At 40.7% G+C, this 71,631-nt stretch overlaps 4 protein-coding genes, 1 non-coding gene and 3 pseudogenes across 7 annotated transcripts in view; 2 read left to right on the top strand and 6 right to left on the bottom strand.

Annotated features, from left to right (window-relative positions):
• LOC112089700 (uncharacterized protein At3g43530-like) overlaps positions 1-1,061 on the bottom strand; it is a 1,768-nt gene extending 707 nt beyond the window's left edge. The window contains exons 1-3 of the mRNA XM_024160451.1: positions 375-1,061; positions 119-280; positions 1-35 (exon numbers count right to left, since the gene is read on the bottom strand). The exon at positions 1-35 is cut by the window's left edge and continues 190 nt beyond it. Coding sequence (XP_024016219.1) covers positions 1-35; positions 119-280; positions 375-1,061 — 884 coding nt within the window. The remainder of the gene's footprint in view (positions 36-118; positions 281-374) is intronic.
• A 13,023-nt stretch (positions 1,062-14,084) lies between these two features.
• Positions 14,085-14,941, bottom strand: LOC18025895. 2 transcript variants are annotated; one of them, XM_006409383.2, is made up of 4 exons: positions 14,899-14,941; positions 14,712-14,826; positions 14,473-14,616; positions 14,085-14,386 (listed from the first exon to the last, which is right to left on the bottom strand). In XM_006409383.2, the coding sequence occupies exons 2-4, from the start codon at positions 14,779-14,781 to the stop codon at positions 14,223-14,225; spliced, it is 378 nt and encodes a 125-aa protein (XP_006409446.1). In that variant the 5' UTR covers positions 14,782-14,826; positions 14,899-14,941; the 3' UTR covers positions 14,085-14,222. The 2 variants fall into 2 exon arrangements, with proteins under 2 accessions (XP_006409446.1, XP_006409447.1); XM_006409384.2 differs by having other exon boundaries at positions 14,085-14,395; positions 14,899-14,919.
• A 579-nt stretch (positions 14,942-15,520) lies between these two features.
• Positions 15,521-18,562, bottom strand: LOC18025894 (bifunctional dihydrofolate reductase-thymidylate synthase 1). 2 transcript variants are annotated; one of them, XM_006409382.2, is made up of 10 exons: positions 18,389-18,562; positions 17,703-18,211; positions 17,231-17,612; positions 17,095-17,139; positions 16,922-16,987; positions 16,748-16,809; positions 16,597-16,671; positions 16,342-16,507; positions 16,031-16,261; positions 15,521-15,942 (listed from the first exon to the last, which is right to left on the bottom strand). In XM_006409382.2, the coding sequence occupies exons 2-10, from the start codon at positions 18,116-18,118 to the stop codon at positions 15,832-15,834; spliced, it is 1,554 nt and encodes a 517-aa protein (XP_006409445.1). In that variant the 5' UTR covers positions 18,119-18,211; positions 18,389-18,562; the 3' UTR covers positions 15,521-15,831. The 2 variants fall into 2 exon arrangements, with proteins under 2 accessions (XP_006409445.1, XP_024016618.1); XM_024160850.1 differs by having other exon boundaries at positions 15,738-15,942; positions 17,703-18,282.
• Positions 18,563-27,456: 8,894 nt separating this feature from the next.
• Positions 27,457-29,490, bottom strand: LOC112089895 (annotated as a pseudogene).
• A 9,348-nt stretch (positions 29,491-38,838) lies between these two features.
• Positions 38,839-38,945, bottom strand: LOC112090048. The gene has a single exon (XR_002901407.1). It is a non-coding gene; the product is annotated as a small nucleolar RNA R71 (small nucleolar RNA).
• Positions 38,946-47,016: 8,071 nt separating this feature from the next.
• Positions 47,017-63,852, bottom strand: LOC18025836 (annotated as a pseudogene).
• On the top strand, positions 49,248-55,135 carry LOC112089867 (annotated as a pseudogene).
• Positions 63,853-70,583: 6,731 nt separating the features above from the next.
• The window catches only part of LOC18025835 (phosphatidylinositol/phosphatidylcholine transfer protein SFH7), a 3,714-nt gene continuing 2,666 nt past the window's right edge, over positions 70,584-71,631 (top strand). Inside the window, exons 1-4 of the mRNA XM_006409379.2 lie at positions 70,584-70,651; positions 70,832-70,874; positions 70,967-71,219; positions 71,591-71,631. The exon at positions 71,591-71,631 is cut by the window's right edge and continues 59 nt beyond it. Of these exons, the coding sequence (XP_006409442.1) occupies positions 70,856-70,874; positions 70,967-71,219; positions 71,591-71,631 (313 nt within the window). The 5' untranslated portion in view covers positions 70,584-70,651; positions 70,832-70,855. The remainder of the gene's footprint in view (positions 70,652-70,831; positions 70,875-70,966; positions 71,220-71,590) is intronic.

The following is a 71,631-nucleotide window of genomic DNA, read 5'->3' as shown; positions in this document are numbered from 1 at the left end:
TCATCATGCGATGGAGCCAACACACTATGAATATCCTTTTAAAACCGAAAAAAACCATTCAGGTTGATCCTAGCAATGGAGCATATACTCAATTATTTGCTAAGCTTTGAGTTCTAACCTTTGTTGCACCAAGTTGAGAATTTATTTCCGAAAGTGCAAACCCTTTCAAATCTCCTTTCTTGAACCTGCTCTTGCACATCCTTGGACAGCTATCCTCGACTTCTACAACAGCTTCTCTAAAATGTCTATCAAGGGCTGGAATTGCCTCATAAGCTAGTAGCTACGCATTACACAACATGAATTAGTAAACAAAATTAAAAGGAACATACATACGAATAATCAGACAACACATTATGACAGTTATTCTTATTTACCTCCATAGGAATGATGAAACTAGGAAACACTTTGTTCGCACCTTCAGGCACAATCACATTTAAATTCTTCACTATATTGCGAATGTCCTTCATATTCTGATCAAATGCAAATCTTCCCCAAGGAAATGTTTCACACAAATCTAAATCACTAGCCGCTCTCAAAAAGAAATGCTCTACACCTGCAGCAGTATTACCTGTCTTCGTCTTCCCAACAATTATGTTGGCTAAGAAGTAAAGGACAGCAATATTCATCCTACCTCTCACTTTACTGGATTTCATTGACTCCATCTTCTCATCTACATCCTTCAGAGTTACTTTCTTCTTCCCTTCACCAAAATACTTTGCAACAAACTTACTACTGTCACCACCTAAACTTTCATAGTTCTTAGGGTAGCTTCGACAGTTCAATCCAGAAATAAGACCCAACTCTCTCAAAGAATACCGGATGGGCACCCCATTTACTACAAACCAGCATTCCTTCATTTTGCTTGATGGCACCATACACAGCATAAGCATCCACATCCCCTGCGATTTATGATTTTCTTCCAAGTACATGTGGAAGAAGTGCTTGAACTGAGGGTGCGTTTTGAACCATTTCAACTCTCTATCATCTAGCACCTTTTCTAACGTTTTCACCACCTTCTCAATATAGCATCTTCCTGACAGCTTGATGTTGATATTAAACATACCGGGTTCAAAGCACAACTTCTCTGGTGGTATAGCTTCGCTTTGATAGTCTACATCTTCTTCCGCCTCTTGTTCATCATCGTCTTCTGCCTCCTATCGAGGAACACCTCTTCCCGTCCGAGGGACATCATCGTCTTCTGCCTCCTCATGTTCCTTACCTTCCTCCTCCTCCTCTTCTTCCTCATTTTCCTCCTCCTCACGTTCCTCACCTTCCTCCTCCTCTTGTTCCTTTTCTTTCTCCTCCTCTTGGTCCTTTTCTATCTCCTCCTCGTGGTCTGATTCTTCCTTGTCCTCTTGTTCCTTTTCTTCCTCCTCCTCTTGCTCTTTCGGATTCTCCTCCTCTTGGTCTTTTACTTCATCCTTCTCTTGGTTCTTTTCTTCCTCCTCATCTTGGTCCTTCGGAATCTCTTTTTCCTCGGCGTTCACCTACATTAGTTGTACCAATTTTGTTTAGTTGCTCCAGTTTTACTTAGTTACTCCAGTTTTACTTAGTTTGTCTAGTATTACTTAATGAACACAATAATCATATGGACGAATCATACCTCCACATTTGTATCGTCATCATCGTTGCCGGCTTTCACTTTCTCTTGCCGACTCCTCACCAGTTTGCGTAACGCGCTTAGGGTCGGTGGACCTCCTTCACCCAAACATGTAGGTTTTGCGGAGGTTGGAGGATTTGCAGAGGTTGTCTTCGTCCGAGCCATCCGATCGAGTGATGTAGGAGATGATTCGCCGCTAATCGAGTTCTGAAGGCTGACAATTGGGGATTTTCGAAATGCCTGATTCCGATTTGGACCGATTTAGGGTTCTTCCTCTCTTCTCCCCTCTTCTCTCGTTTTTTTTTTCTTTCTTCGTTTTCAAAAAGAGAAGCCGCAAAAAAAAAACAATTACGAATTACTCAGATCCGACCCAAACTCTTCGAAAAGCCCAGTATCCGATCCATTTACTGGTTGGATCTGTAATTACGAAAACTCTATTTGGTTTTTTAGACATTACATTAAATTTTCGAATTAAAAAAGTTAAAAAATAAATTAATATTACAGGAAAGAGTATTATAGAATAAAATTCAAGAGTGAGGAGTATTCTGGGCATTTGTCCAACTAAAATATGGGCTTGTATGAGTTTTTTTTTTTAAAAGAGACTGAGCCCAATTTCAAAACAACATCATTTTGGAACAGAATTTGGACACTACAATTTCTCTTTCATGTATCCGCACCATTTAATTGTTGCAAAAATCAGTTATTAATAAGATACATCCCAACTATTAAATTACGTTTTCCACAAACGTGGACACGTATAAGAGCCATAAAAGCGACCATAAAGATGATTTTGCAAAGCAACAAACTTTTGTGTGGTGCAGAAATGAAGAGCCTTAACTTTGCAAAATCAGCACGTTTTGGTTTTTTTAGTAAATGGCCTTACTTCATAGAGTAATAGACTCATAATCCATTTTAGGATATATATATGTATATATATATATTGTGTGTGTGTGTTATTTTGTTGGTCTAATGATCCAAAGATTTTAGGGAGGAGTTCTTGTTTCTCTAACATATTTGGAGATATATCATTTTTGAATGTAAAGTTTTGTATGACAAACACAAGCATAGATGATTACATATTTTTTGTACAAAATAATAGAGAAATTTTGGATTTGTGTCAATTAGAATTTGAAATTCTTCAAAGACTTTAAAATTTTTGATTTGCCGGAAATTTTCAGGCATCAGACCTTAATTTTGCTCTTGAGCTAAGACTATTCCAAAGAAGAACTGAAAAGATAAGGATAGTAATATGATCAAGCCAAGAACTTTCAGGCCAAAAATAGTTCAGAAAAAAAAAACTCATATTAAGCTAAGAGTATGTTGTGGCGGAGGCAGCACAGAATGAGAGGGGTCAATTGATCCAAGTGAAATATTTTATAAAAAAAAATTGTTGTTGAGTTTTTTTAATTGATCTATCATCTAAGCCAAAACAAGAATTTGACACCCCTAAAAGTTAAAATTTAAGTCCATGAAACTTATGATTGACCCATCATCCAAGCCCAAAACAAAATAAAGCCCATGAATCTTATGATTGTGACCTACTGACCCACTGAGAGTATGCACATGGCGTATAAACCCCTAAAACCGCCTTAGAACCCCGTGGAACTAGATTCTAAAAGTGTGTTTAAGTCCAATACATTTAATAGTGATAAGTTATCACCCACACAAGGGTGTTTAAGTCCAGTCGTTGAAAGCTACTCATCTAATTCAATTTTACACTTTTCATCCCCTGAAGTACATCAGAAAGAAGTTTTTCTGTCAATGGAATTGGCACAATCAATTTGTATTGTCCGCTTTTGGCCTCATCAATCACTGTAGACGGGCACTAAATAGCCCTTTTCATGTTTATCTTCTTTTGGAGATCATAGCCTATGAATTCAAAGCCAGCAGCCACAAAAGAATCAATGTGTTTCTTCTATCAGTTTATCTTTAAAACCTGCATTAGTGAGCCCATAGCAAAAAAATAAAAACACAGTAAAGTTACATGCATAAGCATTCCTTGATGATCATTGTTAGCAATACTTACATGAAAAGGGTTTGGTGGATTCTGAAATTGCTCTTGCAGAGGCCTCACATGTATCAGCACAAAGACACCAATTGCAGTAGAGTTTTCTACACTACCATTGGGCCATATCTCAAATGCCAACCAGAAGGGAATATTGGGCCCAGCACCTGTTCAAGACGTGAAGCCCACCAAAGCCCAAACCGCAAAGCTGTCTTTATCAACTCAAACATTCACCTGCAACAAAAACAGAGAAAAGCAGAGTGAAGATCGTACAAGAGGAGCGTTTATATGCAAGCTGGCAAACCAGTTCGAACAGTTGGATTCAATATCTATATTGTAATTCCGACACATGTCCAAGAGACATGAACCTTCTAGGTTTTCTTCAACATTGTATAAAGCTTACTTATCTTCTTTGTAATGGTTAAACGATAATGAAATGAAACTTTAGTTTCCAGTCTCTCTCTTTACAAAGTTTCTTTCTTGCCTTCATGGTATCAAAGCTATGGCTGATACAAACTCCAAATCTGACTCATATTCTCTCCCTTCTCTCAGTGTAAACAACTGTGTTACAATCACTTTAACTGCCCAAAACTACATCTTTTGGAAGTATCAGTTCGAGTCCTTCCTCTCTGGCTATGGCCTTCTCAGATTCATCACCGGTTATATTCTTGCTCCAGAACCGCTCCTCACCACCATTGGGACTGCTGGCGCTGCAGTAACAAGGCCAAATCCAGCTTACCAAAAGTGGTCCCACACTGACCAAGTTATGAAGTCCTGGCTCGTTGGTTCTTTCTCAAATGACATCTCAAATGTTTTCCTCGGGTGCAACACTTCAGCAGAAGTTTGGTTGACACCGGAAAATCACTTTAATCTGCTGTCTTCAAACCGTCTCTTTTAGCTTCAAAGAAAGCTTCAAACAATCCGGAAAGAAAAAAAGCCCATGACTGACTACCTCAGAGAGATAAGAGCTATCTGCGACCAGTTAAAATCCATCGGTAACCCTGTCCAAGAAAAGATGAAAATTTATACTGTTACCATGGACTTGGTCGTGAGTATAAACCAATCAAAACAAGTATTGAAAGCACCTTGGATATCAACATTGTATTAACGCTTGAAGCCATCGTTCCAAAGCTTACCGGCTATGCAGAACGTCTTTAGGCTTACACTGCATACACCATTGTATCCCCTCGTGTTGTGTTTAATGTCAGTCAAACTCAGGACACAAACACCAACAACTCTGGCTACTACAATAACAACTACCTATGCAGAAAAAACTTCAACAACCGAGGCTATGGCCGTGGCAAAGGGTTCTCAACCAGAGGTAGGGGTTTTCCGCAACATAACTCTTCCTCAAGTTTCTTAATAGAGGATTCCATTTCCAAATCTGTGGTAAATGGGACACAATGCTCTTAACTACTACAACCATTTCAACAATAGCTATCAGTCGGCCGATGTTCCATCTGCACTTGCTGCTTTGAGAATCACTGATGTTACTGACAACCACTGCCAAGAATGGTTCCCTGATACAAGTGCTTCAGCTAACATCACCAATAACCCTCAGGTCCTGCAACAGTCTCAACCATATCATGGATCTGACTCGGTAATGGTTGCAGATTGAAACTTTCTTCCCATTACTCACACCAGCTCTGCCAGTTTAGCTTCCACCTCAGGTAATCTACCGCTCAGAGATGTACTTGTTTGCCCTGACATTTCTAAATCTCTTTTGACCGTGTCTAAGCTTACTAGGGATTATCCTTGCTCATTTGAATTTGACTGCGATGATGTGCGAATCAATGATAAGGCAACAAAAAAGCTACTGGTAATGGGAAGCTCCCGTGATGGTCTATACAGCTTGGATGGTCCTCGGTTACAAGTCTTCTACTCCACATGACAACAGTCATAGAGTCAGAACATGTGGCACAGACGCCTTGGACACCCTCACCTGCAAATCCTCCAACTGCTAGCTAAGAATAACTCTATATCTATCAATAAAAGCTACTCAGGCTGTATGTGAAGTTTGTCAGCATGGCAAAAGCTCAAGACTTCCATTTTATGATTCTACTTTTACTGCAACTAGAATTCTTGAGAGGATCCATTGTGATTTGTGGGGTCCTCTCCAACTATCTCTTTACAAGGATTTCGATATTATGTGGTCTTTATTGATAATTATTCTCGGTCAAGTTAGTTTTACCCGTTGAGACTCAAATCAGACTTCTATTCCATCTTTCTTATGTTCCATAAGCTTGTTGAAAATCAGTTTGGCTGCAAAATCAGAACTTTTCAATGTGATGGAGGTGGAGAGTTTATAAGCAACAAATTTCTCCAACATCTATAAGATCATGGCATCCAACAACTTCTTTCATGCCCTCATACACCACAGCAGAACGGCTTGGCCGAGAGAAAGCATGCTTTTTAAAAGCAAAATGCCTCATAAGTTTTGCGTTGAGTCATTCTTTACCACAAAATTTCTGAGCAATCTTCTTCCCTTCTATTCTCTCGAAAGCTCCATCTCATTATATGATAAAGCTTATGGGGAGAAACCTGACTATTCATCACTAAGATCCTTTGGCTGAGCGTGTTATCTAACTCTAAGGGACTACGAAAAGACAAAGTTTGAGCCAAGGTCTCTGTCGTGCGTTTTACTTGGGTACAATGAAAAGGAAAAAGGCTACAGATGCTATTGGGTTTTTCCTAAGCCCATGTCCAACTCCCCAATTAGTATATTGTCCGCTTTGGGCCTAACTTACAAAGCCCGCACGGATTTGGTTTTGGGCTCCTTCCCAAAAGGCCTCATACTAATTGGAGTTGGAGATTACTTATATACTAGACCATATTGGTCTAAACTTCCGATGAGGGACTTTGGATTGATTCCCAACAATCTCCCCCTCAAGTCAAAGACCTTATAACTCTTGATCTCCAACCTACAGTGATACTTAGTACCATCTTGTACTTCTTAATCGCAAGGTCACCTTGAGGGTTTCTCTCCCATACCGAACATTCAGTCCAATCCAACTTTTCTAGGTCCACTTTTCTTTGACCTAGGCTCTGCTACCATTTATTGGGCTTTTCCTAAGCCCATGTCCAACTCCCCAATTAGTATGATACTGTCCGCTTTGGGCCCAACTTACAAAGCCCGCACGGATTTGGGTTTGGGCTCCTTCCCAAAAGGCCTCATACTAATTGGAGTTGGACATTACTTATACACTAGACCATATTGGTCTTAACTCTCGATGTGGGACTTTGGATTGATTCCCAACAGATGCCTATACCCACCCAATGGTCGTGTTTACATCAGCCATCATGTCATTTTTTATGAAAGAAGGTTCCCTTTTTCTCAGTAGTACTTACACTTACAGCCATCTGATTCTCCACCTCTTCTTGCTGCTTGGCAACAAAGCCTGCAACAAACTGCAGCTTCAAGACCACAACGCAACATTCCTCTTCAACTTGCAGCTCCAACAACAACAGTCAGATCAAAGAGAGTATCTGCTCCTCCTCCACCACCTCCTCCTGATTCATTGTTTACTGAATCCGACTTCCCACTTATGCTATCCACAAATCATCACTCAAGTGCCTCGGCCAGTTCAGCTGAGGAACGTTTTGAGCGTACATCAAGCTTTGGTCCTGCTACTATAGGCGACAACTTTCCTCAATCTGCAACAGACTTCAAAAGACCAATCTCTCCTACACCTTCTACAACATCTGAATCTCCTGCTCCTCATCAGCACAACCGTCTGCTCCTTCATCCACCTCTCTCCCTACAGCTACCAACATTCACTCTATAGTGACAAGAGCAAAGATGAGAGTCTCTAAACCAAACAAACACTATGTTCTCCTTAAAGCATTCAAGATGGACTGAAGCAATGAATGAATAATATGGCAACTGCAAAGAAACTGGTACATGGACTCTAGTTCCTCGCACTCCTGAGCTGCACATTCTTGGCAGCAAATGGGTTTTCAGAATAAAACTAAACACAGACGGCTCACTCAACAAGCTTAAAGCTCGCCTCGTTGCAAAGGGATTCAACCAAGAAGAATATATTGATTACCTTGAGACATACAATCCAGTAGTGTGCACTGCTACGATTCGTGGAGTCCTCTATATAGCAACGGTTATGAATTGAGAGCTCAAATAGATGGACGTCCAAAATGCCTTCCTCCATGGTGATCTGTCTGAAACAGTTTATATGACTCATCCAGCCGGTTTTTATGGATCCAGACAAGGCATACCATGTCTGTCATCTGCACAAATTGATATATGGTCTTAAACAGTCACCAAGAGACTGGTTTGACAAATTCAGCTCATTTCTTCTGGATTTTGGGTTCACTTGCAGTCACTCTGATCCCTCAATGTTTGTCTATGCTCGAAATATAAACATCCTCATCCTCCTCTTATATGTTGACGAAATGGTCATAACAGGAAACAGTTCCACAGCTCTCATGTATCTGCTCACTGAACTAAACAAACAGTTTCAGATGAAGGATATAGGACAGCTCCATTACTTCCTCGGGATTCAAGTTCATTCCTATCCAGAAGGGTTGTTTCTCTCTTAGCAAAAGTATGCAGAAGATCTCCTCTTCATTGCAGCTATGGCTGAATGCACTCCAATGCCAACTCATCTCCCTCAGCAAATAAACAGAGTTACAGCTCAGGAAGAAATCCTCTCTGATCCTACATAGTTTCGCAGTTTAGCTGGCAAACTTCAGTTTACAGTCAACTATGTTTGTCAGAAGATACATCAACCAACAGTCTTTGACTTTACTCTCCTGAAAAGAATCTTGCGTTACATCAAACGAACTATAACAATGGGTATGTGATTCACAAAGAACTCAGACTCCTTTCTCGAAGGATATATGGACAGCGATTGGACAAAATGCAAAGAGACACAACAGTCTGTTGGTGCTTTCGTCACCTACTTTTGTTAGAACCTCATCTCCTGGTCTTCCAAGAAACAAGCCACAGCGTCAAAGAGCTCCACCGAGGCTGAATACCAATCTCTCTCTGAAACAGCCTCAGAACTCAAATGGCTTTGCTCTCTACTACATGATCTCCATGTTCCACTGCCACACACTCCAGAACTTCTCTGTGACTACCTCTCTACAGTCCGGCTTTCTGCAAACCCTGTGTTCCATGCAAAAACAAAAGAATTTGATCTTAATCATCATTATGTGAGAGAAAGAGTTAGTTTTGGCTCTCTGGTTGTCAAACACATTCCCAATCATTAACAGATTGCAGACATCTTTACCAAACCTCTGCCATTCAATGCCTTTACCAACCTGAGAGCCAAACTTGGTGTAGATATACCTTATACACCAAGTTTGGAGGGGGGGAGGGGGGAGTAGGGGGTATCAGCACAAAGATTCCAATTGCAGTAGAGTTTTCTACTCTACCATTGGGCCATATCTCAAATGCCAACCAGAAGGAAATATCAGGCCTAGCACCAGTGTAAGACGTAAAGCCCACCAAAGCCCAAACCGCAAAGCTGTCTTTATCAACTCCAACATTCACCTGCAAAAAAAAACAGGGAAAAGCAGAGTAACGATCGTACAAGAGGAGTGTTTCTATGCAAGATAGAAAACCAGTTCGAACCGTTGGATTCAATATCTGTGTCGTGATTCCGACACCTGTCCACGAGACATAGAACCTTCTAGATTTTCTTCAACATTGTATAAAGTTTACTTATGTTCTTGTAAATGGTTAAGCGATAATGAAATGAAACTTTAGTTTTCAATCTCCCTCTTTACAAAGTTTCTTTCTTGCCTTTAACATGAGTACGGTACTCATGAGTGTCCCCAATAACATGGATAAAATCACCAGGAACAAGATCGCACACGTGAGCGAGCATGAAAGTAAGAAGAGAGTAGGAAGCAATGTTAAATGGCACACCAAGGCCCATGTCTGCAGAACGCTGATACATTTGACATGAGAGCTCTCCTTCTGCCACATAGAACTGCAAAGAAAAGAGGAAAAAGAAATCAAAGTCATTGCAAGAAAACAAAAGAATGAGAACATAGTTTAAGTGGAAACTACCTCTGCAAACATATGTCATGGAGGAAGTGCCATCAACTTGAGATCAGAAGGATTCCAAGCCGACATAATAATAACTATGAATAAACTTAAAATTTATATTTGCAATTTTGATTTTAAGACAAATCTATTGACACTATTTATCTATATGGGAAGTCTTATGGTCTTGTAGTTGATCAAGAGAAAGTGTTTCTATACCAAGCTAATTCGATTTTTAGAGTTGTAAACTATTGCATATTAATAAACACATATTTATCTAAAAATCTAGCATGGTGCATATGATTCCGTTTGTCATGATCCCATGTGTTAAGGAGAAAATGTTCATTTTGAACATGGTGCAGACATAACCATCTATCAGTCGTGGATCTTTGTCTTATGTGTAGAACTATCTTTTGTAAAATTGTCTATATGTTATTCTTCATTACATAAAATCTGATATCATACTGCAATGGATTCTTCTCAAACAAGTAAGATCAATGTCATCATGGACCGTAATAAACATTATTAGACAAATTTCTAACGTAGTGCATATGGTAAAAATAAGAAAAGGGATATCTTATGAATTCTTAAAAAAATTATTATATTTGAAGCTCGTACTTAGTGATCATACAAATTAAATTAAAGAGTGTGTAGAAAACAATTTAATTGTTCAATTGAGCTTTTTCTTTATAACATCTACTTTTTTTTTTTCACGCAGCAACAAGCAATATATGTTCCAACACGTTTACAATCCCCGGTACTGTAATCTTGCGACATGCACTCCTCCGTACATGTGGGAGTGCACCGACCAATACAGATGTGATCTTCACCGTAGGCGTTTGTTTGTTCTGCAAAATAGCAAAAACTAGTTAGAAGAAATGTAATGTGTAATATATACACACTTGTAATCAACGTGAAAACTAAGAACAAACATAGCCAAGAAAGTATTTACAAAAATTGAGAAGTAATAATAATGAAAACTTTTGATCAACCTGTAATGACCAACAACAAAATTATTGCGATGGTACTAAAAACAACTAAAGATCTGATCTTGTCCATTTTCTTTTCTTTTTTCTGAAGTCTTTGTTTGTTTGTATAACCTTTTGTAAATATTTTATGTTTTGGTGTTGATGAATTTTGTTGAGCTATAATAGGTCTTTATATAGCTAGTTGGTAATATGCAATTCTAGCTAAAATAAAACGGATACGTTGAACCTATTTATTTTTCTTGAGATTTTGACTAAAGATGAATTCTTGAAAATTTGATTCAATATTTATGATCTAGTAAGTTTGGTAGGAAATTGAATTTAGGATTGACTATATGTTAAATATAATTTGGCATCTAATAAATTTGGTAGAAAATGATTTGAATGAGATACGACTTTGACTAATTGTAAAGAAATAAAACTAAAACACAATATAGTAAATTCATCATTACCAGGTAAAATTGGTCTCTATATGATGGATATATGACCATTGGTCCCATCATTTGCTTGTTGACCATTTAAAAAAAATAATAATAATAATAATAATTAACTGCCATGTATAGTAAATCGGTTACCTCATTGCGATTTTACTTAACAAAATAGTAGATATATGTATATAGACGTTGCTTCAGAAATCAGAACGATGGATTAGTGATGGATTGGCCACCGAGATTTAATCGGTTATCTAACAACCTATGGTTACCACTGAAACACTTCAAGATTAATAACCCAAATAAAAGACTACAAAAAAAAAAAAAAGACTATCACAGTAATAAAATAGGATCGAATCCGGAGCAAGGATTCTAGAGTTCATGAACCAGAGAACAATTTAGGAAACGACTAAATCTCGAACTCAACCATAAATATTTAACCAATCCACTGTCGTGGTACTGATTACTAAATCCATCAACCTAAGTATCTAAACTATTGTTTGAACTTAGAATTCTAAACCAGCATTAACAATTGGTTTGTTATGTTCACAAATGCCTTAGCATTAGCTTTCATCGGATAAGGACAATTCGCTCACATATGTTCTTTCCAGTAATCTATAACACTTTTGATGAATAAATTAAACCCTAGATCAAAGACTAAGTGATCAATTTAGCCTAAGAAATGAACACAATAATAAGCAAAGACAACGAAAGATAATCTATGTCTAATTCAGTGATTCATAGATCCCTTTAAAACCCTAAACCTAACTATAAAACTACTCGGGGAATCTTCCTATCTAGTGAAGATGAAGATAAACTCATGATCAAATAAAATAGAAATTCAAAAAGGATTCATAATTCTTCTCAAGAGATGTAGAGTCAAAGATCGTCTCTCCAAAACTTACAAAGTGCCCACAAAGTTAAAGTCTGAATAGAAAATATAGTATAACCTAAAAAAAAGCTAAAAACATGTATAAATAGTTTTTGGATTGTCCCGATCAAAATTAGGTTAATCTGGGTCGAAATAGGAAAATCGGCATATAATGTCAAATCGATCCATGTTTCTTGCATTGGTCGAGTTGCTCCTGTAGATCGCCAGACTGGACTGTCTTCACAAAAACTAAATTAACTTTTGATCGCACATTTGGAATGACGTTAAATCACTTCTATATGAAGCTAATTCACTGACCTATCTTATATCAAAATTTGAGCTCAATCCATCAGTGAAAGTACTAAACGCCAAACTTATGACAGCACTGCATGATTCTGCATCTTTAGATGCTCATTTTTTCCCAAAATGCCTCATTTTCCTTTAAACTGACCTACAACTTAGAAAAAGTTCGATAAAAGACTAAAAGCTCAATAAAAATATAAAAATAAGGGGTTAGAATGCGTTAAAAACGCAACCCTTAAACCACCTATGTGGCGCTATTTCTATTTACACATATATGATTTAATTTTTCGTTTTTATTTAGTGTTGACGAAGCAATTATATGTGTTGATATATTTGGTATGCGTAAAATTTAATCTGCCATCTAGTGAACTATTCTTATCAGTTTTTGGGTTTCATACATGAAGGGACATAATAGTAATACTAGATGGGATATATCAACACATAAAAATGGTCCATAGGAAAATAGTCTTCTTCATTAACTCTAATCCCAAAGCCTCTAGAAACCTCTCTCGAAAGTTTCAAAAACTCACTTAAAAGTCAATCTTAGAGTTACTGAAGAAAACTATTTTGTATGGACCATTTTAACCGTCTAAGTGTTATAATACTAATAACTTTTAAGCGTTTCATCTTAGAGTAGACTGTTAAAAGAATAAAACTAAAAATCATCGTTAAGCTTGCGAGAATACAATAGTAAAATGAGAAAGTTTACACTTCAGATACACGAAAGAAAATCTTTTTTGGTTGTTTATTTCAATCTTTCCGTACATTGAATGTCATGCTTCATCGTAATGCATTTTTTTAACATGTTAAATTCATTGCATACATCTTCAGGCTAAGTTAATAACAACAAAAACTCAACTTTTATAGATTTTTCTAAAACGACATCAAACAAAAAGAAATACAATCAAACAAAAAGTAATACAATTTTTTTATGGAGCACTTCTTGGACCTGTTTTTGAACTTTTTTCTTCATAACCCAATAAATAATTCAGCCCATTTCATTGGAAACCGAAATTTATAGAAAGCAAAGTTGAGCATTCACAATTCCAAAAAGTGAAACCTGGTGGCATCTAAAAGTGGGGTGCTCTCTCCCTTCTCTCTCTCTCTAAAATTTTTGTGGGAGAGAGAGCGATTGTTTTTTCTTTTGTTATTCCAATCTGACCGGATTTTTTTAAAAACTAGTTATCCTTTTGTTTGTTCAATATTTTTCATTGGAAGATTGATGAGATCGACATATAGAAATCGTAAAAATCAAGGAAAGTCTTAAAGATTATGGATATTTATCAATATATTTAGTTTTAAAAAATTAATATTGTATCAAAACTAGATTTGCACACTTTCGTAATCCGTCCCATAGTGATCCGAATGACTTTGGACCCAAGGATTGATGATCTGTCTAGATTAATGGTTAGAAAAATCATTATATAGAGGGATTAAATAGAAATTATATGAAGAGTGTGTGAGAAATATCTCATATTAAAAATTGGAAAAGATTTTGGGTAATATATAAAGGACTTGAGTCAATTCACAATTGCCAATTAATTTCGAGTTAAAAATTTAAGAAAAATAACAATTAATATAAAAATAATTTACAATTTGTTTTTTATTTGACTCTAGCCTACCATAATGGTCCGGTTAGGAGCAATAAACAAAAGATTGAAATATATTTGAGGGATATTATTTGTTTTGGAAAATATATAAGAGTAGAGAAAAAGAAGAGAAATAAGAGATGAGGTGGAAGGGATATTCGACAGAGCAATTCAATAATATAGGACCCTAACACATTTATTTAGATGATTATTTGGCAACTTATAGTTTGGGGTATAATAGACTTATACCCCTAAATTCCCATCGTTCATTGCAATATCTAAAAAGACTACATTAAGCCGGTGAGCTTCTTTATTCTCATGCATAACATACGTACACATACACACAATAATTATAAAAACATACACATACAAACATATATATATAACTTATTGACATTTATGATGATGACCACATACAAGCAGCCTTCATCTACCGCTTACACTGCCCATAACAGTAGCAGTTTTGGTCTGGAAAAGTTCCCTCACATTCACCATAATCATAGCCAGTCCCCTTACATGCATAACCGCATTCAATGTCGCATATCATAACAATGATTCTAGTGGAGCATATAGGATTCACCTCCGAGCTTCTTACTGGGGAATCTTAAATGTTAAATCATATAAAAATGTAAATATTTTGGTTAGACAAGTTTGAACATATCAGATCAAGCTCTAGTTACCTCGAGTCGAGAAGATAGGCTGCCGGATAAAAGGTCCATATCGTCTAGATGGCGCTTGCACTTCCTCATAAGTAGCCAAACCAATTTCAGCCTCCGAAAGAGGTTTCATTTCTTGCTTCTGGACTATCTCAGCTTTGGTTACATCTATATAAATGCATAGTGAAAACGTTAATAGCAATGATATAGTTACAAAAAAATGATGTTGATATGTTTCTAAGATAAGAAGTTTGATATGGTACCTATAGAAGAAGAGATAACACTCAAACCAATTACGAAAATGAAAGCAAGCTTCACAAGATCATTTGCCATGTCTCTGTTTTAGGTCTTGCTTGATCTTGCTAAAACCAACCAACTCTAATAAAGGGCATTTATAAGGTTAGAGTGTAATTGAATTAACATGTATTTAACCATAGTTAAGAGTTAAACCTTGAGTTAGGAGTTTATTACACCATGGGGTTAACTCATACTTCTTCTTCCTCTTCTAAGCATTTTTTTACAAGTTTACATGAATGTGAAAATCAGTTATTGATAAGATATCTCCCAACTATCAAATCACGTTTTCCACAAAACGTGGACACGTATAAGAGCCATAAAAGCGACCATAAAGACGATTTTGCAGAGCAACAAACTTTTGTGTGGTGCAGAAATTAAGAGCCATAACTTTGCAAAATTAGCACGTTTTTTTAAAGTATATGGCCTTACTCTATAGAGTAATATACTCATAATCCATTTTAGGATCCATATATTTGTTATTTTGTTGGTCTAATGGTCCAAAGATTTTAGGGAATTGCTCTTGTTTCTCTAACATATTTAGAGAGACATTATATTTGTATGTAAAGTTTTATATTTTTATATGACGAACACAAGCAGAGGCTTACATTTTTGCACGAAATAAAAGAGAACTTTTGTATTTGTGTCAATTAGCTTTAGCAAGTCTTCAAAGACTTGAAAATTTTAGATTTGCCAGGGATTTTCAGGCATCAATACATAGTCTTCCTCTTGAGCTAAAAACTAAGAATATTCCAAAGAAGAACTAAAAAGATAAGGATAGTAAGATCGAGCTAAGAGATTTCAGAGAGGAAACTCACATCAAGCAAAAGAGTATGGTCATGATTCATGAAGTATAAACCCCTAAATCGCCTTAGAACCCTGTGGAACTAAAGGATCCCAACACATTTATCAGTGGTAAGTTATCACCGACAAAAATGTGTTCAAGTCCAGACGTTGAGGGCCACTCATCTGATTCAATTATACACTTTACATCCCCTAAAGTACATGAAAAAAGAAAGCTTTCTGTCAATGGAATCAGCACAATCAAATTTGTCTGCTTTTAGTCTCATCAATCACTTTAGATGGGCTCTAAACGGCCATTTTCATCTCTATCTTCTTGTGTGGATCATAGCCTATGAGTTCAAAGTCAGCAGCCACAAAAGAGTCAATGTGTTTCTTCTCTTGCTTTATCTTCAAAACCTGCAGTAGTGAGCCCATAGCGAAAACAAAAACACGATAAAGTTACATGACTAAGCATTCCTCGACCATCATTGTTAGCGATACTTACAGGAAAAGGCTTTGGTGGATTCTGAAGTTGCTCTTGCAGAGGCCTCACATGAGTACGGTACACATGAGCATCCCCAATAACATGGATAAAATCACCAGGAACAAGATCACACACGTGAGCTAGCATGCAAGTAAGAAGAGAGTAGGAAGCAATGTTAAACGGCACACCAAGGCCCATGTCCGCAGAACGCTGATACATTTGACATGAGAGCTCTCCTTCTGCCACATAGAACTGCAAAGAAAAGAAGAAAAAGAAATCAAAGTCATCGCAAGAAAACAAAAGAATGAGAACATAGTTAAAGTGGAAATTACCTGTGCAAACATATGGCATGGAGGAAGTGCCATCAACTTGAGATCAGAAGGATTCCAAGCCGACATTATAATACGTCGATCATCAGGATTGTTCTTAATCTTGTCGATTACATCAGCGAGTTGATCAACTCCTTGGCCAGTATAATTAGCATGCATATTTGTGTACCTGTAAAACGAGATAAAGATGTTTTCACCAAAAGAAATCCAGCCAAACAGAGAAGAAAAGCAAAGAGATCCATAGAAAATGTTACTGACTTAGCACCAAAGTGTCTCCACTGAAATCCGTATACAGGTCCAAGGTCACCTTCCTCTCTTTCCGACAGGCCGATACTGAAATTACAGTGGATTTTAACAGCGAGAAGGCCGTCTCATTTCCCAAACAGATAATGGCAGTTAAATATCTTACCCATCGAGATACTCTCTTGACGCATTCCCATCCCAAATATGGATACCTTTTTCTTGAAGGACCTGCCAATGTATACAAGACTCTCAAAGAACTATCTAATTCATTTTCATAGTTTCAAAGCATAGCAGAGACGGCCTTGGCTCAATCATTGTAATAAATTATCTGTTATTTTACCTTTGCATTGGTTGAGCCGCTTATGAACCATAGAAGTTCCTCAACAACACCTCTCCAGAAAACTCTCTACACATAAGATGCAATCATACTGCGTGAGATTGAAAATATGAACAACGACAAAACTTTCTCTCTATCCAAGTAAAAGGTGGAAAGTCAAGGAATAGTGAGCATACCTTTGTTGTTAGAAGTGGAAAACTTCGGCGTAAATTGAATTTCATCTGTATTACAAGGAAATGTGAGATTGTTTAACCATCAACAACCAACCAGAGAAAAACTGAACACGTATAAAAAAAGAGTTCTTTACATCACCTGGCAACCAAATTTTGATAATGTACCAGTCCCGGTCCTATCATTCTTCAAGTTGCCATTTGAGATGATATCTTCAACGAGATTCAAATACCGGAACTCCTCATGCTGATCGAAAATCATCTTAGGAAGAAACAAGAACTTCTTCCCATCAAACTGAAGAGACTGTGACCCATTGCTTTCATCAGAGGATTCTTCAGCAGAACTTTTTACACGGACATAACTCGTGAAGCAAAATCGAAGTCCATTTTCACTTCTTGGAAGCGACGACGACCAAGGCTGATAAACAGAAGTGTCGACCGCAGGTATAAACGTATCACAGTCAATACTAGTATCAATCTCAGTTAAGTGGATAGCATCACAACTAGGACTGTTCAATGCTTCCCTACACAAATACAAACAATAAACAGTTACTTAGTTTACAACAACTAGATTGAAAATCACCAAAAAGGAGATGAGAAATCAACACATTTACCTCAATATATCACCACCTCCTATAACAAACACCCTCTCAATAGACAAACAATAAGGCGGCGCAGCTAACAAGTCAAGAGCAGAGTCTACACTACTGCAAGTCACAACATTCTCAGTGTTGGCTATATCAAAACCTCCAGAACGAGTTAGAACAACGTTAAGCCGGCCCGAGAGCGGCCGGTGCTTAGCCGGAATAGACTCCCACGTTTTTCTACCCATCAAAACAGCGTTTTTCTTAGCGGGATCGGACGTGGTCAGAGTTATGTCCTTGAAGAACTTGAGATCAGTAGGCAGATTCCAAGGCAATTTACCGTCTTTACCGATACCCATTTGTTTGGTTGCAGCTACCACAACTTGGTAAGTCCTTCGAGGCTCTGGAGCCATGGTGTTGTCGTTGCCATTAAGAGTAGTTGCCATGGTGGAAATCAAAACCTTGGAGATGTTTGAAATAGATGATGATGGCTTGCGATGAAACTTACAGAGACGCCTTTGAGTAAAAGGCAGCAGAGACTGAGACAATCCAACACAAATGAAGATTTGATATGATTCAATAACTATCTAAACAATCGAAAGAGGACTAACTGCAAAAAAAAAATCTCCCTTTTTACTCCAATCGAGTCAGAAGAAGCTCATAATTGGAGCACATAACAAAGAGCAAAATGGGATGAAGAAAAGATTATCACTGACCGATTTAAAGGCGAAAGGAAGAATCTTTTACGGATTGTGCAAATACCCAACAGAGAAGTGAATCCTCAGAAGAAATTTAAGAGATTTCGAAGAAGAAATCGGAAGTGACTGGCGTTTTGGTAGGTAAAGCCTCCTCTTTTCTCCTCCTATTGTTTTGTTCTCTTTGATTGTGAAATTCTCTCGCGCTTGAAAAGGACAGGAAGAGAATAGAGGGAAACGACGATTCGTAAAAGCTTTACCAGGATTACGCTTTATTAGATGTGTCCATATCTGTCTAATTATCATTAATGAATTGAATTTGTGACAAAAAAAAAAAAAGAATTGAATTAGTAAATGACAACGAAGATACTGTCACATATTTGAAATTTGTTATTAAAGAAATGAAAAAATTAAAAATTTAGAATAATTTCCCAAACCATTTGTTTTTTTAGAATTTATTGGTTTATACATTATTTATTTTAATTAAAATCTAAAATTATCTTTAATTTTTATTCTACTAAATTTTGTTTATTTTCATAAAATTCTGCAAAAATAGGAAAAAACAAAAACAATTTTTTTAAAAAAAATACTGATTAATTTCGGTAAATAAAAAAGACTTCTTCGACAAAAATTTCTACAACGACAATTTTCTTCTCCCTAGTCGCGTCTTTGCCTCCCTGCTTCTCTATTTTGCTGTATCGACCCCTTTGCTCGTAAGAGATTTTCCATTAGCTCGCTCCAATGGTCGTAATGACCATCAAAACGAGGAATCTTCGTAAGCGTTTTGTCTTCACTCATCTTTTTGTTTCTGTTCTCTCTTTTCTTACTTTGATCACTTTAAGATTGTGTTTTGCTCTGACACCAATTGTAAATTCAGAGAAGACACAATATTGCACTGAAATGATCTGAGTTTATTCATCACGTCTCAATGCGTTTTATAGTTTTACAATAACTAAAGCAAATAACCGAAGCAACTAAAATCAAGGACACGACTCCACTAGCTCAACTACTAAGCTAGTTTGACGCAAACACGAAATTGACTGAAACAAACTAAAGAGAACAAGTCTCTTTTATTCCTAAACTTACGGAAGCAAAGACTCGATAAAACAAATCCAACATTATGTGCTTCTAATTCAGTAATTTCTCCAACTCTCATCTTCTCTTCTTTTTAGGGTTCATCGCAAAAGAACTGGAAGAAGAAATGGAAAATAAATATTTGGATATATTCTCTTTGGTGGTTAAGCACATAAAGCCTAGATTTTCTCAGATTCTTTTAACAAATTCGTAGAATACATTTTCCACATTACGTAGAACAAATAAATATCTGTAGAATATACTTTCTAGTAAAATGTAGAACGTAGTGAAAAATGTAGAATATATATTCCATAAGCTGTATAACGATGAAGAATCTGTAAAATACATATTCTATAAGTATCATAGAATGAAGAAAAACATATAGAACATCGATTCTAGATTTCGTAGATTGTAAAAGAATATTTAGAAAACATATTCTAGAATGTAGAATACGTTTTCTACGTATTGTAGAATACGTTTTCTACGTATTGTAGAAAATAATATTTTTTAAATTATAACTTTCCATAACTGATTTTCGAGAATTAATTTATTTCCTTATTTGGTATTTTCGAATTTAAAAAAAAAAACATAAACATTAAATTTGAATTTTTGCAAATAATGTAATCTTTAATCTAATTAAGTTTAAAAGTGACAAAATTCCAAAAAGTCTTATAATAAAGACAATTATGTTATAACACATATCATATATGGACTCTTATACCGGCCCATTAGGCCCATCAGGGCATTGTACTTAACCTAGATTCCCTATGTACTCTATATATACATTCCAGTGATTAATAAAGTTTCTAAGTTTTCACAACACGTTATCAGCACGATAAGACTCTCTGAGCGAAAAACCCTAATAAATCCGGCCACCACCAAAACCCTAAAAGCAAGTCGAAACTTAAAAGACGCATATCTTCCAAACCGTGAGGAACCAGAAGACGATCTACATATCAAATCGAAGCCCTCGACGAGACGAATCTACTGGTGAAAACCGTTTGTCGATCCAACGTCGGACGCGCCCTCACGCACACTTACAGTACACGACGATCAACCGAAAAAAAAAAAAAAACCAGATCCGAGTTTTTCCTTCTTCAACCAGCAGCTTCTCCAGTTTTGGTGATCAATCCTTGGAATTTGTAGCGGCTAACTGAGGTCTATTAGCTCCCAGTTTCATTAGCCTGTCAGAAATCCAAAGGTGGAAAAGGTATCTTCTAAAACTGAGAGCCATAGAACCTGTTGTTTAAACACTTCAAAACCCTATAAAAAAAAAAAAAAAAAAAAATCGATCTCTAATTGATTGAAAGTGTTTGATACTCTGATGATTGATTGATAACTTGTTGATTGATTGTTTAAATTACAAGTTTATGCATGTTCAAAGGTTTTAAACTCGTTTTATAAAACCATAATCTATAAAAACCTAACAACTGTTTTTGGCCATGTTTATGGCATAAACCTATTCGATTTTCTTCATGTTTAATAAGCTTGTTGCAGCTTATTTGATTGTTGATTCTCTTGCTTGAAACACTTGATTGAATAAACTAAGAAAATCAACCCTAAATCCTAAGCTTGATTCACGATTTTGTAATCTTCAAAATCGTAAGTCATAATGCTTAAACCCTAGTCCTTTTCACGTGATTTCTTTGTTGTCCTTGTGAAATTATTAAAACCATCGACCACAGATCCTATAGATCTCGAAATCACATCCAAAATATGTTTTCCAAACCGTTAAAACCCTAGATAAAACCCTAATCATATTCGGCTCCCCTAGGGTTCCTCCTAAATCGCCTAAAACCGGCTAAACCTGGTTCTCATTAACCGAAATTATATTCGGCTTTAACCGATTAAATCACAGCTATTAAACCGACATCATGTTCGGGGTAACTAAAACCATACCCTTTAAAATTTACTATTTCCGAGAAAGTTCCCTCTAATAGAAAGTTTCCTCATATAAAAACTTTCCTCATATAGAAATTTTCCCGACATAGAAACTTTCCTCATTTAGAAAATTACCCAAATTAGAAACTTTCCAAATTTAGAAACTTTCCTAAAATAGAAATATTCTCAAAATAGAAAGTTTCATCATCAGCATTCAAAATTTTCTCAAAACAATCCCTAACAAAATCAATCTCATGTTTCAGATGTCAAACATTCAGAAATGTGAATTCGAGGCCCTTCACGTCTCCGGGGATAACTACCTCGAGTGGGCCCTAGACATGCGCTTGTTCCTTGCATCGAAAGAACTCGATGCGTGTATTACCGACGGTAACACCGCATCCCGTAAGGGACAGTCTCAGGCGATATGTCACATACGCCATCATCTGGCCTCGAGCCTTAAGCAGCAATATCTCACTCTTGAGAATCCACTTGAATTGTGGCAAGCGCTGAAAAAGCGATATGACCATCAGAAAATGGTCCAGTTGCCTCAGGCAGATTTCGACTGGAAGAACCTTCGGTTCCAGGACTACAAATCCGTAGATGATTACAACAACGAACTCTTTCGTATTGTTGCCATCCGGAAACTCTGTGGCGAGGATGTGACAGATAATGATCTCCTCGAGAAAACATTATCCACATTCAGCACAGAGAATGTTGTGCTCCAACAACAATACCGTGCAATGAAACACACATTGTACGAAGACTTGTTGTCCTGTCTTCTCCTCGCTGAGAAGAATAACCAGCTGCTTATGAGGAACAGCGCTATGAGGCCCCCGGGATCGGCTCCTGTCCCAGCTTCTCGTCAAGAGTCCTACCATGTTCAACCCGATAGATCCTCATATCACCGCCGTGGACGTGGTAATGGACGTGGTAATGGCCGAGGACATGGACGTGGAAGACGTGGACGCGGACATGGTCGTGGCAACCGACCTAACCTCAGTTATGGTCCTGGTCGTGGTCGAGGCATCACCAAGCCGACCCGCCACACCAACCCCGATCACTCTGCTTGTACCAGATGTGGGATGTTCAACCACCCAACAAAGCAATGTCGCACCCCCAAGATCCACTGCGATCTATACCAGAAGTACGGAAAAGCTCCTGTTGAAGCCAACATGACTCAGCCAGTCGATGCTGCTAACCTGGAAGGTGACGACCTCCTTGATGATGAGAACACCACAAACGAGCAGACCGACCCCATGGACTATGAAACAGCTGATCTCCTCGATTAATTCAATCATCTGAAACTCTGATACAATTTGATTTTGTTCTTTATTTTTTTTCATTTTGGGATTTGTTTCATTTTTTTTTCCATTTGCCTTTATTCTCAGACACTGCTTTACTTTATGATTTATCACATTTTCTGAATTCCTCAATACTGAATTCTATCTTCTATTCATAATAAAGCACACCAGCAAATGGAAACCATAGTCGTAGATAGTGGATCCAGCCACACTATCTTAAGAAACAAAAGTTACTTCATAAACCTAACCTATCAAACCGCAAATATTAGCACCATCGCGGGTCCCTCAAACCTTATCGAAGGATATGGCTATGCCTATGTGTTGCTATCAAATGGCACACAACTTGAAATACCAGATGCTCTATATTCTCCTAGTTCGAAGAGAAATCTTCTGAGCTTCAAGGATATAAGACAGAATGGTTTCCACATAGAAACCCAAGGTCAAGGGAACAAAGAATCCCTCCTAGTCACTAAAACCGTAGACGGCCATAAACAAATCCTCGAAACCATACCCGCGCTCTCTACTGGACTTTACCATGCTAAAGTCAGTATGATTGAAGCTAATACCACTCTCAAAGCCCGGTTTACTGATTATACTATTTGGTACGACCGGCTCGGTCATCCCGGTGCAAATATGATGCGTAAACTAATTCAAAACTCTCAAGGGCATACCCTCAAAGAAAACCGAGCTTATCCTCAACACCTCATGTGCACAGCTTGTTCTCAAGGCAAATTGATCACTCGGCCTTCACCAGTTAAAATCTCTAAACAAACACTTCATTTCCTAGAAAGAATCCAGGGCGATATCTGTGGACCTATACATCCATCTTCCGGACCATTCCGGTACTTCATGGTCCTTATAGACGCATCAACCCGTTGGTCATATGTTTGTCTCTTGTCCTCTCGGAACCAAGTCTTCGCTAGGTTCTTGGCCCAAATCATAAAATTGCGGGCCCATTTCCCTGACTTCCCACTAAAGACTATCCGCCTTGACAATGCTGGTGAATTTACCTCACAAGCGTTTAATGACTACTGTATGGCCATGGGGGTAACCGTGGAACATCCTGTAGCACATGTCCATACTCAAAATGGATTGGCTGAATCATTCATTAAACGCATTCAATGGATAGCCCGACCATTACTCATGAGATCAAAGCTCCCGGCCTCAGCATGGGGACATGCAGTATTACATGCTGCTGAACTCATACGCATCCGGCCATCTAGTGAACACAAATATTTCCCATCCCAACTACTCTCGGGTCATGAGCCAGACATCTCCCATCTCAAAACATTTGGGTGTTCAGTATATGTACCCATTGCTCCACCACATCGAACCAAAATGGGACCTCAAAGAAGGATGGGAATATATGTTGGTTTTGACTCTCCCACCATCATAAGATATCTCGAGCCAACCACTGGAGATCTCTTCAAGGCCAGATATGCGGATTGCCAATTCGATGAATCGGTATATCCCTCTTTAGGTGGTGAGACAAACAAGCTGGTCAAAGATCTTTCATGGAATCAAACATCATTAAATTGGCAAGATCCTCGGACTCTAGAATGTGATTCAGAGATCCAAAAGATTATTCATTATCAAAAGCTAGCTAATCAATTGCCAGATTCCTTTGCTGACCCGACCAAAGTAACCAAATCGTACATTCCAGCTTGTAATGCACCAGTACGAATAGCTGTCCCAACGGGACAGACCCAAGTTGCTACAGAGTCTGCACCACGTCTCAAACGGGACAGACCTCTCGGTTCCAAAGATAAGAATCCCCGGAAATCAAAGAAAGGTGCAATAACCGAAACCGGGATTCCTGCAATATCAGACATAGCCGCGGCTGAGACTCAATCTAATGAACCCTCAATGGAAGTTCGGGACGCCGAATCTCCAGGTTCAGAAGATAACAATGAGATCTCCATCAATTACAATATGTCCGGAATACAATGGAATCGAAAAGAAGTCGACTTAAATGCACTCTTTGCATACAAAGTAGCACTTGATGTTGCGCTCACGCAAGAGGATCTAGAACCCACGTCAATAACACAGTGTACACATCGAACAGATTGGCTAAAATGGAAAGAAGCCATAAACGTGGAGTTAAAGAGTCTCAAACTCAGAAACGTGTTCGGTCCGATCATCCGGACCCCATCACACATCAAGCCAATGGGCCACAAATGGGTCTTTGTGCGCAAAAGGAACGAACTCGGTGAAGTCGTTCGATACAAAGCATGGCTTGTAGCACAAGGATTTTCACAGAGACCCGGAATCGATTATGAGGAGACTTATTCTCCAGTGGTGGATGCAACAACATTCCGATTCCTCATAAGTCTGGCCATAAGAGAAAATCTTGATCTGCGGTTAATGGATGTTGTAACCGCATATCTCTATGGGCCCCTGGACAACGAAATATATATGAGACTCCCAGATGGCATTGAACTAAAAGATAAAAATGCATCTCGAGATCAATACTGCATCAGGCTGAACAAATCCTTGTATGGACTGAAACAAAGTGGGCGTATGTGGTACAACCGCCTCAGCGATTACCTCATCAAAGAAGGCTACAAAAATGACCCCATCAGTCCATGCATCTTCATCAAGAAGTACTCAAACAAAAGATTTGTAATCATAGCAGTATACGTGGATGATCTAAACATCCTCGGAACATCTGGTGAGATCTCCCAAACAGTCGACTGCTTAAAAGCAGAATTCGAAATGAAAGACCTAGGCAAAACAAAGTACTGTTTGGGATTACAACTTGAGTACATCAAAGGAGGAATCCTTGTGCATCAATTGGCTTATATCGAAAAGGTACTCAAGCGATTTAATATGGACCAAGCTCACCCATTGACCAGCCCAATGGTAGTTAGAAGCTTAAGTGATGACCCTCTTGGTCCCAAAAAGGATGATGAAGAAATCCTTGGTCCTGAAAAGCCATACCTCAGTGCTGTAGGAGCGTTAATGTACCTGGCTAGTCACACTAGACCAGACATATGTTTCGCCGTGAACCTCCTCGCTCGATATAGTTCATCTCCAACTCAGAGGCACTGGAACGGTATAAAACATCTCCTAAGATACCTTCGAGGTACTCAAGACTTAAGACTCTTCTATACTAACCAAAATAAAGATGGGTTAGTCGGCTTCGCCGATGCAGGATATCTATCAGATCCGCACACTGCCAAGTCTCAAACTGGCTACGTTTTTACGCATGGAGGAACAGCCATCTCTTGGAGATCAATGAAGCAGACACTCACTGCCACTTCATCAAACCATGCTGAAATCCTAGCCATTCATGAGGCTAGTAGGGAATGCGTCTGGCTGCGCTCCATGACTCAGCACATCCGCAGAGATTGTGGTATGGACGAAGACACACAGCCCACGGTGATGTATGAAGACAACGCGGCATGCATAGCTCAGCTCAAGGAAGGATATATCAAAGGAGATCGGACGAAGCACATTTTACCGAAGTTCTTCTCAACCTCAGACTGGCAGAAGGACGGCACTCTCAGCGTTCAGCAGGTCCGATCCAGTGAGAATTCAGCTGACCTCTTCACCAAATCATTGCCTACTTCAACACACCGGAAGCTCGTCAAACAGATAGGAATGTATAGACTTAGAGATCTGCAGTGATGCTACAATCAGGGGGAGTAATGCGTGTTGTACTCTTTTTCCTTCACCATGGTTTTGTCCCACTGGGTTTTTCCTGGTAAGGTTTTAATGAGGCAATATTCCCCAGCGCATTATCGAGATCCCGATTGAGTAGCTGACCCGGTTCACTCGTCCAAGGGGGAGTGTTATAACACATATCATATATGGACTCTTATACCAGCCCATTAGGCCCATCAGGGCATTGTACTTAACCTAGATTCCCTATGTACTCTATATATATATTCCAGTGATTAATAAAGTTTCTAAGTTTTCACAACAAATTATTTTTAACATATGTCCTAAATTTACAATTCTCCCAGAAGAAATTTACTAAATCAATTCATTAATAACAAATTTTAATCTAACTTTATGGATTTATAGTGTCACAAAAAACGTGTTAAACTAGTTATCATTACTGAGGTAACAAAAAGGTATAGGTTATGTAGTTTTTTTAAAAAACAAAATTTAACTATAGTTTAACACGGATTTTGTTTTTTCTAAAAATCAACTATGAGATGAGGTTCAGAACCGAAATGTACATCCCTACTCCGAACCAGTTTTTTATAATTTACCAGTTCCAACTCCCAACTGCTATTTGATCATGTGATTTCTTAGATAGTTATTTGTTCCAATTGACTATTCGATCAATTGACTTCTTGGAATACTCCAATACTTTTTCAGCGGTCGACTTTTAGTTTCGAATAACAATTTCATTAATATCAAATCAAATGTATGTACAGAATTCTCAAAAAAAAAAAAAATATTATACAAAAAGAAAACACAAAATAATTTCTTGGTGTTTTCAGTCGAGCTATAAATCTATGTGAATTGTATCTTCCGGCTGAATTTCTAAATTAAACACCACATGAAACAAATTGACGCTTTTCGGCTAAAGAATGTCTATCCGTGCGTACGCGCGGGTTTGTTTTGTATTACTCCATCTGTTTCACAAAGAGTGTCATTCTGATATTTTTCACACTTATTAAAAAAATTATTAAAACTACTAGTTTGCCCTTCATTAATACATTAAATAACTTTTTTTCTTTAATTAATACATTAAATCAATAAAGTCAAAACTGGAATATTGTTTAAAATTCTGCATTGAAAATATAAAACGACACTCTTTGTGAAACAAAAATAAAACTTTAAAACGACACTCTTTATGAAACGGAAGGAGTAGTAAATAATGAAATTATTGTTAACTTAATACACATTTTTAAGGAATAAGGAAAATTTGGTGAAAATTCTTTGTTGGGGACTGAAGCTTTTATATTTCTAAAATTATTTTTTATCTTATTGGACCTTTTTTAAAAGAAATAACAATTTTCAAGTCAACTACCAATATTATGTATATGATTCATATTTTGATTGTGAGCCAATTCTTTGTTACCTAATCGTCCCATTGAGTGAAGTAGACCTGTCACGTTATATTGCACCATCTCTTTTGTAGTTTTGTTCCTCCTGCATCTATTCCCACCACTGCTAGTCCATAAGTCATTGCTTCGATTGTCACTCTTCCAAATGTTTCACCAACTCCCTGAACAAACAAACAAAAAAAGTTTCAATCAGAGGCCTATTAGCTACGAAATCGATAAGACTAAAACCAGAAAATCTAAACCAACCCCAAACCGTAAACTGGATTACCCATCCCTAATCCAGTTTTTGAGGTCTGAGAAGGATCAATTACCTAGGAGTTTGTAACGTAGTCATCTGCTGCAGAGTATAATGAAGCAACACGAGTTGTTGCTGGAGTCCAAATGACTGACTTGGATAAGTTTCCGTTGTTTGATAGGAAGCTTAACATCTCTTTAACGGATCCAACTTTGTTTCTCTTCGAACCCACTGATCCTAAAAGAACTTTTAATTTCTTGCTTCTGACTTGTTATTGCATTGTTAGGTGTGAGAGAAACGCTTTTCACCTGTCGAGATGAACCTCTTAGACGGTGTTTGCTCGAGAGACTAACTTTGTCTTTCCTAGTGATGCCCTTGCGATTTCTTGGAGCTTCTTGTTCTCTCTCAACAAGTGCTAAGGCAACGGATTCAAGGAGAAAAAGTTGTCCCTTTGTTGGGTTTATGCTGCTAAGAGACATCACCAGCATATCTGCATCTGTTAAACCCAACTCCTTTCTGACTGATTCATGTAATATTTGTCTTTTCTCCCTCATTTTCTCCGGAGACAGTGTTGGTGTGTTGAGTGAAGAAGGAATCCTAGCTACAAAAGCCAGCTCATCATAAACCGATAGTGGAATAATCACAGGTTGTGATCTAATCTTTATATGCTCCTCTTCGCACCATGTTAACCATTGTTTGCTCTGTGATTCCGATAGGAAAACCAGCATTTTCACTCGGTCAAGCACTGGTTTTGCTCGGTCAAAGTATTCTCTTCGATTCTCCATTATCCACCAAGCTATCTGACTTCCACCAGCTGGATGATGATTCATATATTGATCTGCAAGGAAATGAAGAACATTAAGTAAGATCTGCTTCAGTAACTTAAAGTGTATACCACAACAACAAAAAAAACTCTGTTTCTTCCTCTTTTGCATTCCCCAGATCTTTCATTACAATCTGTGTCCTGCATCTTAAAAACCCCAAATACAATCACCCAATCGTAGTAAATTCTCTTCTTTAATCTAAATCCGACAAACCCAATAAAAGGATATTAAAAATCTAAAACCACTGAGGGGAATAATATGTAAATGTATAACCAGATCATTAGAAAACGCCTAACAAAATATTAATCCTTTTGAATTTACATTCTCATCTACGTAATCTAAAACCCAGCCAAAGATATGAAACTAAAAACCCCAGGTACTACGTTTTAAAAAAAGATTCACAGATATTTGTTCAATCCGAAAAAAAGAGAAAATATATATCCCAATTCATTCAATCGACAAAACAGTATCTTAATCAAACTTACACTGAAAATTCGCATCAAACAACAATATAAGTCATGAAAACTCCGCAAAACAACTAATGAACAAAAACCAGAGAAAAGAGACAGCAATTAAGAAGAAGAAGAAGAAGGAAACTCGTACTCTGTTCCAGCTTCTCAAAGCAATCGACGGGTCCGATTTGAAGATCGACTTTCATATAATCCTTGAAGTAGGAAGGGTATTAATGGAGCGGACAAATGTGGCTGTCGAATGAATTGGAACTTGGAAGGATTAGACGTTTCAGGAAGCGGATCAGAAGGAGGAATGGCTCGTTTGAGAAGATGAAGAGATGGAATTTTTTTTAAGCTACCACGTGACACTCTCTCCAACGATAACGTGGTAAAAGACTGGAGAGAGTTGGCCAAATTTTATATAGTAGATTTCAAAATATTTTGAGTTTTTTTTGTCTTTCCACTAGCTCCAAAGAAAACTTTATAACTTCGAATAAATTGATTATAACAATAATTTATGGATAAAAAAATTCAAGTGACATCTTCACAATATGTAGTATAACCGAAGATTCTGGGAATTGATACGATCAGAAAAAAATTCTGCTGACGTGGACAATTAATGCGATCACAAAGGCGATTTAGGGTTTTAGTCGGTGCTGGCGGCCGCTGCAGGTACCGAAACGGCAGGGAAAGATGTTCCGGACAGGATGGAGGTGACAAAATCTGCATTGATGGAAGGTATTGTGGCGAAAGAGAGTGTGAAAGACGAGAGTGGGAAAGTTGTTACAGGAGACAAAGTTAATGATTCCAAGTTTACAGTATCTCCGACGAAGGAGATTGACGAAGGTGAGATTATTTCGAACCAAATCAAGTATGGAGAAAAGGAGGAGGTGAAATCATCGTGGACCTTAGTTTTGGAGAGCAAATCGGAGATATTTCACTATGATATGGAGGTGAAAGAGATCGATGGCATACCCACAGCAAAGTTACCAGAAAGTGTCTTTAAGATTTCGCTACTATGGGCGGATTTTTTTGTTCGAAAATTCCTAGCAAAAGCCCCATTTGTTGGGAAAATCCATGCCCTGATGAACAGAATCTGGACGATTGGGGATAAATCAGTTAAGATTGATGTTGATCTAGTGGATCGCACCACAGTGAGATTCAGAATCAAATATTCGAACACTAGAGCTTGAGTGTTAAGAAGATGTATGTGGAATTTGTGCAACGTTCCTGTGGTTATCTCGAAGTGGAGTCTCTTGGAGGAGAAAAAACAAGCTGAACTGACATCTATTCCACTATGGATGTTAGTTAAGAGGGTTCTGTCACATCTCTTTTCTTGGAAATGCTTATGTGCGCTTACCAGCCCGCTTGGTAAGCAAAAGAAGTTGCACCCAGATACAGAAGCATGTATCAACTTGGAGGAAGCAAAAGTTTTTGTAGAGGTAAATCTGACCAAAGAATTACCAAAACTGTTCTGTTTTCAGGTAGCAAACAGTCCAGACGTGATGGTGGAGTACGCCTTCCCATGGCTACCACCGCGGTGCACAGGTTGTTCCAAATGGGGTCATTTACTGAATGATTGTGATGCGAAGAGTGTTACGGCGAATTAGCAACTGTGGGGAACAGAGTCGTTCTCAACAAAGTGATGACTGATCAACATCAGGTTCCTCGGGATACAGGAGTGTCTGCTAAGGATGAAGTTATGAGCTTGGCAAGTCCAACAGATACTGATAAAAGCAACAAGACAACAGGTTAAGAAAGTTGATTAACACCAACGAAACCCAATAGGAGTCTGGGGAAACAAGCTGAGCTTGTGTATGGCAAGGTTTCTATACTTGCAAAGACGAGATTTGGATGTTTAAGCGGGACAGATGAGAATGGGGAACAGATCACTGAACCTACAGAAGAAATTCAGGAGGAATTAATGGAAAAAGAGAACCTAAGCAAGGTAGAGGTTGAGGTGGATTTGAAGGAAGCATACGTAGGAGAAGCACATCATGAGCAAGCAACCTTGGTCGTTGACAAGGTGGAAAAAAAGAATGGAAATAAGGGTATCCCAAGTGATACGGGTGAATTATCGATACGTCAGTCTCTACCGTGGCATTCAAAGGATTCCCACAATCTAGCCAATTCAAGCACGACGAATGCAAAGGGAAGTAACATCCCTGGTGTTCGAGAAACACGTCAAACCTCCAAAAATTGTTGAATGTTTGGGTTCTTTTAATACATCAGAGGTTTAAATAAAAAAAAAGCAAGCATCATGTGATAAGGGATTAGGTTCAGAAGGGTAATTTTGATTTTGGTTGTATTATTGAAACAAAAGTTAAGGAAGACAAAGCGATGAGCATTTTTTCAAGGATGTTCAAGGACTGGTCATTACTTTCAAATTACGAAGATCATCGACTGGGCAGATTATGGGTAGTCTGGCGTCAAAACGTGAGGATCACGCCTCTATATAAATCGGCTCAGATGGTTACAGTCTTAGTTTTATTGGAAGGCAGAACAGAAGAATTATTTGTTTATTTTGTCTATGCATCCAACTTCTTTGATGATAGGAAGAAGTTATGGAACAATATCCGATATCACCATGATTCTCCCCTGTTCCGAGGCAAAGCTTGGCTTCATGGATGAGATTTTATGAAATTTTAAAAGGAGATGAGCATTCGCTGTATGATACCTCACCATCCACTCCATCTGGGATGCTGGACTTCCAGGAGGTGGTAAACCATTGTGAACTCACGGATTTGGTTTACCAGGAAACAGACTTTCACTTGGTGTAACAAGAGAAGAGAGGGCGTGATCTGTAAGAAAATTGATCGAGTCTTGGTTAGGAAGGATTGGATTCAGCTATATGACAGATCATATAGTTTTTTTGAACCGGGAGGCTGCTCTGATCACTTGAGATGTCGATTTTATATCAAAGAATTAGAGGGAAGAACAAAGAAATCATTCACGTACACCAACACCACATCTTCCCACCCGATTTTTCTAAAAGAGGTTAAGGAGATGTGGGATTTGTCACTGCCTCTGTTTCCATCCACTTCGGCCATGTACATACTAACAAAGAAACTCAAGCAGATGAAACCACTATTCAGAGGAATGGGACGAGACATGTTTGCAGACATTTCTAAGAGAACAAAGGAGGCATTTAATAGTTTGTGTGATGCTCAAGCGCATACTATGCAAAATCCGAGAACAACGGCTGTCGATGAGGAAGTAAGGGCATTTGAAAAATAGGCTATATTGGCAGAGATAGAGGAGAAGTAACTGAGCCAAAAATCTAAACTGCATTGGTTGAAAACAATTAAGTGTTTCAAAATGCTGCTAAGACCCGTGAAATGAGGAATATCATCCGTGAGATCAAATATGGGAATGGGGACATGGTTTTTACTCAGGAGAAAATCAAGGAGGAATCAGCTCGGTATTTTAATGAATTCCTAACACTGAAGGTGGCGGATTTTGAGGCATACACAACAGAGAAACTTCAGGAGTTGCTGGACTTTAGATGCAATGTAGAGGATAGTTCATTGCTGATTAAAGAAGTTACCCGTGAGGAAATTACGAGAGTAGTCTTTTCTATGCCCATAAACAAATCTCCAGGGCCTGATGGATTTACTTTTGAATACTTCAAGGACACTTGGACAATCATTGGTGATGATATCGTGGCAGCTGTGCAATCTTTTTTCAAGCTGGGGGTTTTACTAAAAGGTATAAACTCAACGATATTAGCTATCATTCCTAAAAAGAAAGAGGCAATAGAGATGAAAGACTACAGACCTATTTCGTGTTGTAATGTGCTCTACAAAGTAATCTCCAAACTTCTTGCAAATCAACTCAAAGGCATTCTACCCAAGTTCATTTCCCCAAACCAATCTGCATTTGTAAAAGACAGAGTTCTGGTGGAAAATACCGTATTAGCAACAGAGATCGTCAAAGATTATCATTTGAACTCAGTCACTCCATGCTGTGCAATGAAAATTGATATTTCGAAAGTGTTTGATTCGGTTCAATGGAATTTCTTGTTGAATACGTTACAGGCTATGGAGTTCCTAGCAGAGTTTATTCATTGGAATAAACTTTGCATTACGACGGCTTTCTTCACGGTTCAAGTCAATGGGGAGCTTGCAGGGTATTTTGGTAGTGCGAGAGGCCTGCGACAAGGATACTTCCCATACTTAATATGCATGAACGTGCTCTTCCAAGAGATTGATAAGGCGGCATAAGACAGAGCAATAAACTACCATTCGGGTTGTAAGAATCTGAAGTTAACTCACTTATGTTTTGCTGATGATTTGATGGTTTTTGCAAAAGGAGAAAAATGGTCTATCGAAGGTATTCTGAAAGTCTTTGATGTTTTCGCAAAAGGCTCGGGTCTCAAGATTAGTCTTGAGAAGTCATCGATATATATTGCTGGTGTAACAAAGGATATAAAAGAACAGATTCTGAATCAGTTCCCATTCGAGCATGGAGAACTACCTGTGAGGTATCTTGGGTTGCCATTAATCACTAAGAAGATGAGAGCGTCGACTACTTACCACTCATTGAAAATGTTAAGTCCCGGATTACTTCTTGGACAGCCAGAGCTTTGTCATTTGCTGAGAGATTACAGCTAGTTGGGTTAGTGATATTTAGCATCACAAATTTCTGGATACAGGCCTTTAGGCTTCCGAAATCCTGTATTCAAGAAATAGATAATCCTGTTTTGAACTCTAAAAAAGCAAAAGTTTTCTGGAGGGACATTTGCACTTTGAAAGAGGAGGGTAGTTTAGGTTTGAGATCACTTGAAGAAGAAAATAGAACCTGTTATTTGAAGCTGATCTGGAAGATTATCTCTGCAAAAAAACTCTCTTTATGTGAATTGGGTTCAACGACAACTTATCCGAGAGGGTCGTTCTGGGCGGTGAAGGAAACAACCACATTGGGCTCTTGGAAGTGGAAGAAGTTACTGAAGTATCAAACTCTGGCAACATCATTCCGTACGGTTCAGGTGAAGAGTGGGCATGACGTCTCTTTCTGGTTTTATTCTTGGAGTACGTTGGGATGCTTATTCGACAGGCTGGGTGACTGGGGTCCGTGGTTGTATTGATCTAGGCATCTCAAAACAGAGAAATGTGGCTGAGGTATTGGATAGGCCTAGACACCGAAGGCACCGGCAAGCACTGCTCAGAGATATTGAGGCAGAGCTCGGCAATCTCAGACTAGTACGAGACATGTCAGGACATGACATGGCACTCTGGAAGTGGAAAGATGGTCAGCACAAACCGAGATTTTATACAAAGGATACCTGGTGTCAAATCAGGCAGGTGATACCTCATGTTAACTGGTACAGAGAAGTCTGGTTCTCACAGGCCACCCCGAAGTACAGGTTCATAACTTAGTTAGCATTTCAGAACCGTTTAGTGATAACATCATATTTTGACCATTTTTATGGATCGTTTTGAAATAATTTTTTCTATGTTTTTTATTGTTTTCAAGTGTTTTTATTATGTTTTTCTAGTATTTGTAGTTTCAAGACTCTTTTCAGGAAACTTAAGAAAAAGCTTAACAAAATGGATAGAAGACCAGATTTCAGCTCAGAGTCAAACCGTCAGAAGTTCACCCCCAAATGAAAACTTTCTCACCATCCAATCCAGCTCAATTTTAGAGACCTTAAATATGGAACTAGCAGCTTTCCAACACACTCTAGCTTGGAAATCCAACGGTTCAATCAAAAGTTACGTGATGAGAAAGATGTCACGTAAACCAGCCGGCAAGCATTCCTACCCGTGGCCAACAACCATTTCACACCGGTCCCAACCTTCCCGACCGCGAAGAATTGTCCGTCCGACCCCGAAGCCCATTTTCAAGTCTAAATGATTTCGTCATTTGAAGAAACTCTTAGTGACGCCCATAAATGTCTTGAGCACTATAAATACATGTTTTAGGAACCCTAAGTCGTATCATCTTTATGCTTTTTATGTTTTAGAATACTTTTTAGGTTTTTCAATACTTTGCTTTTAAGGAGATAGAGATCTATCTCTTGAACCCTTTTTGTTTATTCTTCAATATCGATTTCTGCTCAGCTTTTCAATACAATATTTTTGCTTTCTTTAATCATGTCTGAGGAGTTTTATTGTTTGGTTTAAGGGATTTTCGATGGGGCTATATATGTTCGATGAGGATTCCATTAGCTATTGAAATTGAATCCTAGAACTTTTTATTCTAAACTTATTTTTAATGCATGGGAGTAGCGTCATGAACTACAATCTGATCTAGGTCTTTGGTGTTGTGAAAGTTTTCATTCGGGGCCAGATCTAGTTTGAGAAGAGCAGATCAACCATAGGAGTGGAAATCTACCTATGGGCGAGCTGTGAATGTTGACGAATCTTAAGCAAACTGCATCTTTTCTCTTCCAGGGCCAGAGTGGAAACCTACTGGTTAGGGTTGCGAGAGATAGTTGGTTATGATCATGACAGTGGCGTATTCATACATTCATGACCCGAGTTCTAAAGTTAGCTAGGATCTTTTAATTTATCTTTTAGTAATGTTTTTAATCGTTCATCCGCCAGAGAGAATTTTCCTAAAAACCTAGTGTCTCTTTTATATTGTTTTACACCGATTTTCATTCAAGTTTTTAGTCGATTTCATTAGGTTTAGCTATCAGGTCATTTTTAATTTCCGTATTTCCCCGTTAAGATTAGTTTTTACGTTTTAAAGACACCACCAAAACCCGTACAAAAATCACCTAGTTCTAGACTTCCTTACTTTATCTTTCTTTGGAAGGCTTTTGCAGAAAAAAACCTTCTTCCCTGTGGATTCGATCCCTAAGTACTACAATCGATCAGCTGTGCACTTGTGGCTATCGATTTCATTTAGGGTAAGATTTGACAACCCTCAATGCAGAAACGAATCATTTAGCCACAGGCGACAAGATAAAAAACTGGAATGTCAATGCAGACACGAGCTGTACTCTATGCGGCGATCAGCTGGAAACGAGGGACCATCTTTATTCCTCTTGTCCCTTCTCAAAGGAGGTATGGCAAAATCTGGTTCAAGGCTTAGTAACAGTCAGGTTTACAAGTGTCCGGGAAAAGGTGGTTGAGCTGATCGTTAAACCACCAGGGAATCGAACATCAGCTTTCCTCCTAAGGCATGTATTCCAAATGTCTATCTATTCAATCTAGAGGGAACAGAACAACAAAAAACATGGGGAGAAACCGTTTACTGCTTATCGCATTCCTAAGATTATGGACAAAAACATGCGAAGTCAGCTCTGCTTGATTCGGGAATCAGGAGATTTGCGATATGAAGATGGATTACAAACCTGGTTTGCTACAAGATAGTTTGCATGTAGCTTTTTTAAAAAATTGTCTTAAAAACATTCTAAAAAAGTTGTAAAAAATTATTTTTTCTTTTGAATATAATATAACATTAGATTCAAAAAAAAAACTGAAGATTCTCCTAACAAAACAAAACTAACCAGAGACATAATGGATACATCCAATGGCGGAGCTATATATCAATAGGGTGTCATATGAGACCCCTTAAATATTTTGTGTTATTCTCTAATTATATGTAAAAATGAAAGAATTCATAATATAATTAATATATTTAGGTCATTTGACCTCACTATATTTAGTTTTATCAATTTTGATATACTGACCCCAATATATATATAGGCTTTATATTCGTATTTGGCTTAACAATATTTTGTTTCAAAAATATTATATATTGAAACCTTTCATCAACTTCGAATCTTCATTAGTTGTTAGGTTGGTTTAGTATTTTGGATTCGTGAGATTAATTTTAATTGGCTTGTTGGTCAGCATTCTGATATACATATAGGATGAGTGGAGATTTTGGCTCATTCTAACCTGTGTTTACTAATTGTTTTAGGAGTTTTTGGAGTCTTTTCAGGAAGTTTCAGGTGACTTAGAGGCCTTATCAGAGGATTGGAGTGTTTAGAAGGCATTGGAGCAAAATGAGATGAACATTAGCAATAAGGAGCTATTTCATACGCTTTTGGAGAAATCATCCGCGGAGCACCTGCTCCCGGTTTGGACCCTTCGTGGAGCATCTGCTCCAACTTCTGGAGAAAAATAAGGAAACAATTTTACCTAATCCTAAGTTGCGTGAGATGGAATAAAAATCTCAGAGCCGCCTGTGTTTTATTATCAACTTTTTCTACAGACTTTTTACGCTTTAGTTTTGAGAGATTTCTGCTTGTAAGCAATTGGGAGAAGAATTCCTGCTACATTCTGAGAAGAATTCTGAACCCTGATATATTTCCTGATTTATTTCATGAATTCCTTTTCATCTGTTGCTGTGTTTCTCTTTTCCATGTCTGAGTAGTTCTCTTAGCTAGATTAAAGCGTTCAAAGGATTTCATGAGTTAAAGGATTAGATGCAAATAGGGCTTGATATCTATTGTCTTCACCATTGTTAGACTTAATGCTTAGGTTGAATTGATCACTCAATCTGCGATTTTAGGTTAATCTATTCATCAAAAGTGTAATAGATTGATAGAAATAAACATTGGTGAGCGATTTGTCCTTAGCCAACGACAGTTGAAGTTAAGGCAAATCGTGAACAGATCAAACCTGCTAGCTAATGCTTGTCTGCAATTTTCTAGGTTCAAACGACAGTTTAGGATTTAGGTTGTTAGACAAAGTTATCGAGATCACGACAGTGGATCGATAAGCTTTTCTGTTTGAGTTCGAGACTTGCGTACACTTGTGCCCTGAATAGTCATCTGGTTCTTATCTCTGAAATTCCTACGAATTGCTTTGGTCTAGTCCTTGTTTTAATTCGAATTTAAATCGTTGTTTGCCGTTTTGTTTACTTTTTTAGTTTTTGCCGCAAATCATCTTTGTCTTAGCTTTAATTCAATCCTCACAAAGTCATAGAGTAGCACTGGTCCTCTGGATCCCGAATCCTTTATATTACAACTACATCACTGTTCTATTGCAGTAGAAACTAGGAGTATATCCAGTGTGAATCAAATTTTGGCGCCGTTGCGATGGGGACCAATTCGTTACCTTTGATTTTTGGTTTGAAATTCAGACTAAGACTTTACTAATTTTTTCTCTTGTTCTCTTGTTTGCGTCTGTTTCAGGTGTATGTCAAACATATCCACAAGGAGCAACTGCACCGATCTTGTTTCTTTGTCGAACACCGAGCTAGCAAGAGTCGAGCGAAAAAACAGACGTCAAAGGCCTATTCAAGCCAACATGGGCGATCAAGGCAACAATGACAACATGGCTGTCGAGCTGCAACAGCTTCGACAGCAATTGGAGCAGCTGCAAAAGGCGCAGCAAGACAGGGAGCAGCCACAGCCTGCTATTGGAGACAAGGACAGTCCGCATGCCTACTATCAAAACAGGGCTGCGATTGCTCCTCCAACCATTCAGAGGCAAGACTTTGAGATCAAACCTCAGCTGATCTCATTGGTGAAGCAGCATCTCTTTCATGGGCTTCCTGCTGAGATTCCGATGGACCACATCGAGAATTTTGAGGAGATTTGCAGCACGACTGGATCAAATGGGATACCAGCCGATTTTTTTAAGTGCAAGCTTTTTCCATTCTCACTTGCGGGCAAAGCTTTGTGCTGGCTGAAGTCATTACCAATTGGGTCATTGACTACATGGGAAGAGTGCATATCAGCATTTTTGGACAATTTCTACACTAAGGCCAAAACTGCAGCTCTGAAGAACAAGATCTCGTCATTTAAACAGCAACCTGGTGAAGCTTTCTGCGAAGCTTGGGAAAGGTACAAGGAGTACCGAAGAGAGTGCCCTCACCATGGGTTCTCTGATGAGCAGATTCTGTCAACCTTTTATGATGGTGTCAACTGGGATTACAGGAATGCTTTGAATGCAGCTAGCAATGGCGATTTCATGACTAAGTCCAAAGAAGCTGCTTATGAGTTGATTGAGAACTTAGCTGCAAGCTCCAACAACAAATCTCAAGAGTATGACAGGTCTAGCAAAGCAGTTCATAGTGTGGAGTGGAGCAAGATCGATGAGCTTACAGCAAAGGTGAATCTGCTGTTGAGAGAGAACCAGAGACATGTGCATTTTGCTGATGAGGTTGGTGATGCACCTCTTGCTCAAGAGTTTGTAGATGCAGAGAATGATAATCAGATGGAGGTGAATTTCGTGAATGGACAAGGGTATGTGCAGAATCTCAGCTTCAACAACTTCAGAAACCACCCGAATTTGTCCTACAGGAGCAACAATGTTGAGAACCCTCAGGATCAGGTCTATCCACAGCAAGGAGTGCAGAATCAGTCAGGATTTCAAAAGAACTTCTCCAGCAATTTCCAAGGAAAGCAGTTCATCACTAATCAGAATCGGTTTCAAAGTGGAAATCAGCAGAAGTTGCCTTTCACAAGTCTGCAGCCTTCTTCGAGTTCCTCAAATAACTCGCAGGATGAGTTAAAAAATTTGATGCAACAGCTGCTGGTTAATCAGCAAAAGTCTTCCTTGGAGATTAATGCCAAAGTGGACATCATGTACAATGATTTGAATGGCAAGTATGAGGCAGTGTGGACTCATGTGAAGAAGCTGGATGTTCAGGTAGCTCAGACTGCAGAAGCCGTGAAGAGATCACCTGGAACTCTCCCTGGAAAAGGTGAAAACCCCAGGAATGAGTTTGTGAATGCTATTGAGCTGAGAAGTGGGAAGACTCTGCATGCTGCACCAAAAAGTTCTGTCTCAGAAAAAAGGAAGGAAATGGACATGGAGCACCTGCTCCAAGAAGAGGAACCAGCTCATGACGTAAAAAAGACGAAGGAGCACTCTTCCCCCATCGGAGCACATGCTCCAAAATCGGGAGCACCTGCTCCAGACGTAGATTTGACGATAGAGCATCCTGAGCCAACGAGGGAGCACCTGCTCCAGCTACCTGCTCCAGCAAACATTCCTGCAAGAGTTTACACGCCTAAAGTACCTTACCCAGTTCCACCAAAGAAGTCCCGCAAGGACTTAGAGGAGGCAAAGTGCAGGGAGATGCTGAAGAATTTAACTGTAAAACTCCCTCTAGCTGATGCTGTTAAGATGATACCAGCCTTTAAAAGATACATGAAGGGGTTAGTGTCTGGGAAAGCTGTTGAGGAAGAGAGTGTCATGATGGTTTCGAAGGAGTGCAGTGCTGTGCTTCAGAACAAAGTGCTGAAGAAGAGAAGTGATCCAGGAAGGTTTGTTCTCTCAGTCAGGATTGGGAATGTGCTCTTTTTTGGTCTCTCTGCGATCTGGGTTCAAGTGTGAATCTGATGCCTTATTCTGTAGCCAAGCGATTGGGTTACACCAGATTCAAACCGACGAAAATCTCGCTGGTGTTCGCTGATAGATCAACCAAATTTCCTGTTGGTATACTTGAGGATCTGCATGTTCAGATAGGCGATACACTCATTCCAGCAGATTTTTTGGTTCTGGAGGTTGATGAAGAACTCAAGGATCCTTTGATATTGGGTAGATCCTTCTTATGCACAGCTGGTGCAATCATAGATGTGAAAGGAGGAGTGATAGATCTCCAGCTGGGAGATATGGTGGTGCAATTTGAGATGAATAAACTCCTCAAGAAACCAATGCTGGACGGACAGACATTTGTCATAGATGATGGTTCATGCATTGCTGAAGAGGTTGCTGAAGAGGTTTTGGCCATCGATCCTTTGGAAGTTGCACTCACAAAAGCCGAAGGAGAACATGGGTATTTGAGTGAGGAAGCTGATGGATTTGCAAGGATGCTGAATGCAAGCACGAGGATGCAAGGGCTGGTGGCGTACATGAGCTTAGAAGGCAAGGAGAGCTCACCTGCAGAAAAAACCGATGGAGCACCTGCTCCCGACGGCTTGATTGATGGACCTTGGAGCGAATTGAGAGCTCCGAAGCTTGAGCTCAAACCCCTTCCTGTGGGGCTCAGGTATGCGTTTCTAGGACCCAATTCGACATATCCTGTGATAGTGAACTCTGAATTGAACAATGTAGAGATTGCCTTGCTTCTTTGTGAACTTAGAAAGTATAGGAAAGCTCTAGGATATTCACTAGATGACATTCCAGGGATTTCTCTAGATCTTTGCATGCATAGAATACATCTAGAAGATGAATCGATGACTTGAACATTAGAGGAGGTTAAACCCGAATCTACAAGATGTTGTTAAGAAAGAGATAATGAAACTTCTAGAAGCTGGTGTGATCTATGCGATTTCAGATAGTAATTGGGTTAGTCCGGTTCATTTAGTTCCTAAGAAAGGTGGCATCATTGTGATAAAAAAATGATAGGAATGAATTGATACCAACAAGAACTGTTACTGGGCATCGAATGTGCATAGATTACAGGAAATTGAATGCTGCAACTCGCAAAGATCATTTTCCTTTACCATTTATCGATCAGATGCTTGAACGCTTGGCTAACCATCCTTACTACTGTTTCTTAGATGGTTATTCAGGTTTCTTCCAGATCCCAATCCACCCAGACGTCCAGGAGAAAACGACATTCACATGTCCTTATGGCACCTTTGCGTATCGCAGAATGCCATTTGGCTTGTGTAATGCTCCAACAACATTCCAACGCTGCATGATGTCGATTTTTACTGACCTGATTGAAGACATAATGGAAGTTTTCATGGACGCTTTTTCTGTCTATGGAAGCTCCTTTTCTGTTTGTTTGTCTAATTTGTGCAGGGTCTTGCAGCGGTGTGAGGAGAAGCATCTGGTGCTTAACTGGGAGAATTGCCATTTCATGGTGAGGGATGGAATCGTGCTGGGACACAAAATCTCAGAGAAAGGGATCAAAGTGGACAGGGCAAAGATCGAGGTAATGATGAGTTTGCAGCCACCAACATCAGTCAAAGGGGTTCGCAGTTTTCTGGGTCATGCTGGTTTTTACAGACGCTTCATCAAAGATTTTTCAAAGATTGCTAGACCTCTGACGCAGCTACTGTGCAAGGATGTGAAATTTGAGTTTGATGATGCATGCTTGGAGGCATTCCACACGATAAAAGGAGCTTTGATCAGTGCTCCTTTTGTCCAGCCACCAGATTGGGAACTGCCTTTTGAGGTCATGACCGATGCTAGTGATTATGCAGTGGGAGCAGTGCTGGGACAGAGGAAATAAAAGAGGCTCCATGTCATCTATTATGCCAGCCGAACACTCGACGAAGCTCAGTGCAGATATGCCACAACTGAAAAGGAGCTTCTTGCAGTGGTTTATGCCTTTGAGAAGTTCAGGTCTTACCTTGTTGGGTCGAAAGTTGTTGTTCACACAGACCATGCAGCACTGAAATACCTGTTGACGAAGAAGGATGCCAAGCCAAGGCTCCTTAGATGGATCCTTTTGCTGCAGGAGTTTGATTTAGAGATCAAAGACAAAAAAGGGATTGATAATGGTGTTGCAGACCACTTGTCGAGGCTGAAGATTGATGATGCCATTCCACTAGATGACAGCCTCCCTGATGAACAAGTTTACGCCATAGATGTTTCTGGGTTCGACGAGCACCTGCTCCAACCTGGAGCACCTGCTCTGCCGATTTTATGCAAATCAGTTGACGTAGATCGGCATTCTGGTTTTCCATGGTTTGGAGAGATTGCAAATTACCTTGCTGCAGAGCAGGAACCTGCAGATTTCGTGGGAAACAAGAAGAAGAAGTTTCTGAAGGAAGTGAGGCACTACTTTTGGGATGAGCCTTACTTATACAAGCATTGCTCTGATGGGATTTTCAGGAGATGTGTAGCTGATGAGGAGATACCTGGGGTCTTGTTTCATTGCCATGGTTCACCTTATGCTGGTCACTTTGCTACTTTTAAAACGGTGTCAAAGATTCTGCGGGCTGGGTATTGGTGGCCTACTATGTTTCGAGATGCACAGAGATTCATATCCAGGTGTGACACATGTCAGAGACAAGGAAACATTAGCAGGAGGAATGAGATGCCTCCGAATTTCATCTTGAAAGTGGAGATTTTCGATGTGTGGGGTATAGACTTCATGGGACCTTTTCCATCATCTTATGGGAATGAGTATATTCTGGTGGCAGTTGACTATGTGTCGAAGTGGGTGGAAGCTCTGGCTAGTCCCACAAATGACGCAAAGGTGGTTTTAAAGATGTTCAAATCTGTCATTTTTCCCAGGTTTGGTGTGCTGCGAGTGGTGATTAGCGATGGAGGCTCTCACTTCATCAACAAAGTCTTTGAAAACTTGTTGAAGAAGAATGGTGAGGCATAAGGTGGCGACTCCATACCATCCTCAGACGAGTGGGCAAGTTGAGGTTTCCAACAGGGAAATCAAGAACATTCTGCAGAAGACTGTGAGCACCACAAGGAAGGATTGGACAGTGAAGCTTGATGATGCTCTTTGGACATACAGAACAGCTTACAAAACACCTTTGGGGACTACACCATTCCACTTGGTGTATGGAAAAGCATGTCATCTTCCAGTGGAACTTGAGTTTAAAGCTGCTTGGGAAGTGAAGCTGCTGAATTTTGATGCAAAGAGTGCTCAGGAGAGGAGAGTAATGCAGTTGCATCAGCTGGAGGAAATTAGGCCCCTGGCCTATGAAAACTCAAAGATTTACAAAGAGAGGACAAAAGCTTTCCATGACAAGAGGATCCTCAACAGAAGCTTTGCACCAAACGATCAGGTATTGCTCTTTAACTCTAGATTGAAATTGTTTCCAGGGAAGCTGCGATCGAGATGGTCTGGACCATTCGCCATCAAGGAGATTCGACCATATGGAGCTGTAGTGTTGCTGGACACTAAAGGAGGCGAGTTTGTTGTCAATGGACAGAGGTTGAAGCCATACCTTGCTGGTCCAAATATCGCAGAGGGTGAATCAGTCACCTTAAGCGATCCTCCTCAAGCCTAAATGGCTTTCCAAGTCAAGCTAATGACTTAAAACAAGCGCTTGGTGGGAGGCAACCCACCGGTAAGAGTCTCTAACTTTGTGTCTTTCAATTCTTAGCTACTAACTTTGTTTTTAGGTTCTTTGTTTTCAAAAAAAAAAAAAAAAAAAAAAAACAGGTAGGAAGATTTCATCGTGAAAGAAAAAAGATGTGAAGAAGAAGAAAGAGGAGCAACCAACCGGAGCACCCGCTCCATCTGATGGGTTGGATGCTCACAGCGTAAAAAATGACGAAGGAGCAACCCAAAGAAACCGGAGCACCCGCTCCGGCACCTGCTCCAGACGAACAAAAGACGAGGGAGCACCCAGCTCTGTTCCGGAGCACCTGCTCCGCCAGGGTGCTCTACATGTGCGAACCAGGTAAGTTTTCTGGGCACTTCTCTAGCTTATTTTCACACCGGGGACGGTGTGAAGTAAGTCCGGGGGAGGGTCGTGTCTCTTGTACTTCTTTCTTTTGTTCTCTTTCTTTTTCTACCTTCTTTGAGTCAGTTTTTAGTTTGTTTCTTTGAGTCATTTTGTTTCTTTGAGTCAGCTGGTTATATGAGTCAAGTCAAAACTTGTGGGAATAATGACCAATTCTATGATGATTTCAGACCATTTGTGAATCTTGACCATCTTCTTTTAGTGATTATTGTTGCAGAATCATCTAGATCGACTAATGGAAAATCCAAAGACAAAACAGTAGACTAGAGGAGCCCAGAATTCTTGACTAGTCCATTGAACCTGAGCTAATTTCTCAGCTCTTCATTTTCCCTCATCGATCAGGTTAGTGCTCATAGGGCTTGACTCCTCATTCTTACCTGACAAATAAAGACCTGTGTGACTAGATTTGGTATTCCTCTCTCATGTTCTAAGCATTGCTTCAGGCTGTTGCTAAAAAAAAAAACATATTAAAAGGCAGAAAAGATTGAAATGATTTTCTTTTAGAAGTAAAGGGTTAGGAAAATTTCCAAAGATCCCATTATTTTACTTCTAAAGTAAAATGATCACACAAGGGATGGAAGCGAGGGGTAGGAAAATTTCCTGTGACCCCATTATTCGCCTACACCTTTGATATATAATGAGGGGACAAACCGGGGATTCGGTGGCAATCACCATCAATACTCGCGTCTTTGAACCTTGTCATATGTGCCAAAAAAAAAAAAAAAATGAAACAGCTTGAAAAGTGAATAAGTTCAGGGGAGAGGAAAGATACTCTTGTGTAGTATGGTCAATTTGTTAAGGTATAAGTATGGGAACGAGTCTAGAAGGTCCTTGGCACTAGTTTTATCGATGAGACTCAGCATTGATGGGACATGGATGATGTTATGAAATTGAGGGACTAATCTGGAAAGCTGCAGCGTCTACGGAGAAGTACATGGAGGTTAGATTTTTGACTGATTTTTGCAGCAGATTATCACATGCCTTGGTCAGGGTTTACGGTCTTTTGAGTTTTGCGAGTTCCCACCTTTATCGAGTCATTCTTTTGGAATTGAATTTGAGTTTGTTTGAGGACAAACAAAGATCCAAGTCCGGAGGAGTTGATGAGTGGAGATTTTGGCTCATTCTAACATGTGTTTACTAATTGTTTTAGGAGTTTTTGGAGTCTTTTCAGGAAGTTTCAGGTGACTTTGAGGCCTTATCAGAGGATTGGAGTGTTTAGAAGGCATTGGAGCAAAAGGAGATGAATCTGAGCAATAAGGAGCTATTTTATACGCTTTTGGAGAAATCATCCGCGGAGCACCTGCTCTCGGTTTGGACCCTTCGTGGAGCACCTGCTCCAACCTCTGGAGAAAAATAAGGAAACGATTTTACCTAATCCTAAGTTGCGTGAGATGGGATAAAAAGCCCAGAGCCGCCTGTGTTTTATTATCACGTTTTTCTACAGACTTTTTACGCTTTAGATTTGAGAGATTTCTGCTTGTAAGCAATTGAGAGAAGAATTCCTGCTATATTCTGAGAAGAATTATGAACCCTGATATCTTTCCTGATTTATTTCAAGAATTCCTTTTCATCTGTTGCTGTGTTTCTCTTTTCCATGTCTGAGTAGTTCTCTTAGGTAGATTAAAGCGTTCAAAGGATTTCATGAGTTAAAGGATTAGATGCAAATAGGGCTTGATATCTATTGTCTTCACCATTGTTAAACTTAATGCTTAGGTTGAATTGATCACTCAATCTGCGATTTTAGGTTAATCTATTCATCAAAAGTGTAATAGGTTGCTAGAATAAACATTGGTGAGCGATTTGTCCTTAGCCAACGACAGTTGAAGTTAAGGCAAATCATGAACAGATCAAACCTGCTAGCTAATGCTTGTCTGCAATTTTCTAGGTTCAAACGACAGTTTAGGATTTAGGTTGTTAGACAAAGTTATCGAGATCACGACAGTGGATCGATAAGCTTTTCTGTTTGAGTTCGAGACTTGCGTACACTTGTGCCCTGAATAGTCATCTGGTTCTTATCTCTGAAATTCCTACGAATTGCTTTGGTCTAGTGCTTGTTTTAATTCGAATTTAAATCATTGTTTGCCGTTCTGTTTACTTTTTTAGTTTTCGCCGCAAATCATCTTTGTCTTAGCTTTAATTCAATCCTCACAAAGTCATAGAGTAGCATTGGTCCTCTGGATCCCGAATCCTTTATTTTACAACTACATCACTGTTCTATTGCAGTAGAAACTAGGAGTATATCCAGTGTGAATTAATATATGAACAGAATATCGAAACTGATGGTTTATAGATTATATAGCTCATAAATTAAAATATTTTGAGGTATTTGATGAGAGAACTCTTCCCGGTCCCTCTCAGTACTCAAACTCCGTCGGACATGATATATAGATAAAGACTAAACAGATAATCTAATAAAAACCATGGTTACGTGAGAGTAACCACAATAAACACTAGTTAGTTTATGATACTTGGTAGATAGTAATAAACTCTCTGAGCCTTTCCTCTATCTTCAGTAAACATGGGATGATTCACAATATACGATGCTGGTATGGTTTGGTTTTCAAGCATCAATTTCAAGTTGAACCACTTGAAAATGACCCATCTCCTTAGTTACCTCCAAGCTGAAGTTGGTGGAAAAGTTGTTCATCGATGGATTAGTAACAGTCACTATGTAATGTCCATGAAGCCGGGAAATATCTGGAGAAAACCAGATCGCTTCACCTTCTTATTCCTCATTGTGTTCATGGTATTCAACATGAATCTCTGTAGGTTCTTGTTACCACTCTTTGAGCAACATGTCAATGAGATCCCCTACTTCTGTGTTCTTGAAATGGTTGTCAGCAAGCGTTAACTTGCTGAAACCGGACACCTCAGGTCTCACTTATATGATTATGCCTTTGACCGCAGGATGCGAGTAAGCTTCCCTCAGAATATCCTCCATGTACTTAACCTATCCCAAAAATAGAACCATGGCTTGCTTGTTGCGGTATGTTATGTAATATTAGTTATCTCAAAGTTATAATTAGCCATGTGTGCATTGCATATGTACCTGATTCGGGTACTTAGGCATATCAACCTCAGTAAGCCAAACCGGAAAACCCAAAGAGCCTAACGTATCTAATGCAGATCTCATATAAGACAAGTTGGGTTGTGTCGGAAGAAAGTGAGCTTGTGAATTTCTCCTTTGATCATCTTGTTTCCTGGGTATGATAATCTCTTCCATCTTCTTCTTCACATTAATCAGGCTCCCAACACTTTCTCGAGCATACTCTATCGTGTTGTACTCGTGAAAATAGGCGAAAAAGAATAGTTCTGATTTGAGTAGGCTCGAGAGTCATTGGTTCAAATCCAATAGTAGGTAAAATCGGTCGAAACCCCTGAGTCGAGGCTCTCGCTGACGTGTCAAAAAAAAGAATGTATAAAAAAAAGGATAGAAAAGCCACACCGGAACTGAGACATGGCCCAGACTCCCAAGGGGGGGGGAGCAGTGGGGAATCTTGGACAATGGGCGCAAGCCTGATCCAGCAATATTGCGTGAGTGAAGAAGGGCTATTCCGAACAAAGGTATACCAGGGTCAAGCTCGGAGGCCAAAGAGTAGAACATAGATGAAGCGTTTTTCCCAAGCATGTCCTCATAGTAGCTGTAATGCACATTCTCATTCATCACATCCCATCCAATTACTCTCCCTTTATATCTCTTCATAACCGAGTTGATCCTGTTGATTGTCACATTCTTCAGATCTTTAGGATCCTTTGACTTCTTAACCCAAGTTGGTTGAAAATTCTGATCGTTCCACAAGACCGTATATCCTTTTACTGACATTGTTTTCCTCCGTAAGCTTCATCATTGAATCAGCCAATGTGTAGTTCTCTTGGCCTCTCACTGTCTCAGTTGTATACCATTTCATTTCATTGGTGAATGAAGTTAGTCTAAACCGCGACACAAACCATTCTTTGTAGCTATTACTCTCCAAGATTCGATAGTTCATAGCACAGCCAAGGAGGATAGATGGTTTGATCTGTTTTATGGAAATCAATGATCTATTTACCGCGCTTTTGTTCTGAAAACTCAATTGAAATCTCACTTTGTTCTTGTTGGGGTTGGTTTCCACCCCACACAGATAAACCATCCCAAAATAACTAAGTATAGAAAATGGGAGAGCCGTGATCATCAAAACGGGAGAGCCGTTCTCACCAAGGCAAGAAGGAGAGCCGTTTTTACCAAGAAAGGCGGGAGAGCCGCGATCGCCAGGTGGGAGAGCCGAGAAGAAGGAGATGGGCCGAGCCGTATAACATAACATAGGCCGAGCACCTGTCTTAAATACCTGGGCCGAGCCGTGCCGCGGAGAGGTGGAGCGAATTATGTCAAGTGGGCCGAGCCGTAAAGAAAGCATGATGGGCTGAGCCGAAGCCTTGAAGAGGCGAAGCCCAAGAAAAACCCTAGGCGAGATGCAAAGTCGGTCAGCCGCACGAGGCGATAAGGAAATATTCCGAAAATCTCGCCCGAGATTCTCGGCTAGGCGGTTTAGAAAATCAGTATAAATATGTGGTGTATGTAATTCATTCCGCCAACTTGGGCAACCCTAAGCAATAAGAACGAAACACTTTCACAGCAAGAAAAGCTCTCTTTTGATCTTACTGTCTTTGGCGATAAACCCTAGAAGTTTCCGATTCCTTAGTTTCTTTACAAATCTTCGGTTGTGCGAGTTTTGGCTCACACAATTTGGCGCCGTCTGTGGGGACACGAAACTTTCTTACTCTATATCGACAAAGCTTTAAGATTCGAAGAAAATGGCGAGCAACGCTAACGACGACAAACACAACACCGGTAACGGCACGGATAGGGACGCTCCAGGATCAGGCACAACGACCGCGCCGACAACAACGGCGACGACCGAAACCCATGAGGAGATGCGATACATGATAGCTGCGTTGATGAAAAAGATCGACGACCAAGACAAAAGAAACGAGGCGATTACGGCGAGGCTCGACGCAATGGCAGCAGAGCGACAGCATCCGACTTGGAGAGCCGGAGTCAACGACCCGATGGACGGAATTCGGAGACGCTTCGACTTCTCGACGCCCGCCGAAGCCTCAGGGAGTGGTGCAAGAAACTCCTCTTTTCTTCATCCCCTCGACGAACGCACTCCTGCAGCAACCCGAGTCAACATGACCGAGCCGCCTCCACTACGCCGCAACTCCAGGCAACGAGCCGGTGAGGAAGGAGACGACGCGATCGATGTAGACGCCCAGCAAAACGACGAGACCATAAATCCGCAACAAATTGGCTCGGCTCGTCGAATCAATGAAGAAGAACTCGCCTCGGCACTGAACGGCATCCGGACTGACGAAGTCTCCGATCCAGCCCGAGGCGATAACCCAACCGAAGCGGACGAAAATCCCCAATGGAACGAGCAGGAAGAGCGCGAAGACGAGCCGAGGCGAGAGGAGCGGGAGCGACTCCCCCAATCAAAGGGAATGACTCACGCACAAACCCTCGAGCTTAAAGAGCTGCGAGCCTCTATGGCTCGAACGGTAGCTGAAATACGCGCTATGAAATCCCAAGTGCACAACGCGACAAGTGCCGCACCCGAAATCGACCGAATGCTCGAAGAAACCCAAAGAACCCCGTTCACTGCAAGGATCACGGAAGCCAGGATTCCCGAGCCAGGGAAGGTGAGAATTCCGTTCTACGAAGGAACAACCGACCCAAAAGCACACATCACGGCGTTTCGAATAGCGATGGGGCGAGCCTTCACAAAGAACGCCGCTAAACTCACCGAGCGCGAAGTGGATGCCGGATACTGTCTGCTCTTCGTGGAGCATCTCAAGGGAGCCGCACTCGAGTGGTTCTCAAGGCAGGAACGAAATTCAATCGGCAGTTTTCAACAGCTCTCCGCCTTGTTCCTTAAACAATACTCGATGTTTATGGACAGAGGAACATCTGATGCCGATCTATGGACACTATCTCAAGGACCGAACGAACCGCTTCAGGATTACATGACGCGATTCAAGGCGGTCGTATCCAAAATAGAAGGGATAAGCGACAAGGCTGCACTCGAGGCTCTGAAACGATCCTTGTGGTACAAATCCGAATCCCGCCGCGAGATGGCTCTCAATACGCCGCAAACAATTCAAGACGCGTTGCACCGATCATCAGACTTCGTCGTAAACGAGGAGGAAATGAAAAACTTGGACGAGCAGTACGAAGCCACGAAAGCAGCGATCCGAAGCTCAATTTTGCCACGCCCAGCGAAGAAGGGCAATCCATCAAGCAACGCGGCAACGCAGAGTTCGGAAGAGCCTAGGAGCGGAGGTGCCCATAACTACCAGGTCAGCTCCGGACGCGGAAGAGGAGAGCCGCACAACAATACTTGGGTAAGAAAGTCAGCCAACTACGACGAGAAGGCTTTCTGCGAGTATCACCAGACCTACGGACACTCAACGGCTCAATGCCGGACTCTGGGAGCAAAGCTCGCAGCAAAAATGGCAGCAGGAGAGCTCCAAAACGCGGTCAGCCTCAAGGACCTCGTCCCTAACGAACAACAGGAAAAAGCCGAGCCGAACGGTGCGGCAGAACCAGCGAATCCTCCCCGACGAGGCGACAACCCCAAGCGCGACAGGCGAGGCGAACCTGAAGAGCGACCCGAGCCGAGGCAAAGGATCAATATGATCATGGGTGGATCCCAGTACTATCAAGATACCGTTTCCTCAATCAAAGCCTATCAGCGCCGAGCCGAAGCAAAGGAGAATTGGACAGAGCCGACTGACATCCCAAACACGGTGATCTCTTTTGCCGAGGAGGAAACAGCAGGAATCGATCGACCTCACAACGATCCGTTAGTAGTTGAGCTAACGATCAGGGATCATGACGTAGCAAGGGTGCTCATTGATACTGGAAGCTCGGTGAATGTCGTCTTCAGGGAAACGCTCAGAAGAATGGGAATCGACCTCTCCGAGGTGGAGGCAATCCCCAAACCTCTAACCGGATTTTCGGGAGAAACGATGATGACTATGGGAACGATCAGGCTTCCTGTGGTAGCTGGCGGAGTCACCAAGATCGTCGAGTTTTGCGTCACTGACCTCCCAACCATCTATAACGTCATCATGGGAACCCCTTGGATCAACGGGATGAGGGCAGTACCTTCCACCTATCATCTTTGTCTCAAATTCCCAACTCCATCAGGTGTCAAAACGATATGGGGAAATCAGAAGGAATCAAGAAATTGCTTCCTAACCGAGCACAAGCTAAGGAACCCCGTCACCGACGCATGAGCTGACATAGACCGCAAAAAGATGAAGACAGACAGAGAGCCCGCGAACGAGCTCTCCAAACTCTTGTAGCAATTACAGATCGCGGAGAGCCGGGAAACACGCACCGAGCCGATATGTGACGCAGTGGACTCGGTGTGCATAGACGAGGCGCATCCGGAGCGGTGCGTCGAAATTGGAACACAACTAGGCGAACCCCTGAGAAGCAAGCTCCTTTCCCTCCTCAAGGAAAACATCGATACCTTTGCCTGGACGGCGGAAGACATACCAGGCATCAGCGTCGATGTAACCTGTCACGAGCTTAATGTGGATCCGACCTTCAAACCAGTCAAGCAGAAAAGAAGAAAGCTTGGTCCAGAACGAGCTAAAGCAGTCAACGACGAAGTTGAGAGATTACTCAAGGTAGGATCAATCGCCGAGGCCAAATATCCGGACTGGCTCGCAAACCCGGTGGTTGTGAAGAAGAAGAACGGCAAGTGGCGAGTCTGTGTGGATTTCACCGACCTCAACAAGGCGTGCCCAAAAGACAGCTTTCCCCTGCCACATATCGACCGGCTCGTCGAGGCCACTGCGGGGAACAAACTGTTAACGTTTATGGACGCGTTCTCCGGCTATAATCAGATCCTGATGCATCCTGATGATCGGGAAAAAACGGCATTCATAACCGATCGCGGGATATATTGCTACAAAGTCATGCCGTTCGGGCTCAAAAACGCAGGAGCAACGTATCAACGGCTCGTCAACAAAATGTTTGCAGCTCAGCTCGGGAAAACTATGGAGGTATACATCGACGACATGTTAGTTAAGTCACTCGAGGAGGAAGACCACGTCGCGCACCTACAAGAATGTTTCGAACAGTTGAACAAGCACTACATGAAGCTAAATCCGGCGAAGTGCAGGTTCGCAGTCACCTCGGGAGAATTCCTCGGCTATCTGGTAACCCACCGAGGCATAGAAGCAAACCCCAAGCAGATTAAGGCGTTAGTTGAAATGCCCTCTCCAAGGACGAAGCGCGAAGTACAAAGGTTAACAGGAAGAGTCGCTGCGCTAAATCGATTTATCTCCCGTTCCACGGACAAATGCCTGCTTTTCTACGACACCCTCAGAGGAAACAAGAAATTTGAATGGGACGAACGATGTGAGACGGCTTTCCAAGAACTGAAGACTTATCTGGCGAACCCGCCAATCTTAGCAAAACCGGTCGAAGGAGAGCCGCTCTTCCTCTACATCGCGGTGTCTGCTACAGCTGTAAGTGGGGTATTAATCAGAGAAGAACGATCCGAGCAAAAACCCATTTTTTACATCAGCCAAACACTGACCGACGCCGAGACTCGCTACCCACAAATCGAGAAGGTCGCCCTAGCCGTCGTAGTCTCGGCTCGCAAGCTGCGCCCATACTTTCAGTCGCATTCGATTGTTGTGCTCGCCACCCTTCTGCTGCGCTCGATCCTGCACAGCCCAAGCCAATCCGGTCGGCTCGCCAAGTGGGCCATAGAGCTGAGTGAATACGACATCGAGTATCGGAATAGGTCGTCTGCAAAATCACAAGTGCTCGCTGATTTCCTCATTGAACTCCCGGCCGAAGCAACAAACGAGCCAACCCTAGACGAAGTATGGACATTGCACGTCGACGGCTCGTCATCTAAACATGGCTCGGGAATAGGAATCCGCCTTACCTCTCCCACCGGAGAAATACTTGAGCAGTCTTTTCGCCTGAACTTCCACGCCTCGAACAACGAAGCAGAATACGAAGCACTGATCGCCGGCATACGGCTAGCACAAGGAATCGGAGTTCGAAAAATAAGAACCTTCTGCGACTCGCAGCTCGTAGCATGTCAGTTCAACGGAGAATACGAGGCGAAGGATGGACGTATGGGCGCTTACCTCAAAGTGGTCCGGGAGTTGGTGCAAAAGTTTGATGAGTTCGAACTCACTCGCATTCCCCGAGGAGAAAACACCTCGGCCGACGCCTTAGCAGCACTCGCTTCGACCTCGGACCCGGACCTCCGACGAACGATCCCAGTCGAATTCATCGAACGCCCTAGCATCGAAGAAGTAGAAGGAGTTCGGCTGATAAATCCCCCTGAACAAGAACCAGAAGACGACGAAGCCATTCCGATGGAGGAAGACGCCTCGTCGGCCGAGCCGGAATACGGCTGCGACAAAGAATGGCTCGGGGCCATCCGAATGTACATCGCCAATGGAGAGGCGCCAACCGACAAATGGGAAGCCCGCAAGCTCAAAGCTCAGGCAGCACGTTATGTCCTCGTCGATGGCGAGGTGTTTAAATGGAGATTTTCGGGGCCTCTCATGACATGCGTCGAAGGATCGGAAGCACGACAGATCATGCACGAGGTGCATAGCGGCGCGTGCGGTAACCACTCCAGCGGAAGGTCGCTCGCTATCAAGATAAAACGGCACGGCTACTTCTGGCCTACTATGGTCAAAGACTGCGAGAAATTCACGGCGAAATGCGAGAAGTGTCAGCGGCACGCTCCAACAATTCACCAACCTACCGAGCTGCTCTCGTCAATTTCTTCTCCTTATCCATTCATGAGATGGTCGATGGACATCGTCGAACCTCTACATCGCTCGAAACAGAAGCGTTTCTGCTCGTCCTCACGGATTACTTTTCCAAGTGGGTCGAGGCCGATTCTTACGCAAGTATAAAAGATGTTCAGGTCGAACACTTCGTCTGGAAAAATATAATCTGCCGACACAGGGTCCCTTACGAGATCGTCACCGATAACGGATCCCAGTTTATTTCAACACGCTTCGAAGCTTTCTGCGAGAAGTGGAAAATCCGCCTCAGCAAATCCACGCCAAGATACCCTCAAGGGAATGGACAAGCCGAAGCAGCCAACAAGACGATCCTCGATGGTCTGAAAAAGAGGCTCGACGAGAAGAAAGGACGGTGGGCAGACGAACTCGAAGGAGTCCTTTGGTCTCATCGGACAACTCCGCGCCGAGCCACTGGGGAAACTCCATTCGCTCTGGTCTACGGATCGGAGTGCGTAATTCCCCCCGAGGTGGACTTCCCAGGTATTCGACGAAGACTTCTACCAGGACAAGAAGGCTTAAACCACTTAATGATGCTAGATGAGCTTGACCTAATCAATGAAAAGCGCGACCAAGCCCTAGTTCGAATTCAGAACTACCAACAAGCAACGGCGCGGTACTACAACAAAAACGTTCGTAGCCAAAGATTCAAAGAGGGAGAGCTCGTCCTCCGAAAGGTCTTCCAAAATACTGCCGAGAAGAACGCAGGAAAGCTCGGAGCAAATTGGGAAGGTCCTTACAAGATCACCAAAGTGGTTCGTCCGGGAGTCTACGAACTCGCGACGCTAGCCGACGAGGCGATTCCAAGATCATGGAACGCAATGCATCTGAAGAAATACTATCACTAAGGATACAGCACGACCATCATGAACTACGGGACGGCTTGATCCCTGCAAAGGGTACGTAGGCAGCCCGTCTTCGGACGGGTTCAGCTGTCCCCCCTCCTAAAAAGGGGGGGGGGAGTGGGTACGTATACACATAACTCCTCTAAACTCTATTATTTTGACTTACCCCTTTAGGAACGTCGCCACTTCGGCATATTTCTCACTTCATTTTTAATCATCTACTTATTTCACTTGATTTCTAGTTAAACTATTATCGCTTCGGCTAGCTTCACATTGTAACAAGTTCGGCAAACTAAGCCTCTGAACGCCTAGCCTCGTTGCTGGCCACAACGGGGCAACAAGTACAAAGTTCTCTAAACGGACTTTTACCACCTTTCCTAGGACGAGGGTGCAAGTTACATCCTCTACGGATAAAAATTAAGCGCGCTATACAAATATCAGACCAAAAACGTATCTGGTCGCCACGGTTTACTACGCACACGAGAATATAAGTCGAGACTACATCGCTTTCTCTAAAAACCGAAGTAAACTCTTAAACCCGGATAAACATACTCGAGAACACCGGTCCTTAGACAGACAGGTTCGATAACACTTCAACCTCGGCTAACAAAAGCAAAACGCCTCGTCGTCTACACAGCTCGGCGTCACGCCAAGCGAATAAACGCCTCGTCGTTTACACGGTTTGGCAAAATACGCAGCAAAAACGCCTCGTCATTAAAAATGGCTCGGCATTACCAGGCAAAAATTCGCCTCGACATTATCACTTTAAAAATTTTCCAGCATCACCTAAAAGATGTTCCACAAAACTAACTCCCACCTCGGGATTAAGAATCCAAACGGTGTCCTTAAACGAACTCAACCCTTAGCCAGTACTTCTATCATTTTCAAAGGATTCGGCTAAGGAAGCAGTTAAAATCATTACAACAGTTTTATCCTCAACAATTTTCTCTATTCCAAGGGTTGAAAATAAGTACATCAAATCCTAAAACAGCTAAGGGAAAGAGAACTTATTCATAAAACGAAAGTAAAATGTTAGATGGATAAAGCCGTCCGGGCATCAGTTACAAAGAGAGTTCAAAAACAAAAAAAAAAAACCTAAGTACAAAAGGATTAAAGACGAGACAGGGGAGAGCAGAGAGAATCAGGCCGCGGACTGCGTCTCACGTTCGGCGAAGAGGTTTGAGAGGACTGGCGTGCCCGCGTTCGATCCGTTCGGGTCCACCACACCTAAGTTAGCCGCTGTCTCTTCGAGCGTCTCGTTCCCGAGGGTGGTGTCGACCGAGTCCGGTGATACGGGGGAATAGTACAGCTCGCCCCGAATCTCGGAAGCAATGCGCTCGTACGCCTCTTCGTCGGCATTCTCACTTTCCCAGCTTTTCAGCTTTGCTTCCTCGTCGTCGAGCGTCGGGGCATCTGGTTTCTTCAGGTCGGCAATCATCGCCAGATTGCCCTTGATCTGTCCCAGATCATTCTTGTCATTTTTGGCTTTTTCAAGCCGAACCAGACCCTCCTCCACCTTGGCGAGGCGTTCTTGAAACTTCGCTGTAAGCTCTCGCCTCGCCTCCTTTTTCGCCCTCTTGACCTTAGCATCAAACAAGGCATCCTTGGCCTCGATACGCCTCTTCAGCATCGCCACCTCGGCACTTTTGGCTCTCCTCGCTTCCTCAAGGCGAATGACCGAGGCGGAGACTTTATCTACGTTTGCACGCAGAACGATCTTCTCCTCTTCCAGCCTGGACGCCCTGGCCGTCGCCTCGTCCAGTTTCCCCTTTACCGCCGCGGCTTCGGTCTGAGCCTCTTCCAGCTTCGTTTTCGACGATGCGGACTCAATTTTGGCCTCGGCCAAGCGACGTTCGACCTTAGACAGGTCCGCCTCGTACTCGGCCATTAGGTCGTTAATGGCCGCGACAAACTGCAGAAAATAAACTCGTGTCAAATACTTAGCGAAAATTCACGAAAGCAAAGGAAAGCAAAATGGAATGTACCTTGGTCCCGCGCTGCGCCATTGCGCCGTAGGACCTCGGCCTCCTCAACTTCTCCGGAGGAGGAAGACGCGTGTTCGCGTTATTTACACGCGAGAACATTATGGCGGAGGCGTCGGGGTCATCGACGACCAACTTACGCGCGGCGGATTCTCCGGGCGTCGGCTTCCGTCTCTTCTTGGACGGCTCGTCCCTCTCAACAGCGACCCCTTTCCCTTTATCAGCAGCCGAACGTTTTCGGCTGGGGTCGTGTTTCTGCACGACGGAAGTCGGGGGCCTCGTCGACTTCGGGAGGGCTAGAATAGCGGAGTTCGAAGGCTCTTTGTTCCGAACCGCCGAATTGCCCCCAGACGCCTCGGGAACAATTTCGCCCTGTTCCACCTCGGGCGCCACATCTCTTTCGACCACCTCGGTCGTATTACCCTCCGCAGCTCGGGTCGTCTCATCCCGGTTCGGCGGGTCGGTTTGAGGGGTGGCCTCGGCTTGCGCCGAAACCACCTCGGCCTGCGCCGGAACCACCTCGGCCTGCGCCCGAGCCGCCTCGGCAGCTCTTCTAGCGGCTTCTTCCTGTTCGCGTCTCTTCCTTTCTTGGAGGGTTAAGATCACCATCTTTTCGCGGGTATCTCTGGAGGAACTGGAGGATGAAGAGCTGACGGGAACTCCTGCAAGAATGGCTCGCGCCTTCTCTACTCTCTCGAGGGTGAAATTCTTTCTCCAGTTAACCTTCCGCGCCGAAAGAGAGTCTCGAACGGTGAACAGATCGTTGGGAATCGGGGGAAGATAGCACCGAACTGCAAAACAAAGCAAAAAAAAGACAAGTGTCAGAAAAGGAAGAAAGTTTGAACCGAATCTCCGAGCCGAGGCAAAGCTTCGGGTCGGCTACCAAGTGGTCCCCAAGCGGTCTTGGTTCGGCAAACGTAATCCTCGCCGACCGACGCCTCGTTCACTAAACGTAGAAGAAGCGTTCAGTCCAGAACTGGTCCTTGCTGGGAAAACCGCCGATAATCCGTCGTTTCGCCTTGTTGGAAATATAGAACCTGTTTCCTTTCGGAGCCTTCCTGATTTCCAGCAAGTTCAGCAGGTGGTTCAGCTCAATGTCAAGACCGCATTCGAAGCTTCGGACTAAAATGCCGATCATATGCCGCAGTCCCCTCGGCATAATCTGCCCGATCGAGATCCCGTGTTTCCAAAGGTATTCGAGGATCACTCCGGGGATTGGGAACCAGAGGAAGCAAAGCTCGAAGAACGCCTCGTACAGAGTGAAATGATTCTCTGGAGGGTTGTCGGCGCGGTCGCTTTTCTCTGGGACAACGAACTCCACCGCCTCGGATATTCCGAAGCAATGCCTCAACGCTTCGAGCGACTCAAGGGAGTAGAGTGTAGACCCAGGCGGGTCGGGTTTTTGCCTCTTAACTCTCGGCGCTCGCCCAGATGTGGAAGCACCTCGGGACGCCATGAGGCGTTCCAACTCAAGCTTCGCCTCGAAAAGATCAAAGGGAAATGTCTCCTCCTCGGCCTTGAGCGCGGCTCGGCTAATGCCCTCGTTAGGAACGGGATCCTGGGGACGGCTCGTCGAAACCGACGGCTCGGCTAATGCCCTCGTTAGGAACGGGATCCTGGGGACGGCTCGTCGAAACCGACGGCTCGCCATCCGGAGAGCCGACATCTGATGGGTTTTCATCATTTGACGCCTCGTCAGATGAATGGTGAGAACGGCTCGGCGAAGCAGACGCCTCGGAAGAATCCATCGCACCCGTCGCCTCGGCGTCTATACGACTCGACTCGTAGTGGAAAAGCGGATCTAACGAGTCGTCGGAACGGTTCGACATACTTTACAACTTTTACAATGAATTACAACTTGACTCGGCGAGCCTCTACCGGAAAAAGATCTGGAGCGGCGGAGACCTCGGAAACCCTAGCCGGAAAATAAATAAACTAGAGAGAGAAAGAAGAGAGAAGGGAGAGCTACCTTTAGTAAAAACGAGTGAGTCGGGAAATAATGAGGAGGAGTGAAGGAGCTCACCTATTTATAGAAAAATGAGGCGCGTGAATTCCGCGTGAACCTCGGGAAGCCGTCCAACAACGCGTAGTGTCCGCGGCGAATTGGTCATACCGGGTTGCGTCGTTGGGACGCGCCGAAAGATCCGGAACTTCCTCTCGGAAGACCAACAGTCAGGGTACCCAGGATAACGAAACGACTTGGTATAGACTCTCTCTCACTTGTATCGCCTCATCGTCTAACGAAAAGGCTCGGCATTATCTGTCTCTCTCAAAACGCCTCGTCGTTAAACAAAACGGCTCGGCATTAACTATCTCAAAACGCCTCGTCGTTAAACAAAACGGCTCGGTGTTAACTATCTCAAAACGCCTCGTCGTTAAACAAAACGGCTCGGTATTATCTGTCTCTCTCGAAACGCCTCGTCGTTAAACAAAACGGCTCGGCATTAACTATTCTTCTTGAAACGCCTCGTCGTTAAACGGCTCGGCACAAATCCTTGTTCTTGAAACGCCTCGTCGTTAAACGGCTCGGCACTGACCCTTGTTCTTGAAACGCCTCGTCGTTAACAACACGGCTCGGCATGAACTTTCACTCGAAACGCCTAGCCATATAGTCGGCTCGGCATAACCGTCACCAAATCACTTCGTCCCTGATTCGCCTCGGCATCTTCGGCACTCCTTGGAAACACCTCGGCACTCACACTCCCAAAACATGAATCTGGGCTCGTGTCGTAGCAGCTCGGCTCGATGGTTTATCTCGTGGTCAGGAGTAATGTACCTCGTCACTCTCGACTCCGAGATTGACGAGCTGGGGGGCTAACTGTTGGGGTCGGTTTCCACCCCACACAGATAAACCATCCCAAAATAACTAAGTATAGAAAATGGGAGAGCCGTGATCATCAAAACGGGAGAGCCGTTCTCACCAAGGCAAGAAGGAGAGCCGTTTTTACCAAGAAAGGCGGGAGAGCCGCGATCGCCAGGTGGGAGAGCCGAGAAGAAGGAGATGGGCCGAGCCGTATAACATAACATAGGCCGAGCACCTGTCTTAAATACCTGGGCCGAGCCGTGCCGCGGAGAGGTGGAGCGAATTATGTCAAGTGGGCCGAGCCGTAAAGAAAGCATGATGGGCCGAGCCGAAGCCTTGAAGAGGCGAAGCCCACGAAAAACCCTAGGCGAGATGCAAAGTCGGTCAGCCGCACGAGGCGATAAGGAAATATTCCGAAAATCTCGCCTGAAATTCTCGGCTAGGCGGTTTAGAAAATCAGTATAAATATGTGGTGTATGTAATTCATTCCGCCAACTTGGGCAACCCTAAGCAATAAGAACGAAACACTTTCACAGCAAGAAAAGCTCTCTTTTGATCTTACTGTCTTTGGTGATAAACCCTAGAAGTATCCGATCCCTTAGTTTCTTTACAAATCTTCGGTTGTGCGAGTTTTCGCTCACACAGTTCTTATGAATTTTCGTTTCGGAAAAGAGTTTTATAATTAGGCCTCAGATTGTTTCAAACGCTAATTTTATGTGTGTTGCGTATATATATATATATATTTTTTTTTTTTTTGTCACAAGTGTTGCGTATATATTTATTTTACATTTTCAATGACTTGATCTTGTTGTAGCCTCCACTGTGTTTTGTTGAACTGTTGCAGCCTCACATTTTGTACAGATATCTCTTGTGTCGTTAAGCCATCGCTCTGGTTCGCATAGCATGCATTAGTACTGAGAATCTACAAAGAAACACAAAATTATGTTCTGTTTTACCTTGAAAAAAATGTGGGCAGGGACTGAGACATTGACGATAAAACCGCCTTTAAGCAAAGACCAGCATCCTTTTTTCGCCATATCTTGGCCTCCATCAACATATTTGACATTCTTGCCTCTCAAAGTTATTTTGACTGTTCTTTGGTTCTCATTTTTTAAATTTATCCAAGCTATATCACACCAATTCAAGAATATCAAATTGTAACTTATAACACAAGAACTACAAACCAACATTTTGTTACCAGAGATGCTGTATATGTTCCCTTTCTGAAGATTTACTCTCTCTAGTATTTTTCTGTTTCCTCTATTGTCTTTGATTTTCAACTGATCGTAGGAAAAAGGATCCATGTGGAAAGAAAAAGAAGAGAGATAAGAACAAAGTGGAAAAAAAACCGTTGTTGAATCTCTTCATCTTTTCTTGTGATAACTTAAAAATACACAATCTCTATATAAAGACCATTGTGAGACTCAGCTATTTTCTTAATTTTAATTACATAGAACACAAAGATAAGTTATACAGGTTTTGTTTTAGTAAGAAACTGCAGAGCAATAAGTATAAGAGCAATTTTCAATTTTCTTAAATACATTTATTTATTTATATGTCCAAAAATTCTAATTTAAAATATATTATGTAGATTTAATAATATTTTCAATATTGTAGATTGGTAATAACATCTTCCATGTTCCAAAAGATAAATATATATATAGCTAACTATTTCTTACATATCATATAATAATTAATTAGTTTACTTCTCACTTCATCATTTGTTATGCTCTAAAAATTTGTTAATAATATTTTCAATATTCCAGATTGTTAATAATATCTTCCTATATTGCACAAGATCAATATATATAGCTAGCTATTTCTTGAATATTATATAATAAATAACTATTTTTATCTCTCATTTCATCATTTGTTATCTCTAAACAATATATAGTTGTTAATAATGTTTTCATTGCATATATTTTCCATATTTCACAAAATAAATATATAGCTAATTATTTTATACATACCATACATTAATTAACTAGTTTACTTCCTATTATATCATTTTATGCTCTAAAATCAGTTGTTAATAATATTTTAAATATTGTAAATTGTTAATATTATCTTCTTTATGGCATAAGATAAAAATATATAGCTAGCTGTTTTTTTATGTATCATATAATAATTAAATCGTTTACTTCTCATTTCATCATTTGCTATGCTCTGACAATTAGTTGTTAATAATTTTTAAATATTTCATACTGTTTCTTAACACTGACTAGGTTCTATCCCTGTGCGTCTGCAATGAAAAAATTATTTTTAATTTAATTATATTATATAATTTCTGTTTTTATAAATATAATATTTTTTAAATAAATATCAAAAATATAATTTATGTTTAGATAAACTTTTTTTTTCTAATAATTTAATTACGATTATAAAAACCTAATTTTACCCTGTCTATTCGATTAATCTAAAAAACCATAAATATAAAAACATAATTTTGTTTTCTGTTTGTTCATATTATTATATAATATAATTTTTTTTAATTTTAAATATTTAAAGTTTTCAAATTAATTGATTATAAAAATATATAATAATATATCGTTTATTAGTTATATCATTATGAAAATATTATTTAAATTTGAATATTTAAATATACATAAATTAATATCTTATTTACTATTTTAATAAAGATAATAACAATTATTTTTATAATTATGATAATTAATATAAAATACATCTAAGAAAATATAAATTGAATTAACATTTATTTTTTTTAGAATTATTTTAATAAATAAAATTCAAATAAAATTTTATTTATTTTTAGAAATAAATAAAACAAATAAATCAAATTAAAATATTGTTTGGTAACATAAATAAGAGTTATCCAAAAACAGAATAGTAGAAAACTAAGTAAAACTTGTTTGGATACAAAACATGCTTCCCTTTTCATAGTATAAATTTACTTTTCTATTAATTAAAAATTACTAGAACTGTTACATACATAATGTTAATAATATCTTCCATATTGCAGAAGATAAATATATATAGCTAACAAATCTTATTTTCGACATAGAGTTTCTGTTAGGTTCTTCACATTTTTTGTAGAGGTTTATCTTTTTTATCCATTAAGCTTATTTGGCTATATGTTTTGGTTTTTCATATGTGTTTGGAGACATTCTATTTCTGCCGGCTTTTATCTTCTGGGAAATTTTATATTCTCTGTTTTCTGCCAGTTTTTGTTGCTGGTTGTAGGTTCGGTTTTGCCAGTTTTGTATCTTTCAAAACTCTAATAATAAAATTAAGATTTTAGTGTTAAATATAAACTAACTATTTACTACAAAGGCCCAACTTATGAATTTAATAGACTCTGTATAATTTTTTTTTTTTCGACGAAAATGAATATATTAATTTGACATAACAAAGTCAGAATACAAAGTTTCAGTTAACCAAAGAGGTGGATACATACAATCAGAATAGAAAACGTTATTGTACGGGCCTTTACGAGCTAATTTATGAGCAACAGAGTTTGCATCTCTCTTAACATGTAAGAAGCTTATTTGGTGAAATCTATTCTTCCATAGTTTAATGTCGGTAATTAAGTTGTACATTTGGAAGTCCTCTTTTACATCATGTAAAATATCCACGAGCACTTGACAGTCACCTTCAAACTGAATATCAGTATATCCTCTGCACCATGAGTTTTGCATTGCTGATAACAACGCCTTACCCTCTGCTTCAAGACTTGTTAGGGCAAGACCAAGATTAACTGACCCCCAACTTTTTGCGTACCCCAAATGGTTACGGACAATCCATCCACCTATAACTCTCCTTGAATTTGGGTCATAAGCTGTATCGTAATTGCATTTAAGTGTTTCCACACTAGGCCGAATCCATGATGAAACTCGAGAGTCGCTGGTGGAGATCATCGAAGGGTGATGTTCTTTATTGTTCCTTGTAGCCGAAATCCATTCTTGTACATCCGCCATGGCAAGATCCACATCCACAAAAAACGCACTAACGGACTCTGTATAATAAAGATAGAATATTGCAAAAGTACTTTAATTTTTTCAAAAAGACCCTAAACTTTTTTATTAAATTTAACAAAAAGATATCTACATCCACTGCAATGCACCTTTGCCACATGCCAAGAGCCGGCACTGTTTCTACATATCATATAATTATTAACTAATTAATTTCCTTCTCATTTTATCATTGGTTATGTTTAAAAAATCAGTTGGATTGCTAAAAATAGGTGTTCGGTGGTATCAAACTGTCATATGGCTTGGCATCATACACCCAATTGTTACCCTAACCGTTTTATAATATTTGTCATTGAAACGTAAATTTTGTTTTACTGTTCTTTTAACTTTTGTGAGTAAGCTACAATGATCAAAGTAATCGTTTTTCTAATACTGATAAGTAAGATGTTTCGCAAAATCAAACTAACATTTATTTAATCAGCTACCTAAAAACAACTTTTTGGTGGAAGTTTTTTTTTTTTTTTTTGATGAATAACTTTCTAGTGGAAGCAACAACTTTGCTGAATAAATAAATTTTCTTTTATGCATGAATAAATGAATAACTGTTGCGAATATCTCCGATTTCGATTGAGCTAAGCGTACTTTGAATCGATTACGAGTGATGAAATGCGAATCGGAATCAAACACGAATCGAGAACGAAAGTAAATGACACGCGAGAATTTATCCAGTTCAGGCGCAAAACCGCAACCCTACGTCTGGCCGAGACTTTCTCGGAATCCACTAAGAGATTGATTACGACGTCGCCGTACAATCTCACCGGAAACTCTCCCCGAGAACTCTCTCTCTCTCACCCAAGAAAGAAACTCTCCTATTTCCTCACCGTTACAAGACTCTCTCTCTCTAGACTCTGTTACTGAATCTATATGCTTGCAACTGCTCTCTCAACAACTTGAAACAGAAGATTTTAACCGATTTGACTCGCGTTGACTTCACGCTCTAACGGTCACAAACCTTGTGTTCTTCAGCTTTGAGACGAAGCTTCAAACGACGATGTATCAGGTGAAGTTTGATTAAACCCGCGGTTATCACAAACTAATCCGGTTCCTTCTCAATCAACTCCTAAACCGGAACCCGCCGATTGACTCAGATGGTTTAATGACCAAAACACATCCGACAAACTCCACCTTGGTTATGAAACCAATCCTTCAATCCTTAGTGAACTCCATCTCGGATCCTCTCTGCTTCAAGCTTCAGAGACGCCTAGTAAGCTAAGCAATTGCTTAAACCTACCAACCGACAATACCTTGGTGAATATATCCGCAGGATTCTCAACCGTATTCACCTTTGAAACCTGCACTTCATCTTCTTCCACTCTTTCCCTTATGAAACTCAGCTTCACCGCCATGTGCTTGGTTCGCTCATGGTGAACATTGTTCTTTGCAAGAGCTAAAGCACTCTGAGAATCACAAAAGATTTCTACCCTCTGCTGTGTATAACCAAACTCTCTGCATAAGCCTCTTAACCAAACAGCTTCTTTTGCAGCCTCAGTCATTGACACATACTCAGACTCGGTAGTGGAAAGAGCAACGACTTTCTGCAGACTCGACTTCCAACTGATTACACCTCCACCAGACATAAACGCATACCCTGAGATAGATCTTCTACGATCTAAATCTGCAGCATAGTCAGAGTCACAGAAACCATAAATTTTGAAATCTGAACCTCTCTTATATGTCAAGCTCAAGCCCTTTGACCCCTTGATATATCTTAGTATCCACTTAACAGCACTCCAGTGTGACTTAGCTGGACTACTCATAAACCGGCTAACTAAGCCTACAGGGTAAGCCAAATCGGGTCTAGTTCCTATCATTCCATACATAATGCTACCAACCGCATTACAGTAAGGAACTGACCTCATATACTCCTCGTCTGAATCCAGCTCTTCTTTTGTTGCAGACGAGAGTTTAAAATGAGCTCCCATAGGCGTGTTCACAGCCTTTGCTTGATCCATGTTATAGCTCTTAAGCACCTTCTCCATATAACTTTCTTGAGACAGTTTGAGAGTTCCTGCCTCGCGATCTCGAATGATATCTATACCCAGAATCTTTCTTGCAGCTCCTAGATCCTTCATTTCGAACTTGGAGCTAAGCTGGTCCTTAAGAGCCCTGATGATTGCCATGTTCTTACAAGCAACTAACATGTCGTCTACATACAGCAGCAAATAGACGAATGTACCTGCAACACACTTAATATATACACATTGGTCATGGTCACTCCGTTTAAAACCAATTTCAAGCATAAATGCATTGAACTTCTGGTTCCACTGCCTTGGACTCTGTTTAAGTCCATACAGAGATTTCTTCAACAAACACACATAACCCTCCTTTCCCTTTTCTTCGTATCCTTCAGGTTGAGCCATGAATATTTCTTCTTCTAAATCACCATGCAAGAAGGCCGTTTTTACATCCAGTTGCTCAAGCTCCATATCCTCATTAACCACTATCGACATCAAATACCGTATAGAGACATGCTTAACAACTGGTGAGAATATCTCATTGTAATCCACTCCCTCCTTTTGTGCATAGCCCTTGGCAACAAGCCTCGCCTTGTATCTCGGTTCCTCAACACCTGGTATACCAGGCTTCCGTTTAAAGATCCATCTACAGCCAATGATCTTTCTCTTCTTAGGTCTTGGAACCAAGATCCAAGTACGGTTTTTATCCAACGACTCCATTTCCTCATCTGATGCAACTTTCCACAATTTACTATGTGGATCTCTCATTGCAGACTTGAAGTCTGATGGCTCAACTGGATCACCATCTTCTGATGCGAGTAAAGCAAAGTGTACAAACTCATCATCATACCTTTGCGGAGGTCGTATGTCTCTTCTTTGTCTGTCTCGGGCCAACCGATATCCATCTGTCTCCGGCTCAAGTTTGGTATCACTCCCGGATACCTCTTCTTCACTGTCAAGGTTTGTAACGTCTTCAACTGACTCGATGTTACCACCTGCAGCTCTAGCCTGACCATCTCCACCTGAACTTACATCCCTCTGTTCACTAATACCAAGTTCCATATCTAGAAAAGCAACATTCCTCTCCTTAGTGACATCATTCTTCTTTAGTAAATCCTTGTAGCACTCAGACTCTTTGAATGTCACATTCCGACTGATGATACACCGCTTATCGTCTAAAGACCACACCTTGTAACCTTTCACACCAGTGGGATAACCAATGAAAATACCCTTCTTGGCCCTCGGTTGTAGCTTACCATCATCTGAGTGAAAATAGCATACACACCCAAATACCCGTAGGTGATGAAACTTTGGTGTTGCTTTAGACCAAACCTCTTCTGGAATGCGACCCTGTATGGCTGTGGATGGAGTTCTGTTGATCACATAAACAACCGTGTTCACTGCTTCTGCCCAGAAGACCTTTGGTAGACCTGACTCACTTAGAACACTTCTCACCCTTTCCAAGATAGTCCGATTCATCCTCTCAACAACTCCATTTTGTTGAGGAGTGTGAGGAATCGTCTTGTGTCTAGCTATACCATTCTCTGCACAGTACGCATCAAACTCTTTATTACAGAACTCTAGGCCATTATCAGTTCTCAACTTCTTGACCTTGAGTCCTGACTGATTTTCAACCAATACTTTCCACTCCATAAACTTTTCAAGCTCTTGATCCTTAGTCTTCAAGAAGAATACCCATACCTTTCTAGAACAATCGTCAATTAAACTCAGGAAGTAATGACAGCTTCCTAAAGACTGTGGAACTGATGGAGACCCCCACAGATCCGCATGAACGTATTCCAGACATTCCTTACTTATGTGTTGACCTGTGGAGTAGCTTTGACGATGAGCCTTGCCAAAGATGCAATTCTCACAGAACTGCAGACTTGTCACATTTGCCTTGTCCAAATAGCCTTTTCTGACCAAAATATCCAAGCCCTTTTGGCTCACATGTCCCAGTCTACTGTGCCACAGACTTGTGTCATCCTTGGTACTCACCGAATTAACCTCACCAACAAACGTTCTTCCTTGAAGGAAATACAACTTGTGTGTTCTCTTCGCTGATAGAACCGACCTGTCATCTTTCTGAACTTGCATAAGTCCTTTTTCCGAGGTGAATGTACATCCTTGTTCCTCAAAGGATCCTAGAGATAATAGATTCCTTGAGAAATCTGGAACATACCGAACCTCTTTGATCATAACCAGTCGACCATCTGACTTTTTTATCCTGATAGAGCCAATTCCTTTTACCTTTGAGACTGTTTCATTTGCCGTCCTGACCGATCCTGCAGTGAATTCATTTAGTTCAACAAACCAGTCCTTCCTTGGTGTCATGTGAAATGTGCATCCCGTGTCCAAAATCCAAAGTTCTTTGAAGTCACAACCCTCTACAACATTCACTTCTGAAACCACCAAGGACTCAACGAACTCAACGCCTGTGACTGCAGACGATTCGCCTGTTACCTGCTTCTTGTCTTTGCCCTGATGACTTGATTTCTTGGGACAATCCTTCTTAAAGTGCCCCTCACTACCACAAATCCAACAGGTGTTTCCACCTCCTTTCGCTTTATTCCTTTTGGACTTGTTGGTTTGTTTACCATAACCTGAGTCTTTTGAACCTTTACCCTTGTTGGTGTTCGAGTATAGCACCTCACCTTGAGCCTTAGTCACCTTCCCACTAGATAACTCCAACTGCTTCGAATGAATGAAAGTGATAACTCCATCCAGCGTCATCTCAGCCTTAGAGTACCTCAGGGTATCTCGAAGTTGATCAAACTGTTTTGGCAGCGACATCAACAATAAGATAGCCTGATCCTCGTCTGGTATCTCAACCATGACATTACCTAGATCCGTGATAATCCTCAAGAGTTCGTCAATGTTATTCTCAATAGAAACCGACTCATTCATCCTGAAACTATATAGTTTCTGCTTCAAATACATCCTGTTTGGCAATGACTTAGACATATACTGTTCATCAAGAATCTTCAACATGCCAATTGCAGTTTGTTCTTTGATGATTTTCCTTAGAATTTTATCCGTAACACTTGTGACAATAGTGCTACGTACCTTTCTTTGCTTCTGAACAAATTCCTGATCCGTCTCCGACTTGATAGATGCTTCGACATCTTTCCCTTTCAGATCGGATTTTGCCTTTGGCTCTGATAGCTCCTGTTCTTGAGCCTGATAAGCCTCCACTAGACCAAGGAGATCTAGATTTGCGAACAACCTCTCTTTCCACATATTGTAATCGATCACACCGTCGAATTTCTCGATCTCGATCTTAGCGGAAGGCATCGTGACCGAGATTCAACACACCAGAACAATCAACGAGATACTCGAGCTAGATCTTTCCCAGTATTCCCAACCTTCGCTCTGATACCACTTGTTGCGAATATCTCCGATTTCGATTGAGCTAAGCGTACTTTGAATCGATTACGAGTGATGAAATGCGAATCGGAATCAAACACGAATCAAGAACGAAAGTAAACGACACGCGAGAATTTATCCAGTTCAGGCGCAAAACCGCGACCCTACGTCTGGCCGAGACTTTCTCGGAATCCACTAAGAGATTGATTACAACGTCGCCGTACAATCTCACCGGAAACTCTCCCCGAGAACTCTCTCTCTCTCACCCAAGAAAGAAACTCTCCTATTTCCTCACCGTTACAAGACTCTCTCTCTCTAGACTCTGTTACTGAATCTATATGCTTGCAACTGCTCTCTCAACAACTTGTAACAGAAGATTTTAACCGATTTGACTCGCGTTGACTTCACGCTCTAACGGTCACAAACCTTGTGTTCTTCAGCTTTGAGACGAAGCTTCAAACGACGACGTATCAGGTGAAGTTTGATTAAACCCGCGGTTATCACAAACTAATCCGGTTCCTTCTCAATCAGCTCCTAAACCGGAACCCGCCGATTGACTCAGATGGTTTAATGACCAAAACACATCCGACAATAACTTTGCTGTAACACTCCCGATCATCAATCGAAAATGCTACATTGACGGATGGAACAGGTAGTTCAAAACCGAGGTTTCCGAAGCAAATTAATTAGCACATCAGTCTATTTATCTGCAGTGGCCTAAAGGCTAAAGCAAACACACCACATGCACAATTCGATGCTTCTGACAACAATTCTGAAATAATAATATTATGATACACAATTCTGAAATATTAATACATATTGTATCATAGTCATTTTGAAATATGTTGACTTTAAATATATTATCCAATTAAAGCTTTCCCAAACCAAATCTAGTATGTGTGTGATTCGGTTTTAGAAAAGTGATATGACACTTTATAATTTGGAAATCCATTTTAGTTTGACTCAGGAAATTCTACTATACTTCTAAAAACGATTGAGTGGACCGTGTTACGTGGATATGTGTTTTAATAGACCAAGGCTTTTCTTGATATGATTTTTTTTCTGCTAAAGTTTTCTTGATACACCATTGTTGATGTAAAATATGTATGTTTAACCTCGAAGTAGTGGGCTGCGCTTAGTCAACTTTGGCGTCATTCTCTTTTCTACTATATATATATATGTGTGTGTGTGATTTAATTGTACATATATGATTGGTTGCTCATAAATTTCAATAATATATCAAACACACTTTCTTTTCCAAATATTAAGACAAAACAAGTTGTTAAAAATAAAAAAAACCTTTGGACCTTATCAATGCTTGTTAGATTAAAAATCAGGTACTTTTCTACATGTCTTAGTTTCATATGATCCTCACCAATACCATTTTCCAACCTTTCCCTTCTCAAGCATTCATCTCCAATAAGGTAAAAACAAAAATCTCTTTAGATATCTTTTTCTCAATCTTGATTATTCTTACGTTGCATTTTTGTGTTCCTTGATCGGGGATTGCGCAAAGCAGGATTCATTTCTTAATTTGGATTTCCTAAAAAATTTCTGAATATCTGGCCAATACTTAATTTGGAATAATCTCAATTGTCTCGTAGGTGTTCCATTAAGTTCATCTAACCATGGCTGATACCAAACAAGGTTATATTAGTCAACGCATTTTACATAGCCATAAATGTATTTCTTTCTCCTTAGTATGTTTAATGTAAACTAAGGAATCATGTGTGGTATAGATATGGAAACTTCGGAGGATGAGAGGAAGATAGTGAAAATTAGCTCGTTTAAAAAGAAAGCTATAAGCGCATCAAACAGATTCAAGAACTCGTTCAAGAGGAAGACTCGGAGGACCAGCAGCAGAATCGTGTCCGAACCCATCGAAGACAGCATCAGCGATGAAGATCTTCAGTCTATTAATGCCTTTCGTCAACTCCTTCTCCTCGACGACCTTTTGCCCTCCAAACACGACGATCCTCACATGATGCTCAGGTATCTTTTTTTTTTTAATAAATAATTCCATTAGGCCAAGTAATGTGTTGTGATATGGAAAGAAAATATAAGAGAATTGTATACAAAGTCAATTTGTGAAATAAAAATAAAATCAAATTGTACAACTGAGAAAATATGATTTGACTTTTTGAATGATGTATCTATGATTGTTTGCCAACTCCAAGATACCCAATTAGCCAAATATCCCTAAATAGAAAGATATGTAAATAAGGGTCTAACTTTCATACTTCACAATGTTCACATGATGAAAACTAATTTTAATTTGGGCACCACTAGCGTCTTTCCTGACCAGAAATTAAAAGATAATTATTGTTATTGTGATTTATATTAGAATGTTTGATCAAACACAGATTCTTAAGGGCGAGGAAACTTGACATTGAGAAAGCAAAGC

This window comes from Eutrema salsugineum, unplaced genomic scaffold (genome assembly GCF_000478725.1).
Source record: "Eutrema salsugineum unplaced genomic scaffold, Eutsalg1_0 scaffold_11, whole genome shotgun sequence".
Taxonomy (NCBI): Eukaryota; Viridiplantae; Streptophyta; class Magnoliopsida; order Brassicales; family Brassicaceae; genus Eutrema; species Eutrema salsugineum.
The sequence above is the reverse complement of the archived record's forward strand: the minus strand, read 5'-3'. Positions and strand labels throughout refer to the sequence as shown.

What these genes read in the sequence shown, in the direction of transcription:
- LOC18025895 (XM_006409384.2), bottom strand. Translation starts at nt 14,781, where the DNA reads ATGGCAAATGATCTTGTGAAGCTTGCTTTCATTTTCGTAATTGGTTTG. An exon ending in TGTTATCTCTTCTTCTATAG is followed by an intron (nt 14,617 to 14,711) that starts GTACCATATCAA and finishes GCATTTATATAG; the next exon opens with ATGTAACCAAAGCTGAGATA. An exon ending in GCCTATCTTCTCGACTCGAG is followed by an intron (nt 14,396 to 14,472) that starts GTAACTAGAGCT and finishes TTAACATTTAAG; the next exon opens with ATTCCCCAGTAAGAAGCTCG.
- LOC18025894 (XM_006409382.2), bottom strand. Translation starts at nt 18,118, where the DNA reads ATGGCAACTACTCTTAATGGCAACGACAACACCATGGCTCCAGAGCCT. An exon ending in TTCCACTTCTAACAACAAAG is followed by an intron (nt 16,988 to 17,094) that starts GTATGCTCACTA and finishes TCTTATGTGTAG; the next exon opens with AGAGTTTTCTGGAGAGGTGT. An exon ending in TCAAGAGAGTATCTCGATGG is followed by an intron (nt 16,672 to 16,747) that starts GTAAGATATTTA and finishes CTGTAATTTCAG; the next exon opens with TATCGGCCTGTCGGAAAGAG.